Below are 72,089 nucleotides of genomic sequence, written 5' to 3'. Positions count from 1 at the left end.
ATGTATATTTGTAGCAGCTTTATTTGTAATAGCCAAATACTTGAAACCCAAATATTTATCAAAAGGTGACTGGATCAACAAATTTTGGCATATCTCTACAATACAATATTACTTATCAATAAGGAGCAACAAAATATTGATACATGTGACAATGTGGAAGAATTTCAAAATCACTCTGCTGTAGCCAGATAAGGCTACATACTATATGATTTCATTCTTAGAAAATTCTAGAAAATACAAACTAATCTCTATCGACAGAAAGCAGAGTAGTGGTTACCTGGAGATGAGAGGGGGAGGAGAAGATGGAGATAGATTAAAAATGGGCTTGAGGAAACTTTTGGGGGTAGTGAGATGTTCATTATCTTGACTGTGGTGATGATTTTTTGTGAGCCCATATGCTGAAACTCATGGAAACGCACAGTTTATTAAATATATGCAACTTATGCTATGTCAATTGTATCACAATAAAGCTGTTATAAAATTAACATGCATGAAGTGGAAGCCAGAGAAAGATGTTTTGGGGCTTTTCATGATGTTCCTGAAATTTCATTAAGTTGACTGTTACCTGCACTGCTTATATCTAAGTTTGGCCATATCTTGGCATAGAAAAATAGCTAATTATAATCCAGGTTTCCTGTTTTCGGGCCTTCTGACCATGCAATGTGTTTATTTCAAATGGGCCAAGTGTTCCCATGTTACCTTGCTGTACCCAGTCCCCAAAAGGAACTGACAGTAACTTTGGAGCTAAGTTGCTTATTCCAAATACCACGGAATCAGGTGTGAGGACGCTTAAAGCGCTCTTAATTTTCATCTTATTTCTCCCCCAAATGAAATATATACTCTGTGTTTATGCTTTGAACACTGAGAATGAACACAGATGGTAAATCAAATTTAGGGAGGAGGAATGTTTTATATAACTCCTAAATGCCAACTTCAAAATACTAGATGGCTCCTCTAATGTGTTTTAGATTGAAGTTAAAAGTAGAATTATTGAGAAAGATGACAATCATTTTCAAAGCAACGGGTGCATCCATATGGGCTGTAGCTGATGAAGAAAAGGAAAATGAAGTGCGGACTGAATAAAACACTTAGAGATTAGAACTTCTGGCTGTTTCTTTCTCATGAAGGTTAATACACACCACGTAGAGCCTAGTGGCTTGGTTGCTATTGAAAAACTCAGGAATATGTTTTAAAGAAATGAACATGTATTATTTCAGAAAAGAAACAATAAGTAGGTTAAAAAATTAAAAACATGTATTTGACAGCTGGTAATGAAGGGTTGCAGAATATGCAACCCCCAAATGTGACGGTAGGAGTTCAGGACGTGCCTCCCCCGAATATGCCACTTTGATATACTGGTTATTTTGGGCCATGTGCACTAGAAAAACAGCAAATGCAAGGAGAGGCTTTCTTTGAACTCCCCTTATCTGCCTGAAGACAGATTCTCCGAAAAGAACTCAACTGTCATCGTTCGCCTCTCCAGGAGTTTCATCAACCAGGGAAGACTGACTTTTGTCACAGAAGGGGGTACCAGAAGTTGACTCCACACCCAGACAGACTTCTTCACAAATGATCCTACCTCCCAGCTGTTCTTCTAACGGCCCATTCATCTTTCCTAAACATCACTTACTCTCCCCTAAGCGACCTACATCCCTCGCCGCCTTTCCCTATTAAGATGGTATTATTTAAACCTGAATTCTAAGCCACCTTGGACAGTTACGCATTGTCCCCTGGGTATCTCCTGTATCTACATGAGGAATGTATGTTAATAAACTTTTTTTTTAATTAAAAAAAGTTTTATTTTATTTTTATTTTATTAATTTCATTTTTAAAATTTTTATTTATTTTTATTTTATTTTTATTATTTTATTTCATTTTTTTGGTTGCACCTCGAGGCTTGCTGGATCTTAGATCCCCAACCATGATTGAACCCAGGCCTCGGCAGTGAAGGCGCCGAGTCCTAACAACTGGACCAACAGGGAACTCCCGATAATCTGTCTTTTATTATAGGGGTCTCAGGTAAGTACTCAGAAAGGTGGAGGTAAATTTATTTTTCCTCTACCTTGTGAAAATACTAATAATAGTAAAAGTTGAAATGGCCAACCTTAACTTCTGCTGAGACCCTGAGGATGTTTTAGAACCAGGATTTCTGAATTTTCTGAGGAGCCAGAAACATGCTTTGGCTAAAAGGTTAGAGAAACTGGTAAAAAAGAAAAAGCACAGGCTTTGGAACGAGTCATTCTCAAATATTGCTAAATGTGTGAATTTACCTCAGTTTTCTCCTCTGTAAAATGGACATTCAATAAAAGTTAGTTTGCTCATCCCCACTAATGAGCCGACTTCATTCTCTGTGTGTATATAGTAGAAAAATCTATCAATATACCTATATTTGCATGGCACCTTACATTTTCATATTTATAAGTAATTTGCGAACTTTTTTCCTTTTAAAAAGGGAATGTACTTTTTCTCGAAATACTATACAAACACACAGTATGTAAGAAAATACAAAAGTGGATTTGTTCTGGTTGAACGAGGGATGGAGTTTTAACACTTCCAATGCCCCTGCCCATGCCTGCACATTTTCTCCCTCATGTGGTCCCTGTCTGTGCTGCAGTTTGAAAACCTCTGCTGTACATTATTTCATTTGACCAAATTCAGGACTTAGATAGATATTTATATAATAGAGAATCTTAGAAGCCAAAGGACTGTGCTTACACTAAGATCACATATACACTTCTTAAGGGGCTTTATTCTAAGAGAGAATATGGTCTGATTTCAGGAAATAAGCTATGATAATGAGCAAAGGGATATTTTCTCCAGCTGGTCTGTTGATTCATCGAGGAGATCACTTCTCTCTTTCCATTTCCCTGTCTCTAAAACGGTTATGTTAACTAATAGCAACCTCCCTTCTGTTTTCTATGATACCAGGAAAGGGGTTCAAGTTTACTGCAAAGCCAGAGAGAAATAATGAACCTAATATGAAAATGGACGTGGTAAAGAAATTTCCTTTTATCTTAGATAAGCCAACACTTTCCTTGATGCCAATTTTTATATAAATCTTGGCTTAGTGACTAATAATGGAATTACCTTACTCTGGGGGTTGGAAAAAAAGAAATTGCTAGTGGAATGGCTCCCAGTGGGTTCTTCTTTTTTTTTTCTTTTTAATTAATTAATTAATTTATTTGGTGGGTTCTTCTAAAGCAAATGAGCCCCTGTCTTCCAGTAGAGGCAATGTTGTCCCTCCACTCAAGTCTTGTGGGATGGTCTTCCTGGAAAATTGTTTCAGCGCAAGCTTCTTCAGACTCCACGGGGATGGGCAGATCTCATACAAGCTTATGATCTTTAGAGCCACATTAAGCTTGCAGGCGGCTATGCCATGAGAAATAGGTTATTCATATTGTAGACCTTTGTTGCTTTCGCTCCTGACATCTCCTATTGATTAGAAAATTTAATTCGGGATTCCAGGTCTGGTGTGTTAGGTTCTGACTGGGCGCCGAATCTCTGACCGGCCACCGAATGTGGAGTGGGCTACAGAGAAACCTTGTTTTCAAGGATCTTGTTTTCCAGGAGATGGATGAGTCGGTCGCGTGGGCTCTACCTGAATTTAGTCATCAGGGAGAGGAAGGGAAGGTGTACGGAGAAGTCTGTCTGTGTTGGCAGCTCTATCAGAAGGCTTGGAGGTGGTGGAACCTTTTGGTTGTGGACAGTTTCTGGGTTCGGTGGTGATCTCAAGTATCCATTTTTTTCCCTATATATTTCAGACTCTTGGAGGCAAGTCATCATTAATCTCATCTAGGACAGTGAATTCCAGACTTTTGAATTTTTGTGGACCAGGAAAATTTCCAAAAAACTTTGGGGATCAACAGAGGGGTTGCTGGCTTTCTCTATTTAGCCAAATAAAGCCTTTTAAAAAAACTACTTTGGGACTTCCCTAGTGGCGCAGTGATTAATAATCCACCTACCAGCGCAAGCGACACAGGTTCACATGCCGTGGAACAGCTAAGCCCGTGCACCACAACTACTGAGTCTGCGCTCTAGAGCCCACGAGCCACAACTACTGAGCCTGTGTGCCACGACTACTGAAGCCCGCGCGCCTAGAGCCCGTGCTCTGCCACAAAGAGAAGCCACCGCAATGAGAAGCCTGTACACCGCAATGAAGAGCAGCCCCCGCTCGCCACAACTAGAGAAAGCCCGTGTGCAGCAACAAAGACCCAACGCAGCCAAAATTAAATAAATAAATAAAATAAATTTTAATAAAACCCCTATTTTTGTCTTCCATCATCATTTCATTAACAAACTGACATTTAAATATCCCTACTTTTCCCTACTTTTTGTTGTTTAATCTACAGCAAAAGGCAATCTCTTAAATTTAGTAAGTTTGACTTTGTGAGAAAACTCATTACACTCTATTTTTCTTGTTTTGCTGTGAATGTATGGGAGCTTCGCCATGGACTAGCACTTGGGAACCCCAGCACTAGAGAACTCTGGAACACCAGGGCGGATCCCTTAAGCACTTGCTATACATATACATATATCCCCGTATATCCTCCCTCTTGCGTCTCCCTCCCTCCCTAGTATTTGTCCTTTTGTCTGGCTTATTTCACTTAGCATAACCTCTCCAGTGTTCATCCATATTGTAGAATGTGTCATATTTTCTTCCTTTTTTAAGGCTGAATGATGTTGTATGGATATACCACATTTTGTTTATCCATTCCTGTGAATGGGCACTTTCATCTTCTGGCTATTGTGAATAATGTTTCTATGAACATGAGTATGTAAATATCTCTTCAAGACCCTCATGCTGGGTCATATAGTAATTCTAACTATCTCTCTAACTATCTATCTATCTATCTATCTATAGTGTGGGGAAAAGGTAATTCCTTTTATTTTTTAATTTTATTTTTAAATCTAAAAAATTTTTAATTCTATTTATTTTTTTGAGGAATTATCATACCGTTTTAGTGGCTGTCTCACTTTATACTCCCACCAACAGTACACAAGTGTTTTGATTTCTCCACACTCTTACAAACGCTTTATTTATTTATTCATTTATTTATTTAATAGTAGCCAACCTAATGGATGTGAGGCTGTATCTCATTGTGGTCGATAGCTCATTTCTTTTCATTTGTTATTTCTGAATAATATTCTATTGTATAGATGTCTCACAGTTTGTATATCCATTTACCTGTTGAGGGACACCTTGGTTCCTTCCAACTTTTGGCACTTATGAATAAGGCTGCTATAAATGTTTGTGTGCAGGTGTTGGTGTGAACATTTTCAACTCATTCAGGTTAATACCAAGGAGCACAATTGCTGGAGCATATGGTAAGATTCTGTTTAGCTATGTAAGAAACCATGAAACTATCTTCCAGAGTGGCTGCACCATGCTGTATTTCCAATGAAGACTCTTTTTGTATCCATTGTTATTTTTGCCCATGCCCCTTGAGTGTCCTTGCTCTTAGTTGGTGTGGCCTAGGGAGAAAAAGCTGCAGATGGATCACTGACAATTGGCAGAAACTTATTTTTATGCTCCTTTAGTACAACCTTCAATCAACTAGCCCTCTGGAGAGTGAAGTTGGACTGAACAGAAGCAAAAATTGCTTGGCTTTGGGTTCTGGCTGCCAGAATTCATCTTCTACAGAGATTAAAATATATTAAGAAAATTAAAATTGTGAATATTCCCTAAAATAAAACTCAAAATGCTGAACCTGAGGTATAAATTACTTAAGTGTTAATATTCTTTTCGACTATATTTCTCATGCTATTAATACTTTGATACATTTCAATGCTGAGTACCCTTTCTTCCACAGAGATCTGTTTCCTTTTGAGATAAGGGACTATGGTAAAGGACTCTTCCTGAGAGTTTGGATCTGGAACTCAGAATTTAAAAGTACCAGTCTCTTCAAGAATATTCAGAATTATTTTATAGGTAGAATTTCTAAATTAAAATAATCATTACTAGGGACTTCCCTGGTGGCGCAGTGGTTGAGAATCCGCCTGCCGATGCAGGGGACACGGGTTCGTGCCCCGGTCCGGGAAGATCCCACGTGCCCCGGAGCTGCCGCCAGCCGCGGCAGGTCCTCAAAGTGTAGCAACAATCGACGAGAGGGGGTAGGGAACTGAACGCACCAAGGTATGGGATCAGAAGGGCACAAGCAACTGATAGTTGCAAGGCAAGTTTAATCACAAAGCATAGCCATCTCTATCCCCCTAAAGCAGGGAATTTGCTTAGTCACGCCTTATCGGCATCAGCTGGTTAATTGGCTTCTCGGCTTAGTCACGCCTTATCGGCAGCAGCTGGTTGATTGGCTTCTCGGCTTCTCCCTCAAAGGCACCAATTTCCCCTCCAGGGTTGCTTTTCCCAGCTTTAGGGAACAACCAGGGACTCCCAGTAACTGAGCAGGTCCCTGGAGCGATTTGGCCAAAGGCCATCTCCTTTTTTACGTTCATACCATAAAGTCCAGGATGCATACCAAGGAGAGTACAACCGGGCCCTGAGGCTTATGAGGATCTTAATGGCGCCTTCCTCAGAGGGCAATGCTTGCCACATTTCCCCCTCTTTTATTTTTTAAAGCTTGATAATGGAATTTCAACCCATACACCTCCTGACGAAGAGCAGCGAGACGGCCAACAATAAAGCGTAATAAACAAGGTAAGGCGATTAACATCAACAATACACATGACCCCACGGTAATCAATCCTGTGAGTCCATTTTGAAACCAAATGCATTGGGTTTAACCACTGAAGCTGATCCAAGAGTCCTTGAATTAATTGTTGGGGCCTGTCTTCTTGTAGATGAGCTTCTTGAATTGCTTGTATTTCCGCATTAAGTTTTTGTATGTCCAAACTAATGTGTCCATCAGTCCATACACTTATTCCAATGAATCGTTTAGGTCTTTTTTTAAAGCTTCAGATAATTCTAGCCAAGCTTGTATGCTAGTACTATGATACCATGGTTCAGAAATATTTACAGGCAGCATTACATAGGAAGGTTGTTTTAACATCATAACAGAAAAAGTTCCTTTCATAGGCAGAATGCAAGTACTAAAAATACAATTCTGACAAGTTATATTATATCCTAAGGAACCAGAAGTAAACTCAATCTGTAAGTCTCCTATTAGCAAGGCATATGAGGGTGTAACACAAGTAATAACCGGTTGATAAGAATAAGACAATGCAAACTTCCCCAAATCCCAATGCTTATAAAAAAACCAAACTATTATTAGTAACAGAAACTGAAGAAATTAGAATGGTACCATTATTATAATTTAAGGTGCACCGGATTTGAGAATTCAAAATCAGATTGGGGAAAATCAGAAGGAAAAAAGGAGGGAAACTTCAAGCTTGTAACAGCTTTAACTACCTTTAAACTATGGCTGGCCAGTAAAGTCCCTTGTCCTCCTACATATACTTCAACACAAAAATAGTATCTTTGACTTTGCAGCTTCTATTAGAGCTCCACTTTGAGCTTTATGATTAGACCCATCTTTGTTGCTGTAATTACCAGTCTCATTCTTTCCATTTTTGTTATTGTTGCCCTGTGAAATCATTTTTTCTAGAACAGCAAGAAGATGTAAAGCTTTCTCAGCTTGGTCGGTTAATATATACAGGTCTACGAGCGAAAAACACACTGCTTGGGCAAATTTTTCTTCAAAAGGTTCTATGAACTGATAAAGTTTTTCACCAACGGATATGGCTTCTGTATACTGTCGGACATGATACAGGATGACCGCTTGATTGTAATACAACATACTGCTTTCAAGATCATCTAGTCCATCCATTTCTTTCCAGCTGTAAAAGCCTGGAAAGCACTGGTGGACAACTCCTCTTGATCAGTGATCTCAGGTCGCTTCTTGGATACTTTTTGTCCCATATTTTTTTACTTCTAACTATTGCCCCGAGTTACTACCAACTTTACTATGTGGCCACACTTTCACTCTTTTTTTTTTTTTTTTGCTGTACGCGGGCCTCTCACTGTTGTGGCCTCTCCGGTTGCGGAGCACAGGCTCCGGACGCGCAGGCCTAACGGCCATGGCTCACGGGCTTAGTTGCTCCGCGGCACGTGGGATCTTCCCGGACCAGGGCACGAACCCGCGTCCCCTGCGTCGGCAGGCGGATTCTCAACCACTGCGCCACCAGGGAAGCCCCACACTTTCACTCTTCACTCCGGGGATTCACCTACCGAGATTCAGACGTCCCTCTCGTCCGGTCCCTGTTCGGGCGCCACTTGCCGCCAGCCGCGGCGGGTCCTCAAAGTGCAGCAACAATCGGCGAGAGGGGGTAGGGAACGGAACGCACCAAGGTATGGGATCAGAAGGGCACAAGCAACTGATGGTTGCAAGGCAAGTTTAATAACAAAGCATAGCCATCTATATCCCCCTAAAGCAGGGAATTTGCTTAGTCACGCCTTATCGGCATCAGCTGGTTGATTGGCTTCTCGGCTTCTCCCTCAAAAGCACCAATTTCCCCTCCAGGGTTGCTTTTCCTAGCTTTAGGGAACAACCAGGGACCCCCCAGTAACTGAGCAGGTCCCTGGAGCGATCTGGCCAAAGGCCATCTCCTTTTTTACGTTCATACCATAAAGTCCAGGATGCAGACCAAGGAGAGTACAATCGGGCCCTGAGGCTTATGAGGGTCTTAATGGCGCCTCCCTCAGAGGGCGGTGCTCGCCACACGGAGCGGCTGGGCCCGTGAGCCATGGCCACTGCGCCTGCGCGTCCGGAGCCTGTGCTCCGCAATGAGAGAGGCCACAACAGTGAGAGGCCCATGTACAGCAAAAAAAAAAAAAAAAAAAAAAGCAAAACTTGAATTTGCTGGGTGCGGCAACTATTTTCATAACATTTACATTGTATTTACAATTATTTACATAGCAGTTACATTGTATTAGGTATTATAATGATTGAAAGTATATGGGAGGATGTGTGTAGGTTATATGCAAATACTATGCCATTTTACACAGGCACACCTTGGAGATATTATGGGTTTGGTTCCAGACCACCGAAGTAAAATGAATATAGCAATAAAGCGAGTCACATGAGTTTTTTTGTTTCCTAGCGCTTATAAAACTGATTGTTATACTCTTCTGTAGTCTATTAAATGTTCGATGGCATTTGTGTCTCAAAAACCAATGTATATACCTTAATTTAAAAATAACGCTACTGGAAAAACGACACCAATAGACTTGCTTGATTAAGGGTTGCCACAAACCTTCAATTTGTGAAAAAAGGCAATATCTGAGAAGTGCAATAAAGTAAAGTGAAATAAAACGAGGTCTGCCTGTAAGGGATTTGAGCATCTGCAGATTTTGGTATACGTGGGGTGAGGTGAGTGAGATCCTGGAACCGATACCCCGTGGATACCAAGGGATGATTGTAGTAGACAGTAGATAATACCGACAATATTTCTTTGTCCATCTGTCTTGCTTTTCACTAAAAAGAAGTGACAATATTGCACCAAGGTAAAATCCTTAATTTAACATACTTTCAGAGACAGAAAGTAGAAAATAAAATGTTACTCACTTGACTGAAGCAGAATTGGAAGCTGAAGAAGACAGGACGACTAGAAGCAGGCTGCCTTTTGCTCTTTTCATTATTTCTGATTAATGAAGTTTAAAATACATATTAACATTATGAAATTTATTTGTAATATACACATCTTACATATACTATAATATTTAATTTATGTTGTGATATAATTATGTGATTCAATTATATAATCTGTCTACTTTTTACAATATACCCTTTTGAAATGTTATTGTGCATATACTGTTTAATATATAGAGAACTGTGTTAATCACTCTCTAGCCGAAGGCTGTTTCTCTAGGGCAATAGAAAGGGAGTGGGCCAAATGCAGGAGGGAGAAAGAAGTCCAGCCATTCAGGCAAAAGGAAATATATACCACATGGAAAATGAAGAGACAGAGATTAACTGCCATATTCTGAAAGCAATAATAGCACAGCACTCAGGAAAGGGCTTGGTGAAAAATTTCATTTTGCCTCCTGCATAAGCATCAAATCCACCAGATGGGGCTCTAATATTCTTCTGGTTCTGTGGCTGAAAATTCCAAGCACTGACTGTTTTCTTTAGAGGAAGAAAATATACTTCCCATGTTAACTTCCAAGACAATTTGCCTGAGATACGGTTATGCCTTAATAAACATTATCATCGTTTAATATCTTTTAATACTGTAAGGTGACTTTTATAGCAAGTGGCCAATTTGCTGAAAATTGAAGCATCCAAATAGCTGAATTAAATCAGTTCAAGGAGTTCTGAATTAAATCCTTTTGCAAGCCTTCTTTTAAGGAAACAATGACATATTGATATACAAAGAGGTGCATATCAGAGCAGTGCTGCTCTGCCTTAAGAGTTACTGACAAACTTTAAACTGAATTGTTTAAAATTACGGTCAGTCATTGCGAAATTTATCACAACTGCAATATACTCAGCCCAGTCTAGCTATTTTAATAGGTTATGCTTTGAGTGCTGGAAATGGAAACTGTTTTCTTTTTCAGGCCAGGGATGTAGGTTCTCCAAAGAAAACATTTTGCTGCTGTTTTTCTGAGGTTTAGAGTTGGAAATCTGAGCCTCTTCTTGGCCCCCTTTCTCCATGACTCATAACTTTTGTTCAACCTGGAAAGAATGCCAACATGGGGAGATAGATCTGAATTTTGATTTAGAGAGGGGGTGGATCAAAGTCATAGGTTTGCGATGGAGCTGGATTAGGTAGAGAATGTCATCCAGCGGAAGAGTTCGGATCAGGAGTCCCGGGTTACCGTCCCAGGTCAGCCAGTCGTGAAACACTGCTGCCACCAGGAACAGAGATAACTGCTGACATTTACCAAATGCTTTCACGCATTAACTATATTGTCCTCCCCTTGGCCTCCTGGGCCTGGCCGAGGCCAATTCTCCAGAGAAGGTGACAGTTAGCACAGCGGTGACACTCGCAACATCTGTGGGATGGACTACACACAGCCTGCCCTTCTGAGCACCTAGGGTCACCCAGTTGTAAGCTCCGGATACGTCACCACATGGACTGTACCTCTTGGTGTTATGCAAGGCTGCAGCCCCGTTTATACTAATCTTTCTAAATAGGGAACATGTTCTGAATTGTAATGATTAGCAGACTTTTACTTCCAGCGTATGAATTCTAGAAACCTGGAAGTACATAAAGAGGCTAAATTGGCCCCAGTGGAGCTCGTTGCTGTTTTTGTCCACATCTGTAGCTAAAACGTTAAAAGTATTAGACTAGACATGCTTGCCCCAGGCCACGAGGCTGTGATAGTGGGTAGGCATTTAGCAATGCGGGTGGGGCTTGTTTGGGGAAACAAGAGGGTCCTCATGGGAAATGAGGATCCTAGGAGCATACAGCACCCCGAGATCTTCCAAGAAGGCAGACAACCCCAGGGAATTCTGTCAAGAGGGTGAGAGAGAAAGGAATTCCGTTTATTGAAACCTATGTACCTGACACACATAGAGCACAGCACGCGGGTGGCCAGGAACGGAACGGCCTGTGTCTGGAGCTGAGCGCCAGGGTTCGCATCCTGATTCTGTCATTTTCCAGGCTGACAGTTCCGAACAAATTATTTAACCCTCTCTAAACGTCTAACCCTCAAGGAGCATTTCGAAGGATTAATTGAGATGCCTGGCAGAAAGTGCTTATTTTCCAGGTCAGAGGGAACCACTTCCCAAACTTCTAGAGCTGGTGAGAGGTGAAGAAGGAATTCCCACGCGGGTCTTTCGGATTCTAAAGCCCTGGTTCTTCCAATCGCGATACCCTGCAGAGAAGAACGAAGGGTGAGCTAGGCTGGAGGGCTGGCCATGTGTTGCTGCCATAGCTTCCTGCTCTCCTCTGGCCTCTCTCCCACTGCTGTTTCCTTCTTGACTCCACAAGCTCCTTCCTGCTTTGCTGTTCCCCTGCTTGACTCCGCACCGGGCTCTCTCCAGCCTTAGAAGGTTGGCATGTGCTGGAAGGCAAATTGGGATTCCGGTGCTACTTGGAATTCCATTTCCCCAGCTTCCGCTTAACTCATTGACATTCCGTCTCCTCATTGAGGCCTCCCCTCACCACCTGATGTAAAACTGCAATCTCGCCACCATTGGAATTCTCAGCAGACTTTATCTTATTTCCAAAAGCTCCATGAGGGCAAGGATCCATGTCCGTTTTTTTTTTTTTTTTTTTTTCCCCACCTCCGTCCATGATGTGTTCCCAGTGCACCATTCCTAGAATGGTGCCTGAGACTTCGTAACCAGTTGATCAATGTCTGATGAATGAATGTTGAATGAATGAGTAAGTGGGGGGGAGGGCCGAAGGAAGGTAAGAGCAAGCTGAGCCCTAAAACTAGAAAGAATTTTGAGTACAGTCAGCTCTCTGTGTCTGTGGGTTTTCCAAGGAAGGACTTGGGCATCTGAAAATTTTTGGTACCGTCGGTGGTCATGCAGCCACTCTCCTGTGGATACAGAGCGAAGACTGTACTGAGTTTCCAGACTAAAGGTGTTAGGGCCACACAAAGCTCAGCTACTTCAACTGCACAACAAGATCAGATTCTACCATAGGTGAGCTCCGATTTCTGCTGAGTGGCTTAGCGTGGAACTAGGACTTCCTATTCTTCCCATGTGAATCAGGGTTGGCTCCGGGTTTCGAACTCCAGCTTGCATTTTTTTCATTTATTCAGTCGTCAGCAAATATTTATGGACATTGCTGTGCTTCGGGCCCTGGGCTGGGTACTGAGTCCCAGGGATGCGAAGATGAAGGCTGTCCCACCTTCACAGATCTCAGTGTACTGGAGGAAATAGATAATTACAGGTCGTTATTGTAACAATTAAGGTAAGTGTGCTGACAGAACATCTGCAAGGACTGTGGGCATCCCGTGACCAAGAGCTGAGGGACCAAGGGGACAAAAAGTTGGTGCTCTGAAGACGCCCAAACGTTGGCTTTCTTTTACACTGATGCCCTTGAAGAATTTGCTCAACTGTGTCTCAGTGACGCCCCAGAGACACAGACGTTGTCTTAATGAAGTTATTTACGAAACCAGATTGATAGACTGGTTTACTGCCATTGGCTTGTGGAGAAAAATGTTTCAAACCTTTTCTGTAGTTTTTGATCTCATTGCAATATCTTCTGCAATTTTCTAAACAAAACAACTTTCTTCAAGGTAGCTAAAAGCATAGACTTTAGATAACAAAATATGTGACTAGTCTCCAATAACTAGCACAATGCCACACATTGCTTTAGATGTCCGGTTGGATGCAGTTGTACGTGATGTCAAAAGTACCAAACAGAGACAGGTTTAGGACTAGTAAGGAGGGTTTGTTTTAATTCTCATTTAGGAATGCTATTTAATTTGATGGGAGTGGAACCAATTTACAGTTCACCGGTTAATAACTGGAAATCGTAGTGAACTGGCACCATTTCTACTTTTTTCCAGAGTTGGTTTTTTTTTTTTTTTTTTTTTTGCGGTACGCGGGCCTCTCACTGTTGCGGCCTCTCCCGTTGCGGAGCACAGGCTCCGGACGCGCAGGCGCAGCGGCCATGGCTCACGGGCCCAGCCGCTCCGCGGCACGTGGGATCTTCCCGGACCGGGGCACGAACCCGCGTCCCCTGCGTCGGCAGGCGGACTCTCAACCACTGCGCCACCAGGGAAGCCCCTCCAGAGTTGTTTTGATAGAGCCCAGTCAATAAGGCCTAGGCAGCAACTTGGGCTGCTTACATTCCATCCTAGTTGGAATCTTTCCATGTCTTCTTTGAGCCTCACTTTTGTTGCCTGTAAAATGGGCTTAATAATCAGTTGAAAGGATTGTTATGGGTACAAAGTACAGTTTGTGACAGTTTTTAAGTTTTGTTTGTTTTTTAACTGTAAAAACGACGTAGGCTAACATTTACCATTTTAATGATTTTAAGTGTACAGCTCAGTAGTGTTAAGTATATTTACATCTTCAGGACTTTTTCATCTTGCAAAACTGAAACTATGTATCTGTTAAACAACAACGCCCCATTCATCTGTCCTGCCAGCTCTGGAAACCACCATTCTACTTTCTGTTTCTATGAGTTTGATTACTTTAGATATTTCATATTAGTAGAATCATACAGTATTTGCCTTTTTGTGACTGGCTTATTTCACTGAACATAGTGTTCTTGAAGTTCATCCATGTTTGGCATATAATAGGATTTCCTTTCTCTCTGAAGCTGAATAATATTCCATTGTGCGTCTACACCAAAGTTAGTTCATCTATTCACTTCTTGATGGACACTGGGGTTACTTCCACCTCTTGGCTATTGTAAATAGTATTGCTAAGAACATGGGTGTACAAGTATCTCTTTGAGACGCTGTTTTCACTTCCTTTGGGTATATTCCCAGAAGTGGGATTACTGGATCACATGGTAATTCTATTTTTAATTTCTTGAGGAACTTCCATACTGTTTTCCATAGTGACTGCATCATTTTACATTCCCACCAACAGCGCACCAGGGTTCCAAATGCCCCACATCCTTGCCAATACTTGTTATTTTCTGTTTTTTCAGAAAAGCTTGTGCCAGTTTTAGAAATCATGCTAAGAGTTATTAGTATGAGATACAGAATTCCAAAATGAGAGTAAATGTTTGTATGTATTTATTTTATAGAAAATATAAATGTATATTTAAATAAATATGAATATGTGGATAAATAATAGGATAGCTGTTAAGGCAAATCCAGCACGGGTGGCCATAGGAAGCACATTTTCCACATCATCCAATAATAGCTATTGAGTACTTGTTATATATAAGGTAAAACATCATGTTATATTGTAATTCTAACAAATTTAAAAATTATAAGCACTCCCACGTTTATGTAAAACAACACAATTTAGAATCATGTAAAGCAAAGAGCAGAGGTCTTCAGCCTGTTCTCTACTTATTCCTGTCTTCTGCATCTCCTTCCAAATCTCCACTGCCTAACAGTAGCCACTGAACAAAACTTTGCTGTGTCCTTTAGGTTATCTTCTATGCAGATCTCTACAGGCTCCTTTTTTTAAAGTTGGATTTTACTAGACATATTTTTCATGAAGAATGTAATCAATTAATTGAAAGTATTTCCCCCTGTTTTATTACTTTATAATTGACACATAACATTGTGTAAGTTTAAGGTGTACAGTATGATGATTTGGCATATGTCTGTATATTTATGTGTGCGTGTGTGTGAAGAACATTTAAGATAGAGTTTCTCAGCAAATTTCAAGTATACAACACAGTATTATTAACTCTAATCACCACGCTGTGCATTAGATCCCCAGAACTTACTCATCGTATAAGTAAAACCTTGTACCCTTTGGCCAACAATCTTCCCATTTCCCCCGTTCCCCCAATCCCCTCTTCGTTTCTATGAGTTTGGCTTCTTGGTTTTTTTTAGATTCCACATATAAGTGAGATCATACAGTATTCGTCTTTCTATGTCTGACTTAGTCATTAAGAATTTAAAACTGTGAATATTTTATCCAACTGAAATGACTTTTTGATGAGAGTTTTCCATGTTACACTCGACTACAGACGATTATTGAGGATGTGATTATTCACGTTAGCATTTGACTTTGTCCGGTGGCTGAAACCTTGTACAGCGATCGCTGCTGATCTCTGCACAAGAAGTCACAAGTCATGGCCGCTTGCCCTCCATCACCCGGAGCAGCCAGACAGATGATCCCAGAGTCACTCTAGGCATCTTTTTATGGTGATAGATGGTTGGGATAGGTTCTTTCCTGATCAAGGGTTCAGCTCTTGTTTTAGGAGTGTGCTCGTTAAGAGTTTATGTTTTAATGTAAAAAAGAGATGTGGGTTCAAGTTCCGGTTCTTCTTAATTTCTTTGATTACTCATTCATTCACGAGTGCCTGCTACGTGCCAGACGCTGCGGCTCTGAGGATAGAAGAGGTAAGCAGAAGTCAAGTCTGTTCTCATATAGCTTACATTCTAATGTGGGGAGACAGACAGTAAACGAAATACAAATCGGTTTTTAAACCATAAAGCACAATTCAGCTGTTAATCTTTATGTTTGATTATGGCTTTGACGGTGCTGTCTTCCTGGTACAGCATAAAAATAATGTCCCAGACATATTTTTGACTCACCTCTTGGGTCAGCAATGCTTCATCATCCTGTGACTAAAGCAGCATCTGCCTTAGTTGATTATGGCACAAATAATCATATAACCATTTGGTTTTCTGATATGACTGGAAAATTAATCATAAAATGTTAGACTCACAGTGTAGCGTGTACCTCTGTGATTTTATGAATCCTGTGACATCTGACAGGGTTTTTGAGAAATGCGTAGCAAGGTCATATCAAATAAATATGCATCTTTTTAGGAGAAGTTGCTCGAGCCTTCCTGATTAGACATTTAAATTGATTTCGTTTAAATCAAACCCACCGTGAAAAAGATGAACATTCTCGGAAAAGTGTAAAATGTAATACAGAAAGTATTTTTAAGGATTGTAATAGAGTCTGACTCTTGTTTCTTGATGTTTGAAGGCTGGCAGCTTTTAAGTGTCACCCCCCCCCCTTCCCCTGAGCCCCATAACTAGGCAAGTTGAACAGAGAGCCTGGGTGCTTCCTCCTGTGGAGTTGGCAGGAGGTTCAAACCAGTAACCCTGACCCAGCCCTACCCCCTAAGCACAATAAAAACCCAGTCTCCTTTCCCTGTTCTCTCAGGCCATTTTTAGACCAGCTTGGGTGTCCTACCCTGCTCTTCCCCTAGAAACCTCCTAATATGAGTAATAAACCTCTTCATACTCTCTAGCAGTATATATGGCATCGTCAGTCTTGACATCTGAACCAACTTTTGAGTGAGGGTCCATGTGGCTCTACGGAGTGGCCACAACAAGAATAGCTTTCCAGAAATCCCCTCTCCCCACTGTTTGCAGCTTATCAACATGCATAAACATTTTGCTAAGTTGGTTTATTCGTAACAACCCTGGTGGACCAGCAGTCATGAGCAACACCCAGGTTGTCTGTCAGTGCTTGTCCTTCCAGCCTCACCCAGGTCCAGAATCATCCCTGAACTTCCAGCCTCACCCAGGTCCAGAATCATCCCTGAACTGCCAGCCTCACCCAGTTCAGAATCATCCCTGAACTTCCAGCCTCACCCAGGTCCAGAATCATCCCTGAACTTCCAGCCTCACCCAGGTCCAGAATCATCCCTGAACTTCCAGCCTCACCCAGTTCCAGAATCATCCCTGAACTTACAGCATCATCCCTGAACTTCCAGGATCAGGAATTAGATGAGTCTTGTTACCCATTGTGTCTGGCCAAGCCAAGGACACACATATACGTATCTACTGAGTTCCAGCCTTCCCTTTATTCTTGTTGAGATGATCCAATCCACACACTGCCTCAATTTCTCTCCTGAGCCAGGAGTCTTGACCCCAAACTCCATTTCTATTGGGGAAGGGAGCCTTAATGTTTTTCCCGGCTGTGTTCTCTCTCTTGTTCCAAGCACTAATTAGATGGTCTGTTGATGACCTGATTGCCTGAATAGCTGTTGTGATGTCTCACCATTCATTTTAATCAAATTAATTAATTTTTCAGGTTTCTATGCAATTAATTTTTTAAAATTTAAATTGATTTACAATGTGTTAATTTTAGGTGTACAGCAAAGTGATTCAGATATCTCTATCTAGCTATCATCTATCTATCTATCTATCTATCTATCTATCTATTCTTTTTCAGATTCTTTTCCCTTACACGTTTACAAAATATTGAGTATAGTTCTCTGTGCTGATGTCTCATCATTCAGATAAAACCTCCAGGGATATTGATGTCTTCCCCAAGCAAGTAAGTTGGCCATGCTCCTTTGGACACAGCAGGTTGGACTTTTTCTTTACCCTATACAGGTAAGTCCCTATACAGGGACCGGTCCTACAACATTGGCCATTTCCTCAGCCTCTTCTTTATCAGTCTTGGTCCCTGTATTCATCCTTCCCTTACATCCCAGCATACGTGGACATTCCCCCACCCTCTGAATGCATGCACAAACGCAGACACATTCTTTCTAGGTCTGTTACTTTTGTCTTAGTAAGCCTCATTGCCCAAACTGCCAAGTAATTTTACTTATGGATTTAAATTTTTTGTATACACTAATTTCTTATGTCATAATTCTACATTGTGTTTATCTGTCCAGTTGGCCAGAGAATTACCAAAATATACTTAGTCATATTTGCCCTCATACATAGCTATTTGTAACTATCCTGTGAGGACTTCTAGACTCGCCTTCTTAGGATGTGTGGGTAAGGATGACCTTAGGTGGAGCATAACATCAGAGGCTCCTTGAGGCTTCAAATCTTCCCCAGTTTCCATAAAAGATGCCTTGAGAGCTTTGTCTGTTGTATTAGATATATATTGCTGTATAAATAATTACCCCATAACTTAGTGGCTTCAAGCAACAGACAATTTGTTATCTCACACAGCTTCTGTTGGTCAAGAATTCAAGGCAGGAGTTCAAGGGTGTTTCTGTCTCAGGAGGGTGCATCAAGACTCTGACCAGAGCTGCAGTCATCTTAAGACTTGACAGTGGCTAGAGGATCTTTCTCAAAGACGGCTCACTCATACGGCTGTTGGCTGCTGGCCTCGGTTCCTCACCATGTGGACTCTCTACAGGCTGTCTGAGTGTCCCCGAGACATAGTGACTGGCTTCCTTTCCCCAGGGGGGAGGGATCCAAGAGTGAGCAAGATGCAAGCAGCTCTCTTTCATGAGCTAGTCTTGGAAGTCATGCATTTGTCACTTCTGTAATATCCTATTGTTAGCCAGGTCAGCCCTAGTTGGCGTGGGAGGGATGACACCAGGGCAGGATGTCAGGAAGTGGGCTTCACTGGGACGTCCTGGAAGTGAGTTACCACACACTTTACATCACCCCATAGGTGCTGAATAGTTTCAAGATGAGCTGCTCTCAGTGGCAGTGAGCGGGGGCGGGTGGGGACCTCGGGGGATAAACCTACTTGTTGTAGCTCTTTGCTAAGAACAGGGTAGAGATGAGACCAACCAGGAAGGGCATCTTTAGTAATCACTTGACTTCAACAGAAGAATCTGAGAAGGGAGAAAATAAGAGAAAGAGGATGGAAAAGCGATGCAGACTAGGCCAGTCTAGACACCTTCACCATCACTCATACTTGGTGGATGTCAGGACAGCAACAGTAGGCTACGGCCAGCAGGGGGCAGGCACGTGCGAGCCGGCTACTATCTTCAGAATAAAGGACAAACAGAACCATAAAATTTCAGAGTTGGAAGGCACCTGAAGAAACCATCTACTAAGACCTTCTTATTTCACAGATGATAAAATCAAGGTCCAGAGAGGCGAAAGTGGCTTGTTCAAGGACTCCCAGCCTTCCGAAGGCATAGTTGGGATTTGAAATCCTAGCTCCTTGACCATTTTCCCTTTCATTATACTAAACTCTTCCCTTCTAATTAGAATGGTTAAAATATGGCCCATCACATTTTAGGCAAATTGAAAGGATTAGGCATATTTCATTATTTCTCAAATTTGAACAAAAGGATAATAGAATTTTTTGGAGAGTTTTAGTTTTGACTTAAATCATTTAAGTATTTTTATTACTTTACCTAGACATGCAGACATAAAACTAGGAACCTATTACCATATTCAGGTGGTGAATAGCAGTTTAGTTTTAGCTAAACTCAAGGAATAAACACATCCAATGAATGTTGTCAACTTAGTTTTTAAACATTCATTTGTAAGCTCTTTTGATTGATTCAAATCAAATATATGTAGATAATGCAAATAAATCATAAGTTTCCTGTGCCTATACCCCCACGGGCTGTGTGGCTAATCAATTTTCCCACCATTTTTTTTTTTTTCTGTTTAAACTGTGACAAATCTTCATTTGTCTAGTGGGTCATTTCAGTATTAATTTGTTCTCATTTGGCGATAATGCTTCATTTACGGATTAATCGCACTTCTTTTCTCATTAGCTTGGATAGCTCTCCTTGTCTCCAACATAACTCTAAAATATAAATGCAAATAGGAACAATAACATCTGGGGAGATAATTGGTTACACAGTGATTACCCAGAGGACATATTTACATTAATATAAGCATTGAAGTGAAAACATACTCCAAAACAAAACAAAACAAAACAAAATCAGAGAACTTACGGCTCCATGAAAATATGTCCACAAACCCTTGGGTATCCTTATGCTGCAATGAGAGGAGACACTGCATAATGTATGTGTTTTTAGTCCTGGTGGTATGTTCTGGACATGATATTGTTCAAAAGTTATCTTGATTTCAAATGAAATGAGAAGGGCCATTGCCATTTGTTCAACTGTCGATGACGATGTCTTAATCGTGGAGCTAATTAACGAGCACATAGAGAACACCGGCATCGGTTTGCCTTTCCTGGCATCGTCCAGATGAAAAGCGCCAAGGTTAGGGCAGAAGGTTGGGTCTCCTGGGCAGCCCCAGTGCGGACTCTGTTGTCTGTGGCGAGGCGCTGCGTTGGCTTTGCTGGGAAACTGAATACAGAGTAAGACGTGCCTAAACCCAGCTGCTGTCTGTGACCTGTGATTAAGGCACCACGAGCTGCTGTTAATAAATGATGCCTTTTGGACTAATCTAAATATGATTGTCCTGCCTGAGGAATCTTGCAAAACTTATTTGGCTTAAGCGTATGTTCAGTGCAAAAACGTCAGAATTGTGAAGCGCTCTTGTCCGAGGCTGATGAGCGGTATTCCACGGCCAGAGCCATGGGGTAAAGAGTGGAGTTTGCGACTCATGCTCTGAATATTGTCCCTCTGTTCCCAGACATTCCGCTTCCACGAACCAGTGGGAGGGAGCAGGAACACAGTGTTCCTATTTCACTGTAACTTAAGCAGAGAGAAAAGAGGCAAATGAGGGGTTTAGACTGAATTAATTAAGCCCAACACATTTCAGGGTGTGAATGTTTGAGAAGCTTAGATGAACATTTTATATTCATACCCCATCTCCACCTGTTGAAATATTCCTCCTTCTTTTAAGCTTATCTCTAAAGCTACTTTTTTCCAAAGACTTTCTGGATTCCCATCAGATGAGGTTCAGCCACCGCTAAGCCCATGATCGTTTTGAGGGGGCCTCCTTTGAAGCTCTGCTTTGCCCAGAGTTGTAGATTTCTTTCAAGATACAGTATCCTCGGAGTGCTTTGTGGAGGATGTGATCTAATGAGAACTAGTTAGATCACAGAAGACTCTGAATGGTCGTCAAACATTTACAACATAATGGCTTCAGCCTGTGGCTACTTTCGTTTTCTTAGTGAGGTTCAAAACCAAAATATCCCAGGTGGTGGGCTCACAGAAGAGGCAGAGAGGGAATGAAGAGCTTTCATCTCAGCCTCAGCATCAAGATGCAGTCAGACAGCTGCTTCCAAGAACAGTCAAAATTCTGCTAAGGAAGCTGAAAGCAATGCTTCAATTTTAGGGGGAAATTGTATCCCTGTAAGGAACACACAAGGTCATGAGTGGTGGCCTCTGAAACTGCTGATTTCCCCATCTTACATCTCTAAGGTGTTTAACTGAGAAGGCATCCCTCCTGCTTGACCACATACACCCCTGGCTTGGCTTGCTTTTTCCGATCCTCTCTTGGTGATAGCTTCTCCCCCACCCCGGGAACAGGGGTTGGCAGCGGGGCTGAGAGCAGAAAAATCTCTTGAGAGGGAAGGAGCCTGACAGGAGAGTGAGAATCCTGACACGTCATCACTCAGGGGCTGATGGGAAATGAAATTGTCACTCAGGATAAGTTATGGAGCTGGATATGATTGTTACCCTCTGGTGTCTCTGCTCTTTCCTCCTCCTCATTTTTTGACCTTGCAGGACTGTGAATCGAGTTAATCAAAGGTCTTGATTGCAGGAGAAAGCTGTGATTAAGATTTAATAGCCAATCATGGCTGGAGAACTCCTTGCCAGCAGACGGTCAGCTGGCCAAGGTTAGCGCTGGATGTGCCGTGCTTGCCTCAGACGTGTGATAAAGGACGCCCATCCTAAGACTTATGGGAAATGAAAATTGGGTAAGTGATTTTTCTTGGGTAGAGGTGGAGAAACAGAAGTGGGAGAAGTCCCCCAATATAGGCTCACAAATATTTTATTTTAGCTTTGTCGGGGACTTTAGAGGTCACAGAGTACAACCTCCCATCCTATCGATTCATTCAGTCGACTAATACTAAGTGGTTACCATGAGTACTGGGGATACAACAGTGAACAAAACAGATAAAAACCCTGCCCTCAAGGAGCTTACATTCAGTAGAAGGAGACTGATAATAAAACAGGTGCACGATTAAATTATGTGATAGAGTGGAAAGTGATACGTGCCATGAAAAAAATAATATAGGGAAGGAAACTAGGGATAGTGGAGTGGGTGTGGCAGGTGTTGCCATTTTAAGTAGGGTGGTCCTCCTTGACAAGGGCCTACGTAACATTTGTTGAACACTTGCTGTGTCAGGGAACTCACGACCTCATAAGGGAGCCTCTTTCATTAAAAAAAAAAAATTATTTATTTTTTATTTTATTTATTTTTGGCTGCGTTGGGTCTTTGCTGCTGCATGCAGGCTTTCTCTAGTTGTGGTGAGTGGGGGCTACTCTTCATCGCGGTGAGCAGGCTTCTCATTGCGGTGGCTTCTCTTGTGGAGCACGGGCTCTAGGCATGCGGACTTCAGTAGTTGTGGCACATGCACTCAGTAGCTGTGGCTCTCGGGCTCTAGAGCGCAGGATCAGTAGCTGTGGTGCACAGGCTTAGTTGCTCCATGGCATGTGGGATCTTCCCGGACCAGGGCTCAAACCCACGTCCCCTGCACTGGCAGGCGGATTCTTAACCACTGTGCCACCAGGGAAGTTCCCCTCTTCCATTTTTTGAAGGTCTTTCCCAGAAGTCTTTTTCATGTATTGAACTGAATATGCTTTTCTGTAATGGTTTTTCGTAGATGCCTTTTATCATGTGGAAGTTCTTTCCTAGTCTTAGTTTTGGGGGAGTTAATAGCAGGAACAGATTTTTGTTAAATGCAAGAAATAGGCAAGGGAAATTTGACAAAGAACAAAGGTGGAGGGGTAATACTGCCTGATTCAAGAATTATTATAAAATTACAGGAATAAACAATGTAGTATTAGTGTAAAGATAGACATATCAAAGAAGTAGAACAGAAAGTCATAAAAAAGATCCATACATATATGGACAATTGGTTTACAATAAAGAACAAAGGTGATTCAGACAAGAGAGGGTAACCTCTTCAAGAACTGATGCTGGAACTATTGGGTATCTACAGGTAAAGACAGAATGTCTATCCTTTTTCCTCTTAGTACTCTCTCCTGCAAGCTTAACCACCTTGGTCTCTCTGGGCACTCAGCATCATCTCTTCACTTTAGGGAGTCTGTTGGGTTCCACCTGGTCTTCTCTACCCTGCACTGTAGACTGGAAATTTTTTCAAGGCAGTAAGTTAGGAAATCATAGGACTCATGTAATTTATTTCCCATCTCTCAGGGACCACTGGCCTTCATTCCTGAGGGTCTATGGTCTTGAAAACTATTGATTGATATAATTTGTCTCTTTCTTTTTTTGTTTTTTTTTTTAGGAGAATGAGTTTGTCCTTTTAGTACTCCAACGTGAGCAGAAGTCTTATTCTTGCTTTTTAAAAGATGATTTTAAAATGTTCCTGCTTTCTCTAATCTCTGGCGAAGTACAAACAGTGTCAGGATTCAAACCTTGAAGATTTGAAAGAATACACCTTGTATTCTTCAGAATACCTCAGAACTGGCACTTTTTACTAGGAGGAGGCTGTGTGACAAAAATTTTAATTTCTTCCAAGGATATGATTCTGTGAGAACAAGATTTCTATCTGTTATAACTTCAATTTTGGTAATTTCCATTTTCTCAGAAGAGCATCCATTTTACCCATGTTTTCAAATTTACTTAGCTATAGGCAGAGTTAAAACGCTTAAATCTTTAATTTTTTCTGTATTTGTGTTACTTTACCCATTTCTATTTTTTTTTCTTGCTTTCCTTTTCTCCTTTAAAAAATATTTTGGCCAAATTAGTGCTTTATTTTTTTCTTAAAGAAAATAATAGCTCTTGCATACATTTAGCAATTGTACCACCTCTCTATTATAATGTATTAATTCATGCTTTTATTATTTTCTTCCTTATACTTGGCTCGCTGTTATTTTTTTCTACCTTCTTGAGTCAAATTCCTAATTAATTCATTTGTATTCTTTCTTGTTAAGTAGGGAGGTACTTTAGATATCAATTTGCACATTGTGTAAGCAAGTGCTGAAACAAAAAATAATTTGCTCAGAGAAGTTCTGGTTTGTCAAAAATGGTGTTCAAATCTGGCATAATTAAATGCGGATGTAAGATTTCTTTCTCCAGCATTTCCAGAACAGAAGAATCTGTAGTTAAATAAGACAAACTTATGAAGCATATAATCTAAATTGATAATATATGTAAAGTGACATTCGTTGCTATAAAAATTAAGAAAAGTTACACCATTATTATTTTGGATACAAGAGACCATTAGTTACCTTGGAGCAGCATTATTTTTTTTACCAGCTTCTTGAGGTATAATTGATATACAAAATTTGCATGTTTAATGCATATGATTTGATGAGTTTGGACATATGAATGCGCTGTGATGCTATCTCCACAATCAAAGGAATAAACATATCCAACACCTCCAAAATTTTCCTTGTGCCCCCCTCCCCTTTTCTGTGGTGAGAACACAGCATATGTATCCTCGCAACAATTTTTTAGCGCACAGCATTTTATTCCTCACCGTAAGCTCTGTTTTACGGCGGCTCCCTAGAACTTAATCATCTTGCATAACTGAAACTTCACAGCTGTTGGACATCTCCCCATTTCTCACCCCTCCTCCTGGCCTCTGGCAATCGCCTTTCTATGCTCTGCTCCTGTGAGCCTGACAATTTTAGATATATCATCTAAGTGGAATCACACAGCATTTGTCTGAGACTGGCTTATTTCACTTAATGTCTTCCAGGTTCATCAGAATTACTTTTTTTTCCAAGGAAAGTCACTTACGTGAGTGGCTAGTTCATAGCCATTGACCTGGGGAAAGTGTTTGACAGGGCCTCTTTTTTTCACATTGCTTAGCAAACCAGGGAGCTGAGGGAGCGACTCGTAATTTGTTTAGAGAAATCTAGATTCTTCGGTGTGGTAAGAAACCCCTAACACTTTCTTCGTGTGTATTAGTTTGTGAGGGCTGCCGTCATGAAGTACCACAAGCTGGGTGTCTTAAACAACAGAAATGTATGGTCTCACAGTTCCGGAGGCCAGAAGTCTGAGATCAGGGTGCCACCAGGGTCATGCTTTCTCGGAAACTGCTGGGGAAGGACCAGTTCCAGGCCTCCCCCCTCACTTCTAGTGGCTTCGTGGCAATCTTTGGGAGATGCATCACCCTGATCTCTGACTTTATCTTCGTGTGTGTGTCTGTGTTCACATTTCCCCCTTTTAGAAGGATGAGGTTGTACTTCACTCGAGTACAACCTTATCTAACTAATTACATCTGCAAAAAACCTATTTCCAAATAAGGTCACTTTGTGAGGTACTGGGGGGTTAGGACTTCAACATATGAATTTGGGAGGGGGGGACACATGTGGCTCTGCTCAAGGCCCATTTCCAGGTCAGGCCATGGCAGTGAATTTCCGCTCGTGGAGGAATTGAAAGGGCTCATAGGGCAAAGACAGTCCAGGGCGAGGAAGGGAGATGCGTGACAGCGGCCACAGTGTGAGCTGAAATCACTAACACAGGCTCTCACCTGACTCTCTGGGAAGAAAAGAAAACCTGTGCCCAAAGCATATTGTGGCTTGAAAAAGCTGTCAGCTTGTAGGAAATCCCTGACTACTTTGGTACCTGGGCTTTTGCGTGGCTCCTGTGCTAGTTGTTATGCGTGAGGCTTAGCGTGACTTGTGTGATACTATTGGAGTAGAAGGGTACCTAGAACGCTGTCTTGTTAAAACCTGGTGTCAGTTACCGCTGCACGAAGAACCTCCCCACACCTTATCTCATGCTTCTGTAGATCGCCCATTTGGCCTGAGTGTAGCGGAGTGATTCTCCCACGGGTCTTTAATGACCTCACTCTTGTGTCTGCACAGCTGGGTCACCCAGGGATGGATCACCGGGGGACTGTTGGCCCCAGCGGCCTCACTCGCATCTGGTGGGTGGCTCTGGGAATGTGGACCACTGGGCTATGTTTATCCAGCATCTGGCAGGCAATCCCAGGCTTCCGCACCCGAGGACTGTGTTCCAGAAGCAGCAGGAGAAGACAATTCCAAATGAACAGGTACTTTTCAAGTTTCCTCTTGTGTTCTGTTGGCCAAAGCAAGTCACACGGCCAACGTCAGATTCAGAGGATGGAGCGATACAGACTTCACCTCCTAACGGGAAGAGATGCAAAGAATTTGTGGCCAATCTTTGTATCTTAAGCTAAGGTTGTTTGGCAGAACGTACCGCTGGGAAGTGAAGCCTGGACCAATTCAGGTTCAGAATTCTCATGACCAAGGTTAAGACATGAGGCTGGGGTGGCAACATCGATTGCCCATAGCCAAGGTAGCTCAGATGAAGCTGTTTAGGGAAACCCGGGGACCATCTTTCCTCCAGATCCTCCTGGTCCCCGTCTACTCTTGAGATTCCACGAGCACTGATCTCTGCCCCTTAGAGAATCACCATGGTCCCCTCCCTTCCCGTATCTTGGGGAACCTCTACCTCTCCTTCCGTCCCAACCCTGGCCACTCTGGGTTTGCTGCTCTCTGTACGTGTAGCTCTTCACACTGATGCGTGCTCTGCAGCCTTGATTGTAGGTCTCGAAACTAGACACCGTTAGTAACAGAGGCAAAGGCGTCCACATTTAGAACACGCCCACCTTCTCACCTGGGAGAAGGACAATTCCTTCCCTCTTTCCAAGCTCCTAGAGGAGCAAGAACAAAAAAATCACAAATTAACATCTCAATCAATTATCCTACCACATTTGTTTACCCATGAAATGTTGGAACTGTTTATCTTCCCCTTAAATGACTCCTGAGCTCCACAGAGCAGAGTATTTTGTCTTAGAAAATTTATCGTGAAATTACTTGTCGCAGCTTCTCCAGAAATGTCAGGTTTCTGAACGAGTAACACAGCGTGCCACAATAGAGCAACTTGTCTTTATGAGGGATGTGGAGCTCTGTCATCTGGATTAAGTAGAAATATCCATTAGCATATGCAGGTGCCTAGACAGGTATCTAAAACATTAACAAAAAATTCTTTTAGCATTTGGAAGCTTCAACTGCTGTTTTGAAAAACAAAAAACAAAAACACAAAGGGATATTCGGTTTTCATCCCTCTTTTTCTTTCTTTCTTTCTTTTTTTTTTTTTTGGAAATTAACAGACAATGTATCCAGAGATGCTACTGTACATACTCTTCAGAATCCAGATTAAACCCCACGCCCTCTTCCCTCGGATTCTAGATGTGCAGTGTGTGTGATGAACAGGGCCCCCCCCCCCCGAATAGTTGTAATGAGCAGAACCCCTGGGGCTGAGGGGCTTGGCTTATCCAGAGGGATGGACACGCCTTTCTAATTCTCCAGTAACGGGAAGTGGAAACCGGGGCAGAGAAGTGAGTGCTTGAATGTGTATGGATTTATATTTGTATGTTCAATAGAACTGTGTAGTTTGTTTTAGGTGGTTGTCAATGTCCATTTCTCTTCCCCTTCAGAGGGTGGACTTTGTGGGAGTTGGAACAGTACCTCATTGAGTGCAGTGCCTGGGGGGTGCTCAGTAAATGAACCCCATTCAGAGCACCACACTGGGCCCTGTGTGGGACTGGGGGGAGGTTCGAAGTAAATAGAGCAGCTGTCACCAACAGGCCAATGGCAATCTATTGATTGATGTCAAAATCATAGCTGGTCAAGTGTCATCCTCATTTCCAGTGTGTGCCTTCAGCCTCCCTGTCAAAGACTGATCTCCTTCCCCCCACCTCCTTACTCCTTTCTTCCTTCCCTCCCCCCTGCAAGGACAACATCAAAGCAGATCCTCATGAAGGAATTATGGGAGCTTCCTCTGTTGGGGAGCAACGTGATCCTGGCAGTTTCTGGCAGTGCCTGAGAACATTGGAAAGGCAGACTATGCCAGTGCGTTTCCAAACGAGTGCACCGAGTATGATGTCTTGGGGCTTGTGTTACCGAAAGAAGCAAAATAAACATATTAATATACACAGATGCGTAGTCTAACTTGGATCATGGGCTCAGTGTTTTGGGGTTTGAGCAGAATATAGAGAATCGTCTTACAGGCTCTTGTAAAGTAGCAGTTTGTGTACTTTGGGCCCAGGTGTACATATGCGTACTTGAGGGAAGGAGTAAAGGAATATGAAAAACCTGTCTATTTAAAAATATATAAATTTTATTTATTTATTTCTGGCTGCGTTGGGTCTTTGTTGCTGCGAGAGGGCTTTCTCTAACTGCTGTGAGCGGGGGCTGCTCTTCGTTGCGGCGCGCGGGTTTCTCATTGCGGTGGCTTCTCTTGTTGCGGAGCACGGGCTCTAGGCGCGCAGGTTTCAGTAGTTGTGGCGCACGGGCTTCGTTGCTCCGAGACATGTGGGATCTTCCCAGACCACAGATTGAAACCGTGTCCCCTGCATTGGCAGACGGACTCTTAACCCCTGCACCACCAGAGAAGCCCTGAAAAACCTGTCTATTGTTGTTTTAAATATTTCTTCCCCTGTTGTGAGTAGGTTCAATTTCCCATGGAATACTCCCATCCCTGCCCTTTTCTTATCCCCTTCTTGTCCTGATATGTTTTCCTTTATTGTCACTTTCTTATCTGTTCTCTCCCTAACTCCCAGTTCTATCTGTTATTTCTAATCCTCCAAAGGCCAGAATGTGGGAGGTGTTGGGGGTATGATCAGAGTCGCATAAGGAAGGAGGGAGGGGTGAACGCCACCTACGTGCCTTCCCAGCTGAAGTAGAGTGTAGGGTGACCTCTGTCTGCCAGGTGACCACACTGTCAGCATGTGGGCCACCATCAGTCTAAACCTTGGGCTCACACATAGGGACATGGGAGGTTCTGGTCTCAAAATCTCAGGCCATTGGAGTTTGAAATATGACAGACTAGGATCTAATGAAAGAAAACAATCTCTGCAGTGGGAATCGTGGTTGTTTTGACGGTTGCAGTGCTGGCTGAACACGCTGCAGCCAGATACATCCTGATGATTCTTGTCCTTCTTTTTAAATCATGGGCAAGATGATATGTGCTGTCTGAGGGAAGCTTCAAATTGAAGATGGGGAAGGAAAAACAAATGAGATTTCTTGTTCATTTAACATGGTGGGTCACTTAAAGGGACCACCAGTAGGGTCTCAGACTTGTGGGTCAGGACATCTCTTTTCAGCTGGATTGTGAGCTCCTGAATTCTGGGATAGTCTTTCCTCTTTCTTCACCAAGTTCACTACTGTTCATCCTTCATCCTTCAGGCTTCAGTTAAATGTCATCATTGCAGGAGAACTTTCCCTGACTACCCACTCTAAAGGACCTCCTGTATTATACTCTCTCCTCTCTAAAGGACCTCCTGTATTATACTCTCTCCTCTCTAAAGGACCTCCTGTATTATACTCTCTCCTCTCTAAAGGACCTCCTGTATTATACTCTCTCCTCTCTAAAGGACCTCCTGTATTATACTCTCTCCTCTCTAAAGGACCTCCTGTATTACACTCTCTCCTCTCTAAAGGACCTCCTGTATTATACTCTCTCCTCTCTAAAGGACCTCCTGTATTACACTCTCTCCTCTCTAAAGGACCTCCTGTATTATACTCTCTCCTCTCTAAAGGACCTCCTGTATTATACTCTCTCCTCTCTAAAGGACCTCCTGTATTATACTCTCTCCTCTCTAAAGGACCTCCTGTATTACACTCTCTCCTCTCTAAAGGACCTCCTGTATTACACTCTCTCCTCTCTAAAGGACCTCCTGTATTATACTCTCTCCTAACACCTTCTTTTATTCTTTAGAGTACTTGTCTCTATTGGAAATTATATGTGTATCTGTATTTGTTATTTTCTATCACAGTGTAAGCTCCATGACAGAAGAGACTGTTTCTGATTGGTTTATCATACACAGATCCTAGTGTGGTGCCTGAACCAATTTGAGACGTGGTAACTTCTTAAATAAGCAAACTAATTACCAAAGTGGGGTAGAGACTTGTCCAGCCAATTCAGAACCTACTTATAATAACATATTTCCAGAATGTGCTTGTCTTGCAATTCCTTACTTCCATCTTAAGACTTCATAATTTAAATATTGGGTTACTGTCCTCTTATCCATTTCTCCACTCCTTTGTTTCATCCTGAGTTTCCTTTCCTTTGCAAAGATGCTGCTTCCTTAATGTGAAGTTATCTTAGCATTTCCACGTCTGCTAAATGAAGGATCGTATCCATCTTTGGCCTCAGAACTACCTCTCCCCTGGATCATGGCTGGTGTGTAGTGGATGCACTACTATTTGTTGATTGGATCTACATGAAGTGCAAAGCAGAACCAATGGCTCTGCCCTTGGACCAGAGTCCATTAACTTTGATGGCTAGTCCTGCTCTTGCTAGATATCTTGTCTTCTAGGCCCTGGACCTTATCCGCCAGACATCTGTTCTGGATTCATCCTGTTTCACTGGGCTTATTTTTCTGGTCTTTCTAGCCAGCTCTGTCTCTTGCCAAAGCACATCCTCTCTACTAAATCGCCCACCCACCCCATTCATACTTAAACATGCTCACATCTCTACTTCACTCACTCTTCCAGCTATGAGCTATTTCCTGCTCCCCCTTTGTAACCAAACTTCGTGAAAGAGATCTCTTTCTCTTCAACCCCCACTGACGCTCTTCACTTCATCTAGTTTCACTCACTCCGTTCCACTAACATGACCAACCATCTGTTAAATCCGATGGGGACTTTTCATGATCACACACTCAGCAATGTTCATGGCTGTTGATTCTACTCCTGGTAGATGCTTTCTTCCCTCGTGTTCCATGTCACAACCCTCTCCAGGTTTCCCATCAGCCTTTTAAGCTGCTTCTTCTTAGTGTCTTTCCCTCATCCATTTTATTGTAGCAGTGCTGTACATGTTGCAGTTTTTTAAGACCGCTGTCTTCTCCGTCTACCATGTCTTTCTAGGTGACGGTGTCCATCTCCAAAGCATCAATTATGTTTAACATACCTATGAAATCTAAATTTATGTCTCCAGGTCCAGACCCCTATATCCAACTGCTTACAGGTATCTTCTCTCTAATATCTTACATGCAACTCAAATTCAAAATGCCCCAAACCAAACTCGTAATCTTGTCTCCCACATTATTCCTCCTCCAATTTTCTCTTTCTTAGAGAATTCCCCATTGGCCATTCAGCATTCTTGCTGAGAAACTATGAGCTATCCAAGCTGTTTCATCTCACGCCTCCATGTTGCCAATCCACTGCTGGCTTAATTTTTCTCCTAATTGTCTCTCAAATACACCTACATCTCTCCATCTGCACTTTTTAGCCACCATAATACCTTTCTAATCTGCTGAGCCAGTTGGCTAATTGGCCTCCCCACTATCCAATCACGACTTCACACTGCAGGAGAAGTAATCTTTAAAAAAAACCACCATGCTTCCAATGTGACACCCTTGCTTAAATGAAGTCACGTCAAGGGTTTTCCATCAAAATCCTCACGCAGTCTTGGTTCAGACTTCCCAATATTCTTTACATGTTAGAGATGAAAAAAGCTAAAGCAGGACAAGAGGTTACAGAGTGAGAATGAGGGACTTCCCTGGCGGTCCAGTGCTTAAGACTCTGTGCTTCCACTACAGGGGGCGCGGGTTCTACCCCTGGTTGGGGAACTAAGATCCCACACACCTCACAGTGAGGCCAAAAAAGAAAAAAAAAAAAGAGAGTGAGGGTGAGAATGCTATCTTACATAGGGTCTCAGATGATTTCCCTGGGGAGGGATGTCTGCGCAGAGACTGGGATATGACAAGGGAATGAGTCATGCAGATCTGTTGGGGAGGAAGTTTACAGGCAGAAAAGTCCTAAGGTGAGGGGGAGGTGGGAAGGGAGAGGGATGGACTGGGAGTTTGGGGTTGGTAGATGCAAACTCTTAGGTTTACAATGGATAAGCAACAAGGTCCTACTGTAGAGCACAGGGAACTATACTCAATATCCTGTGATAAACCGTAATGGAAAAGAGTATAGAAAAAGAATGTCTATATGTGGATAACTGGGTCACTTTGCTGTACAGCAGAGATGGGCACAACTACACTTTAATTTTAAAAAAGAAAGAAAGAAAGAAAATAAAAAGCCCGAGGATGGAATTATTCTTGGCAGGTTCAAGGGACAGGGAGGGACCGGTATGACTGCGGCTCATTGAGGTGAGGTCAAGGCGGGGTGGGCTGGGCACAGATAATGCAATGTCTGGGAGACCTCCTTAAAGAACCCTGGTTTATATGCTAAGCATGATGGAAGGGCTTTGAGCGAAGGAAAGAAATCCTATGACTTTAATTTGAACAAGGTCCACCTGGCTGCCTGGTAGGGCATAGGCTGGAGGCAAGAGACAGCATCGAGAATGGTGCTGGGTTAATAGTCCAGGATGGACCTAGAGTCTGTCATACAGAGTGAAGTAAGTCAGAAAGAGAAAAACAAATACAAATACGGTATCCCAACGCATATATATGGAATCTAAAAAAAAAAAGGTTCTGAAGAACCTAGGGGCAGGACAGGAATAAAGACGCAGATGTCGAGAATGGACTTGAGGACACGGGGAGGGGGAAGGGTAAGCTGGGACGAAGTGAGAGTGGCATGGACATAGATAAACTACCAAACGTAAAATAGATAGCTAGTGGGAAGCAGCCGCATAGCACAGGGAGATCAGCTCGGTGCTTTGTGACCACCTAGAGGGGAGGGATAGGGAGGGTGGGAGGGAGAAGCAAGAGGGAGGGGATATGGGGATAGATGTATACGTGGACTGCTCAGGACCCGGTCTTGGTACCGGGAAGTCTAGCTCTGTTCTGCCTGAGATTTGTCTCATTTCAGAGATAGTGATTTCCTCCCCTTCGTTATTAAGCAAAAGCTCCCAGATGATGTTAGTTAGAGGGAATACTGAAGCATCATCTAAGGTGGTAGAAATGTCCTGATTTCTGAATGTTTCTGTGTCTTTGAATCTCTTCACCATAGGAATCCTGCTCACGAAAAAGCTTTCACTCAGCCACTTGGTTTTATCAAATCTGGCTTAATAGGTAAGAGGCACTTCCTGTAAAGGCCACCTGATGTTCCCTGCTCTGTCTTCCTCACGCAATTCCGTGTAGTTTTGTCTCCCTTCCCACCTCTGACAGATATTTCAACGGATCCTGGTGAAAAGAGATGCTGTTCTGGAAGCATGTGGCCAGCAATGCCCAGAGATTTATTCTGGCTAATTAAGAAGGCTTTTGTTTTAATGTCAACCCACCTTTTATACAATCTTTAGAAACCTTGGTGCTCTGGACCAGAGGTCAGACCACTCATCCCAGGAGGAGCTTTAAATCGAGGACGTTGGCAACCTTTTTCTTTTAGGTTCCTTTAAAATTAAACCTCAAATAAATATTAAAGCTGAGCGACACTAAAATATAATGGGGGCTTCCCTGGTGGCGCAGTGGTTGAGAGTCCGCCTGCCGATGCAGGGGACGCGGGTTCGTGCCCCGGTCCGGGAGGATCCCACGTGCCACGGAGCGGCTGGGCCCGTGAGCCGTGGCCGCTGCGCCTGCGCGTCCGGAGGCTGTGCTCCGGAACGGGAGAAGCCGCAGCAGTGAGAGGCCCGCGTACCGCAGGAAAAAAAACAAAAAAAGTTACCTGTGTGGGCTTCCCTGGTGGCGCAGTGGTGGAGAGTCTGCCTGCCGATGCAGGGGACACGGGTTCGTGCCCTGGTCCGGGAGGATCCCACGTGCCGCGGAGTGGCTGGGCCCGTGAGCCATGGCCGCTGCGCCTGCGCCCGTGAGCCGTGGCCGCTGCGCCTGCGCGTCCGGAGCCTGTGCTCCGCAACCGGAAAGGCCTCAGCAGTGAGAGGCCCGCGTAACGCAAAAAAGAAAAAACAAACAAACAACAAAAAAAACACACATATATATATATATATATATATATATATATATATATATATATATATATATAAAATGGTCCTTGCCTTTATATAATTGACTTAAAATCATATTTGAATCCAACATTTAGTATCCTAGTTGTAACATGCATTTCTTTTGAGAATGGAAACGTTGATTTATAATACAGGAGGTATTCTTTTTTTTTTTTTTTTTAACATCTTTATTGGAGTATAATTGTTTTACAATAGGAGGTATTCTTAATTAAAATATTAGCATTATTATATACATAAAAGGAATGCATCTGTATTTAAAGTCTAATATTCTGTATTCAGAAGAATTAAATGGTCCATACAAATATGGACCATTATTTCAAATATGGACTGATATTTCAATATAATTGAAAATATTTGAAAGATTTTAATATTATTCTTAAGATTTTTAACATTTAATAAGATAAAATATTTTAAGATTTACTTTTTTAAGTGAGAAAAGTTAAGTGCAAAGTTTGTACAGCACGCCTGCCCCCGACATTCATGGAACACACTCCACTTCCATTTACATTTATCAAATACTTAGTCTGGGTGGAGCTCAGGCGTTCAGGATCGAGAGAGAATCGTCACTACTCACGAGGAACCGCGGGTCTGATGGGGCGATGGGTGGATGAATACGGCAGGTGCTGCAACAGGGATGTGAATAGGGTGCAGGGACAGCTAAGCCCGGGGGGCCGAGAAATGCTCCTTGGAGATGATATTTAACGGGGGCCTGAAAGGTGGGTATGAACTCATCGAGTGAAGGAGGAATAAGCTACTTGCTCATTCCAAGTAGCAGGAAATCCTGGCTAAAGCAAGCAAGGAAGGAAGGTGGTGTGAAGGTGGGTGGCACGTGCTGGGACCGCTGGAAGCTCCGTGTGGCCAGAACGTGATGCATGGGTGCGTGGGGCCCAGGGCAGGAAATGAGACCAGAGCGGTTGGATGAGGGACATATAGGGGAGCACTGTGGCACCAACAGGTTATGGGTAACCTGACCAGGTCTGTCATTTGGGATGCTGACCTGGCAGCGCCGCGGTGGAAAGACAGCGGAGGAAGAACTGCCGCTCAACCAAAGGGAGTGGCCCGGGCGAGGCACAAGGGACCCTGAAGTGGAAGTGTAAAGGTGGAAGTGGAAGGAAGGAATGGGCTAAAGAGAAATTTAGAGCCAACAACTCATAAATTGGGGCGTCCCGTTGGCTGTGGTAGAGAGGAAGGGTCAAGGATGCAAACTAACTCGGGACATGGTGCCTGCTATGGACTGAACTGTGTCCCACAATTTGTGTGTTGAAGTCCTAACCCCCAATGTGACTGTATTTGGAAATAGGACCTTTAGAAGGTAATTAAGGTAAAATAAGTTCATAAGGGTGGCCCTGATCTAAAAAGATTAGTGTTCTTATAAGAGAAGACTCAAGAGCCCTGTGTGTGTGTGTGTGTGTGTGTGTGTGTGTGTGTGTGTGTGTGTGTGTGTCTCCCTCGTGTGAGCACATAGTTAGAGGGCGGCCTTCTGCCAGACAGGAAGAGAGCTCTTACCAGAAACAGAATCTGCTGGCACCTTGATCTTGGACTTTCCAGCCTCCAGAGTTGTGAGATATGAATATTGTTGTTTAAGCCACCGAGTCAATGGTACCTTGTCACTGTGACTAAGTGCTATTAACACATATAAAGAAAGAATACTACAGGGGACAGAGATTTTTGTTGTGTTTCATTTATTTATTTTTGGTTTGGTTTTGGACATGCTCAGTATGTGGTGTTGGTAAGGTAGAGAGGAAGAGATGTGTAGTGGGCATCTGGGGACGTGGATAGGGACCGGTGGGGAGCAGTCAGGTCAGGAGATGGCTTGGCGAGTCCTCAGGATGATCTCGGGTGGCCTCGGCCTGCAGCAGCTTGAAGCAGGATTTCGGTTCCCGGCCAGAGATTGAAGTCAGGTCTTGGCAGTGAGAGTGCTGAATCCTAGCCACTAGACCAGTGTCCAGTGACGAGGCCCTGGCCCATACGGCTTTGCAGAAAATGAATTTCCACAAAGAAATGGAAGGTAGTGAAATACGTAAAGTGTTTATTAGGAGGAAAAGGGGTACGTGTGGATAGGCACTCGGGCGGACACAGAGAAAGAGTCGGGCCCTCGTGGTAGTTTGAATCACTTATATGGGAAATTTCTTCTGGGTTTCCTTTGACTAATCATCTTGCTTTGTTTGGCTCTGAGTCCGTATTTATTTTATCTCAGGGTCTGCCACATACGCGCACGCATCTCTTAGCCAAGATGGATTCTAGCGAAGAGGCCTGTGGGTAGGTTGACATCACTCCCTTTTTGACCTCCGAGGAGCCTTACTGTGCATGTGTAGTTGAGAAGGTCGACCTCGAGAATGAGAAATATGTGGTCTCAATCTTTTATCTGGGCAGGGCTCAGCTCCTCTCTTGTTCCTGCTATTTGGAAGGGTCTGTCCACTGGGGGACAAAGCCCAGCTGCTCAGACTGGGGCCCATCTATCTCCTGCCTCAAGGATAGAAGCCAAGACGATGTAGGAGATGATCCAAGAAGAATGTAGAATAAGTCAGAGAAGGAGGCCAGGAAGGAAGCTGGGGACCCAGACACTCAAGGGCAAAGCAGGAGAAGCAGCCAGAGAAAGAGCTGCAGGAGAGTAGTGTCTAGAACCTAAGGGGCGGGGGGTTCCAGGCCATTTGTCGTGTGCTGTAGAGGCTCCAACTAGGCAGAGGATCAAAAAAAAATAAAGCATTGGGCTGGTCATTAGGGGTTAATTATCAGGCGCTGTGTCAGGGCAGTGCTGTGGAATGAAGCCAGGTTGTACTGGGTTGAGGAATGCTTGGAAGTTAAGAGAGATGAGGATAGACTCTGATGTTAAGATATTTGCTTATGAAAAGCACCAGGGGATGTGAAGGTGGCTCCAGAAGGAGGCAAACGTGGGCAGTTGTTTCCTTCGATGTTTCTGAAACTCCACATTCAGTCCTAGTTTTGTGCTAAGGAGCCATGGACAGCTAAAGAAACACAATTGTACTTTGCTTCTCCACGGAATCAATTCTATGCAAATCAACCCCTGTCATTGTTTTAGATTTTCAGGCATCTGTTTTCTCCCCAACAGGGACAAGTCTTGTGCTAACCTCCTGATGGCCATCGTGTTTCAACTTGGTGTCAGGATCCGCAAGGTGAGGTTAGGCGTGCACACGTGTTGTGAGTGTGTGTATGAGTGACCTGAGAGACTGTGTGTGTGTGTGTGTGTGTGTGTGTGTGTGTGTGTCAGGGGACAGGATGGGAACACACAATATGATGCCAGAGGGCCATATTCCATGAAAAGGATCAGATGCTGTTAATGGTAAATTTTATGTTCTATACACATTGCCGTGATAAAAAAACAAAAGAAAACAAAACTTGTCCCCCAAACAATTACTGTGGCCACTCTTCTTCCAACTTCAGATGACAGTTAGAATGAAAAATGCCGAAGAAAATATCTGTGTTTTCTGTTTTCTTCTCTTTTTATTCCACATTTATGAAGAGCTGCTTAGCTATGCTCCTGTGAAGCTCTCTGTCAGTCTGGTGGGATGTGATGCAGCCCTCTGTTTTAAACTGCTTAATACTTGAAGCTAAAAGAAAATCTGTATTAGAACCCTTTTCCTGGAACATCAAAATAATGCATTCATTTGGGAAAAAAGTGATTCATATGTGACCTTGTGTAATCTTTGACTTTTAAAATGCCACACATAGCACTTATCTGGTTTTTAGCCTTGCAGGGAAATGGCTGTATCCAGCAAGGATAAGAGGCTTCCAGCTGGGATAACTATCCCATAATTAGTGATGCATCTTAAAAAAGGAAAACCAGAAATTACTGGAGACAGTTGATGCAAAAATCTCTCCATTTCTAAAGTATGTGTGTTGATAGCGTGGCAGGTTTGGCCCTATGGATGCAAGGCTACACACACACACACACACACACACACACACACACACACACACACACACTTTCTCTTGCTATTTGAGGTAGTCAAATTGAGGTACTGACTATTTGAGGTAGTCTTCTTTCTCCTGATTTCAGTACTGCTCACTGGAAATCAAATCTGAGTCTTGTGAGTTTGTGTGATATTATGATATAATAAGAAATATATATTTAGTCTTTGTCCCCAGTTTCTGGCACAGAGCTTTTAAAACTCTTGGAATTTCTTGAGTGATAGGAGCATCTTTTGTTTAATATTTGGCCTTTGTTCATGGTTCCTGACACTGGAACTCTTAAAACTCTTGGAATTTTCTTAGTGACAGGAGAGGAGCATCTTTTATTATTTATAATAAGCCCCATACCTGAGTGTATGCTAATGAGCTGACTCTCCCAGGGCCCCCCCCCCCGAGCTTCAGGGTAGGCTCTGGTTGCCAGAGGAACCAACCACGTGATTAGAGGGTTGGACCTTTCAATCCCACCCCCCAACCTCTAGGGAGGTCTGAGGGGCTGGCGATCGAGTTAATCCTCAATGGCCAATGATTCAATCAATTACACCTGGGTAATGAAGCATCCATATCTAAATGATGGTTTGGAGGGCTTCCAGGTTGGTGAACACATCAGGGAGGGTGACACACCTGGGAAGGGCATGGAAGCTTCAAGTACTTCCCCACATACCTCGCTCTATGCATCTCCTCCATTTGGCTGTTCCTGAGCTGTATTCTTTATAACGAACCAGTAACAGTAAGTAAAATGTTTTCCTTTCTGTGAACCGTTCTAACAAATTATCCAATCCGAGCAGGGGGTTGTGGGAACCCCTGATTTACAGCTGGTCAGTCAGAAGCACAGGTGACAACCTGGGACTTGAGATTGTCTCTGAAGCAGGGGCAGTCTTGTGGGACTGAGCCCTTAACCTGTGAGATCAATGCTAACTCTGAGTAGTTGGTGTCGGAATTGAAATGAATGGTCAGAAACCCAGTTGGTGTCCAGAGAGGGAGAGAACTGGTTGGTGTGGGAAACCCCCTGTGTATTTGGTGGCCAGGAGTGTTGTGAACAAAAACATCTCAGAGTTTGTGTCCATAATACATGATGATTTTATCACAGTGGTGTGACATGATGGGAAAAATAGGAATTCTCTACTTAGAGCCCAAGGTATGTCTGTTGTCTATCAGCACTGCAAGCTGAAACCCTCCCCTATGTCATGAGAGCAATTCAATCGCTCCTTCCTCAGTGCTTCCAGAACATTCTGTTCACATCTTTATTGCTGCATTTTCTATGCTGAACTGTAATTATGAGTTCACATGTTGGTCTCTCCATTAGACTCTGAGAAGGTACATTGGTAGTGAGTACACCTGGACAGCACTTCCCAAACCTGGCCGATATTATAATCGCTTAAGGGGATTGAAAAAATGCTGATAAACGTATTTCTGTGTCGGTTCTCGTCCTCTGAGAATCAGATGCCGAAACAGGAATAGATAGGAGAGAGTTTATTGGAGCAAATGTTGCAGGAAGGGGGACCCCTTCCAGGGCCCGAGAGTGGGCTCCTGTCTAGCACTCGGAAATGAACTGTCGGAGGAGGTACACGTGCCGACAGAGCAAGAGACCTTATGGGGAAGGGGCGCCTGCGGGCGGAGAGCAGCAGGGTCAGGGAAGCCAGGAGAACTGCTCTGCCACGAGGCTCACGGTCTCGGGTTTTATGGTCATGGGGTTAGTTTCCGGGTTGTCTCTGGCCAATCATTCGGACTCGGGGTCCTTCCTGGTGGCGTGATCAACACTCGGGCAAGATGGATTCCGGCGAGGAGGATTCTGGGAGGTTGGTAGGACATAGGGACTGGAGTCTCCTCTCTCCTTTTGACTTTTCCCGAATTCTTCCGGTTGGTGATAGCTTGTTAGCTCTGCGTTCCTTACGAGACCCTCCTGTTGTAAGATAACTCATGCAAATGGTTACTATCGGGCCTGGCCAGGGCGGGGGGTGGGAGGGGTTGGTCAGTGGTTCCCCTAACAGGGATGCTTGTGAAAGATGAGGAAAGGAAGAGCAGGAGTGGGCAGGGAGAGCCATCAGATCACGATACAGGTCTGACACCTGTGAAAAGAGAGGGGGAGGGAGAGAAGTGTTGGGTAGGAAGAGCCTCAGGGCAGTAGGACAGTGACGGGGACACTGCCAGCCAGGCTGGCGGGAAGGGCCCCGGGACAGGTTGCCTGTCGGAAGGTTCCTGCACCCAGCAGCAATGAGCTAGATCTAGTAGCCCACAGGGAGCAGTACTGGCTAGGGCAGTGTGCATGGGTGCACATGTCATAGAGTTACCAGCTGTCCTGGTTTGCCTGGGACTGAAAGGGTTACCAGGACCTGGGACTTTTGTGCTCAAACTGGGAATGTCCTGAGCAAATTGGGACAAGTTGGTCAACAGGACAAATGCGGGGTGATGTCCAGAGGGGGAGGCAGGAGGACCGCCAGATGACTGAGATAACCTCCCCTCTGCAGGTTCTCTGAAGGAGAGCCGAGTGGCACGTTTCCTAACTGCCGCTGCCCCTGTAGGTTTTCCTGACTCTGACCGATTCCCCAGCTCTCTGGACACCAACTGGGTGTCCCGCAACTCAACTCAACTCTGACGCATCCACCTGGGGTTAGCACGGTATCTCACAAGTCAAGGGCTCAGTCCCACCAGACGGCCCCTACGGCAGCTTGCAAGATGGGTTCCCAGGCGACCCACACTTTGGCTGACTTTGGGGTCAGCTACTTTGGGGTTGTAGTCAAGTCTGATGATTCACTAGAATGACTCACCATGACTCGGGAAAGGGCTCTACTCGCGATTACAGCTTTATTGAAAAGATACAGCTCAGGAAGTGCCAGGTGAAGATATACACAGGGCGAGGTGCGGAGGAAGGAGAGGAGCATCCATGCCCTCTCCAGGCACACCTGTCCCACCATCTTGAAGCGTTCATTCACCTATAGGGGCTCTCGGAATCTCAAGAGCTTTTATTGAACTCAGTGTCCAGCCTCCCTCCCCTCTCTAGAAATTGGGGGGGGGCCTGAAAGTTCCAACCCTCTAATCCAAGTTTGGTCTTTCTGGTGACCAGCCCCCATCCTGAATCTACCTCGGGGCCCCATCCTGAGTCACCTCATTAGCATAAACTCAGATGTGGCCCAAAGGGACTTGCTATGAATAAGCTACGAATAACAAAGACACTCCTATCACTCAGGAAACTCCGGGGGGCGTTTAGGATCTCTGTGCCTGGAACCAGGCACCAAGACCAAGTATATATTTATATTATACTGCAGCTCCCAACCAGAGATTCTGCTTGAAGTGATCTGGGGTCGGGCCCAGACATCTCCATTTAAAAAAAAAGCAAAAAACACCCCAAAGGAGACTAATATACAGCCAGAGTTGAGAACCATGAGGAACCTTTCTTTAAATTTATTTCGGGGCTTCCCTGGTGGCGCAGTGGTTGAGAATCCGCCTACCGATGCAGGGGACACGGGTTCGTGCCCCGGTCCGGGAAGATCCCACATGCCGCGGAGCGGCTGGGCCCGTGAGCCATGGCCACTGCGCCTGCGCGTCCGGAGCCTGTGCTCAGCAACGGGAGAGGCCGCAGCAGGGAGAGGCCCGCGTATGGCAAAAAAAAAAAAAAAAGAAAAAAGAAATTTATTTCGGTGAATGGCAAGAGAGGAGGAAAAGCTGCAAGGACTGTTTGGGGGAGGCTTGTTTAGGGAAGCAGCTGTAGGATTGGGGGGGCAGACTTGAGCGTGCAGGACTGGGGCTGGGTCTGGATGAGCAGGCTGCTTTTCTGGGTTGGGTGCTGATCGCTGCCGGGGAGGAGGCTGCAGTCAGGGTCCCTGTGGGACTGGGCTGGGCCAACCTGCACTGCCTGGATCCTCAGCACAAATGGTTCCAAACGGTGAGGAAACAGGTGTCTGGAGCTTGGATGTTTTTTCCATATCCTAAGTCTGTGATGCAGGAGAGGCCAATTTTTGCATGGTCATAGGAATGAAAGGCACGCGGGTGCCTTGGCAGGCATGGCCTCCTCTGCCTGCAGATGGCTCACATTTCAACTTCTGGGTCTGGGAGACCCACAAGACCCTGGGGGCCAAACAGAAGGGAAAATACAGAAAAACTTCACAAGGGAGAGATTCAGTTCCACGCAGACAGTATAGAAATGCTTTCTGCCTCCCCTTTACTTCTGTATTCATTTTGAGGGCTGCTGTGACAAAATACCACGTCCTAGGTAGCTTAAGTAACAGAAATGTATTCTTTCCCCAGCACGGAGGCTGCAAGTCTAATATCAAGGGGTCAGCAGGGTTGGTTCTTCTGAGAGGTGTGAGGGAGAAAGGGTGCCAGCCCTCTCGCCTAGCTTTTGGTAGCCTCAGACATTCCTTAGCTTCTCTCTGTAGCTGTCTCTGTGTCCTAATTTCCCCCTTTCTAATGCCAACTACAAATTGGCAGTTGCCATCTACCTCTACAAGGATTAAATTATGAGCCGCTGCGGCCGCTGACCTTCAATACCTCCTGAAAGGAGTTCAGGGTGGAGATCAGGAACGAGGCACTCTGTGCTCCGGGAGAAACTGGCAGGACAGGAGAAGATTTTATGAGCCCCATTCTTGCATCTTCTCAAATGTAGAAAATTTCTAAACCATCATCAGTGGTGACACCTGCTCCTTGTGACTAGCAGCCTCTGCCAAAATGTGTGCCCGATGCACGTACCCCCTTCACTAAAATCGTGTATAACACTGACCTTCCCCACTACCTCTTTGGAGCAGTTTCTCAGAGCCATCTGAAATGCTGTCTCCCGGGCTCTAGTCCTCATCTGCCCCCAGTAAAACTTAACTCACAACTCTCACGTTGTGAATTTTTTTTCAGCCCACAATAAGGCCACCAGTCATATCGGATTAGGGCCCACCCTAGTGACCTCATCATAACTAATTACATCTTGAATAACCCTACTTTCACACAAGGTCACATTTTGAGGTACTGGGGTTTAGGACTTTGGCCTATAAATTTTGGGGGGACATAATTCAACCTGTAACAAGTTCTTAACAAAAATGATTTCCATTTCTGGCTTTCTCTTTAGAGCACGTAAGAAGAAAACAGCAGCCTGATGATGGCTACATAACTCAAATTTCTCCAAGTTCTTCCAAGAACATTGTTTTATGAACAAGGCTCACCCTGTTCTTAGGTCCTTTGGCTAAAACAGTTTACAAAGATTTTTTCCGTAATGATCAAGCCCAGCAGCTAAGATTATTGTTCAGATGTACCTAAGGATATAAATTTTGTGCCTTCTCTCTAGAAAGAGCAGTCAATGGCAAGACTTGTAATTCACCCAGTCATTCCCAAGAGAACAAATATTTGTGATCCAACCAAGGATACCCAAGAATAACAAAGAGCCTGAGAACAACCTCTGGGATACACAGGAGGCCTGGGATACATTGGCCCTAACATGGGGATACTCTATTTACAGCTCTCCCTAGCAAAGGCTCTTGCCATAATACCAATACCTCTGCTTTTATATTACTTTGCAGTGTCTATGCTACAAAGCACTTTCAATTATATGGTCCTACTTCTTCTCTCAGCACCCATGTTGAGGTGGGTGGATGAGGGATTATCTTTATTGGCAGGTGAGGAAATAGGGTCTCATAAGAAGTGAATTGACTAAAGTCATATGGGCAGTGAGAGGTAGAGATAGGCCCCATGTATTTTGACCTGAGGTCCAATCATTTAATGTTTTTTAAACTGTGAATTGTATCCTTTACATAGAAGAATGTATAAAACATACATATGCAAGTTAAAGAATAATGATGGAATGAATGCCATATAGCCACCACTCAGGTTAAGAAATGGAACATTCTCTGTCCCAGACCTGTAGACCGCCCCCCCACCCCCACCCCACCAACCCCTATTGCCCTGTTTTCTCCTCCCTGAGTACATTGCCCTTCTTCCCCCAGAAGTAAGTCAAACGCTGGCTTTTGTGTTAATAATGATCTTGCTTTTCTTTCTGGTTTTATCATGCAAATATATATCCCCAGTGACACATTGTTTGATTTTGAAAAACTGAGTAGAGAGCATACCCTAGCTGTGTGAGGAAGGGGTGATATGCCACAGCCAGATGAAGGCTCCTAGGGGAGAATGAGTTGACCTCTGGGTCAGAGTTGGGCTTCTGCTCTCCTGTAAAATAACCGCTTTGGGGAAGTCATGGTAAGGCCTAGAGTGAGTCCAGGGGGAACAAGGGACTCGGGACAGTCAGGGCACCTGGCAAGGCTGTTGTGTGGAGCAGGTACAGGATCTCTGGCAGAAAAATGTTCAGAGTTGTTTGCTGCTCTGTATTTTCTGCTTCAAAACTCATCGTGGGCTATTTCCACAAGGCAGGAAGATGTCAGAGCAAGAGGGTCCCCTTGGATGGGTGACTGAATGTTCCCAGGTTATCCAGGCAGCAGCTTTTAAAGACACTCCCCTGCACTCTGGAAATTCACACACTTGGGTTCTGGTTGTTTTCTTGCATTATTTCATTGATGACCTCCTCCCCATCCATTTTCTCTACTCTCTCTTTATGAAATTTCCTTTATTTGAGGTTCAACTGCTAGACTTGTCTTCTAATTTTCCCTTGCTTTTCTTTCGTATTTTCTGTATCATTATCTTTCCAGGAGATTTCCTCAACTTTATCTTCCAGCACTTCAACTGATTTTTAAATTTGTGCTATCGTGTTTTTACTATGTTTTAATTTCCAGGAGCGATTTTTGTTTCTTGAATATTTACTTGTTTGTTTGTTTTAAAATAGCACTCTGTCTTTATTTCATGGATGTATACTTTCTCTTATTTCTATGAGGCATTTAAAAATTCTTTTTTCACTCTGAATAGTATCTAAGGGTCTCACAGTTAATAATTTTTAGAATAGGGATTCAAACTCAGGCAATCTGTCTTCAGAGCCTGCTCTCTTGATCTCTGCCCTAAAAATGCCTTTATTTTAATAAACATTGGATTCTGGTCAGGCTAAGAAGGCAGACTGAACACAAACATCATATTTTTTCCCTTTAGCAATTCCACTAAAACGAAACAAAAAGTTTTTTACAAGACAAACTCACAAGGACAGGGGAAGAGCATAAGTGATAACAACAAAAAAATATTGGAATCTGAATTTTTGTGATAAATTAATGAGATAATTCATGTAAAAGGCTTAACACAGTGTCTGGCAACCAGTAAGTGTATCATAAATGTTCGATATTATTAATATGACGTAATAATACTGCTTTAAAAAAAAGAACTTTTTCCCAAAAATATTCTAAATGTGTCGTGTATGGTTTAAGAGTTCCTTGTACTTAACCAGGCTCTTACTTCCAAATGTGAATGTTAAAGAAGGAAAAAAATAACTTTATGATGCTATTGGCATAATATTATAATTTTTTTGGATTGAATTCATTTTTATTCTGTGGGAGAATATCTGATGCATAATGTATAGGGGAAAGAAATACATTATCAAAAACATGAATATGTGTACTTTAACGGTAGACGGTAGGTATATTAGAACTTTACGTATCTTATTTCAACTAGAACTCCCATAGTCAATAGGACACTAATATGAAAACAGCACATGAATTATTCCATGAAAGTACAATCTTCGTATTATGGCAAAAGTAAATAAAATCAACAAATGTTTATTGAACAGTGACAATATATTAAAAGCAACCCAAGGTGCTGGTTTGGGGGAGAATCTTGATCTATATCTTCAAGCAGCTTATTAGGAGAGATAGATATTTACTAGTTAACTATAAATCAAAGCAGAATCAAGTAATGATTTTAACAGAAGTACAAGCAAAGTGCTACTTACGAGTTTGGCAAGAGGAATAAGTAATGCTGACCAAGGGGACTCATGAAGGATTCACTGAGAGGGGGGCATTGACCTTGATTTTGAGGTTTGGCCAGGGTCCTCTCTGGCTGAAGAAAGTGCAGAGCAAATCCCTGAAATGGGCAAATATCCATTCCAGCTCCTTTCAGTGTGTTCTTCTTCCTGACCTCGTGCCATAGCAGGACAGGGTCACACAATTGAAACGTTAAATGTCCTCAAGCAAGTTCATTGGTTGACTTTGTTTCTCAAGTAGATGGTAATCTTACTAGGAACAGTTACCACATCATATGATTCTTTTGTATATTCCTCCCCAAACTAATCTCAAAGTGCTGGTACAGGGCTAGTTCTCTATAAATTCTGGTTGATCAATATAGGGACTTTTTTCTGCTTAGACAATACATTTTAATGTAGGAACACTTTCAGGGCACTAGGAAAGCAGTACGTAGCGGACATATTAGGACTCTAGAATTCCAATCATTTCAAAAATATTTTTGAACTTCGCTGTAAATACATACCTATCTTTTTGGTGGATGAGTCTAGAGATTAATCACAAAAAGCCCCAAACTAGCTTAGGGTATTCAAAAAGGAACTTATTCATACTAACAGTCATTGCAAAACAAGATAATTAAAAGAGCACTTTTTTTTTTTTTTGCGGTACGCGGGCCTCTCACTGTTGGGGCCTCTCCCGTTGCGGAGCACAGGCTCCGGACGCGCAGGCTCAGCGGCCACGGCTCACGGGCCCGCCGCTCCGCGGCATGTGGGATCTTCCCGCACCGGGGCACGAACCCATGTCCCCCGCATCGGCAGACGGACTCTCAACCACTGCGCCACCAGGGAAGCCCCGTAAAAAAACACTTTTCTCCTACTGAAAGTTCTCACACTAAAATATTTAGAGCTTAGTTATTCTAAGAAAGAACACCAGCACGGCTAGGTCATGTTGGAAAACGGGACTTGGTTCTAGGATTCCATAAACAGAAGGACGTATTATTCGTTGCTCCTTGATAGCATGCATTTCAGATGTCTGTCGAGCAACTGCTTGGGCTACTAGAATCATCTAAGCCATCTCTTGATCACCTCAGGAGATTCCTGCCCTCAGAATTGAGCCTGTTTTAATAGAAGAAACTTTCTGTTCAGTAATTAGCTACTTTAGAATTAAAAGTTCGGGTTCAACCATTAAGCCAGTTTACAACGTATACAGATGGATGCCATTTGCCATGACCTCCGCTAATCACCATTCCGTGCAATGCAGGCGGTTTTCTCAGGCCATGAACTTATACTACGAAATCAGTCACACACAGAGCCCTCATTTCTGTAAGATTTCAGGGTGGATGAGAAGATCCTCAAAGGTGCACTTCTCTACTTGAAGAAATGTTGAGGAGACTGGTATGTGTCTGAAAGCCCTTGGAGAAAAACAGATTTCAGGGTGATAATGTGAGACCCCATAAAGTATAAATCCTGGCAATCCTATCAACTTTTTCAGGGACATTGTAGCAAGCCAAACTGACGGAGAGGAAGCCAGGGATGTAATCTGCCTTGACTTTGCACAGATCTTAGGTCTGTGCTTACAAGAACACTCATCAGAAATGGAAAATAAGCTGCTTCAGGGGCACACAAGTTTGGGTGGTGCTAAGATGAAGAGACAGCTTCTTTACGGGGTTCTGGCTTTATTTCTGCCTGGGTGCTGGCCTCACTTCCGTGACAGTGTGCGGAGGTGAAGGAAACGGATATGCAGCACATGTGCTGGGCTGTGGTACCCAGAGTGTCTTATTCCCACAGGGAATAGGAGTGAAGTCAGACACAACAGCAATATTTAGTGTTTGTGCATTACCCTTGAAATTTATAAAGCATGTTGCATGAAAAATGGCTGGAGGGGAAGAGAGAGAGAGAGAGAGAGAGAGAGAGAGAGAGAGAGAGAGAGAGAGAGAGAGAGAGAGAGAGAGAGAGAGTGTATGTGTGTGTGTATGTGGCAGGGTTGGTGGCAGGATGAGAGGGAGAGGTGGGGAGACCAGAAACAGCAAAAGACCAGAAGCCCCTTGGAATGAATTGCCTTTCAATCCTACATCTCAAATGAGCAACTTTTCTGTGCCTAGAAACGCCCTGTGCTCAGAATACTGTATTAAGCAGGGAAGTTCAAGCATTATCCTTGCCTGAAGGATGTGATAGGAACTGAACTTCCTTGGTGGGAGGCTTTTTGCTGCATAGGTGGTTATGCTTGCGCCAGATTCAGCTGAAATGAACTGAGACAAATTACCTGTTGCCATGCATGGTGTGCCCGACCTAGAACATGCACGTTGGTCAGGTGCCAGCCTCAGTGGGGCTTAGAACTTTACGTGTTGGTTGCCTGTTTTGGATGATAAGCCCCTTAAAGACAGGGGCAATGCGTTTTCTGTTTTCATGTTCCCAGTGCTTTCCAGTGTGGAGTCTAACACATGTTTTGGGGAGGGAAGACAGAAGGCAGGGAGGGAGGGAATGTGCTGAGGTCACCTAATGTGGGCAACCAGTTCCAGAAGCTGGATGGGGTGGAGGGAGAGGAAACCAGGGAAGGTATGGGCAATGAAGCAGGAAAATTCTACAGGGATGAGAGCAAGGAGAGTAAGACCTCGATCTCGAAAAACATTCAGAAATCAGGCCCGGGAGGAATCAATAAAGAGGCCCAGGGCTTCCCTGGTGGCGCAGTGGTTGAGAGTCCGCCTGCCGTTGCAGGGGACACGGGTTCGTGCCCCGGTCCGGGAAGATCCCACGTGCCGCGGAGCGGCTGGGCCCGTGAGCCGTGGCCGCTGCGCCTGCGCGTCCGGAGCCTGTGCTCCGCAATGGGAGGGGCCACAGCAGTGAGAGGCCCGCATACCAAGAAAAAAAAAAAAAAAAGAGGCCCAGCTAGAGAGTCAGGATTAACAGGTCCCTGTTTCTTCCAAGTGCCTTGGACAGAGTTCTGGGGACATTTGTGGAAGTGCCTTTGCCCTCTTCCCAGACAACAAGAGAGTCACTGGGAATCTGGCACTTGATAACACCAAGTGGTCCAATGCCATCTCTAAAATTATCTTCTGTCTCCCTTTCTCTGGCTTCCTTATCTCTTGTAAAATTTTCATAAAGGCAAAATTGGATGATGTGAATAGTCAGGGCTGCCTTCTTATGTGTTAATCTGATTTCCTCTAGAACCATAATGTTTCTTCTTTTATGTTCTTTACACTTCTGACAGTGTCTTACACATAGTGAGTTTTTCAGAAACTCTAGGTTGAGAAATTCTCTGTGTCCCGGAGGGAAATGCTATGGAAATTCCTGTTTTTCTCAGGTCTAGTGGCATCTGTAGGGCAGCTGCACTTTGGATGCAACCCCTTAAGGTGCATTTTCATTCCCTCCTCTTCCAGGAAGCTGCCCTTTTGTTCGGAGCTGGGGGCTAATAGCAAAAATGACCTCCAAGTATGTTGGTGAGCTTCATCCTGGGAATTAGGTCTAAAATAGATGTTGGGCAAAGGATGCTGAAGTAACTAGCAGGGCCAGAGGGTGAAGCGAAGCTGAAAGTGAAAGGTGGGAAAGGAGAACCTGGGCAAGGAATGCAAGAGGCTGTGTAACCCCGAGGGTCTGCAGAAAGTGTTCTAGACTGCTGCAGAGATGTGGTCTCCATGCTTATTGCTAGCTTTAGTTCTGTTCACACTTGAGTAAGTGTACGTATCTAAACAGGTCGGCGCAGGGGTAAAGCTTCCATTTCTCAAGAGGGGACTGGGAGAGAGAGAGAGACTTCCCTTTGTCTGAAGCTGCCTGACACGCAGACAGAGAATGCGTCATAGCTACGCCCCTCCTGTCCTTGGGAGAGAACAAACTTGCATGACTTTGCAAAATCTCTACTCCTATTTCGATTACTGCCCAAAGGTAGCCATCTAACTTGTTTGTGCAGAGAAAAATAAGTATTTCAGAGCAGGAAACGTCATCCTGTGCACAGAGGGTAGTAATTTGGAACCGTGAGGAGCTTGACATAATTCACTATGTTGTTTGCAGGAAAAATTCAATTTGGTGTCTATTGATGTCACAACCAAATATATGCCTGTTGCTGAGGACCCTTTGACCTTTTGTCCATGAAGATGGAGAGAAGGCTTTTGAAGAGAAGGGAAGAGCTTTGTACTGATGTTGCCTAGCAACCAGAACTTCATATTTTTTCACCCCCATTGTTTGTTTTAAAAAATTCTACGTGGTGTTGAATTAACCTGGGTCTGAGGCGTACGGTTCTTGTTTGTGTTTAATGGCTGTTGTACACACACAAGAAGGTGGGAACACTTCCTTTTAAAAGGGCACTTAACTTCCTAACTGGGCTACAGGGTCTAGGGGCAATTGTCATCAACTTGAAAAATATTGGGTTGGCCGAAAAAGTTTGTTAGTTTTTTCCATGTTACAGAAAAACCCAAACGAATTTTTTGGCCAACCCAATATGTACAAATTGAGCAGAAAGGAACCACTGGGGATAATCTGGAAAATCATCTTCTCTGGTCCCATATGAAGGCTGAACACTGGGGCGTCTGTCCTTCCGGACCATGTCTTCTCTGGTTCTGGACCTCCATCTACGTGTGCCACGTCTTTACTGGCCCATTCCACATTCTGTCTCTGTCTTCAGCTGACTGGTCCTTCTCTTAATGACTTGGTGTGGTGGTACCTACACTGACTCTTCTGTGATTATAAAGTATGGTCCTGAACTGACAATTCAGGAGACTCGGGTTCTAATCTTAGCTCTGCCGTTAACTTGCTGACCAAACTGGAGCAAGTTGCTTGGTACATCAGTTAAGATAGATAAACCAAGCTGCAGGAACAAATAAATCCTGAAATCTCTGCAGCTTTATATCACAAAAGTTAGTTTCTTGCTTATGCAAAGTCTGATGGGCACTGGGCAACTCTCCAGGGCAGCTTTCTTCCAGGGGATGATTCAGAGATCTGGGCAGCTTTTGTACTGAGGTTCTACCATCTCAACGTGGAGGTCACCAAGGGGAAGAAGAAACAGAGGGTGCATATTAGCTCTTCACTAATTTAGCCAGGAAGTGACATGTCGCTTCTGCTCATGGTGCATGGGCCAGAACTGGTGACATGGCCACAGCCTAGCTTCAGGAGAGACTGGGAAATGGAAGAGAACTTCTGGAACATTTAGTGAGAGGAAGCTGTCTCTTCCACTCTTGGCATCTTTGAGCCTCAGTCTAGTCATCTGCAAAACCACAGGGTTGCACGAGATAATTCCTAAGGGCCCTTTTATAGCTGTAAATATGTAGGAGGCTATGACTAACCGCACTGCCATGATTTCAGATTAAGTATTGAAACTTGTCCTCTAAGCATAGTTCTATTTTTAAAAGGAACAGATTAGCATTATCTCCACCCACTCACTTTATTGTCCTAAACTGAATAGTCTCACTTCTTTCACTAGAAAAATGATTCCTTATTTTTAGAAAAAAAATTAGAAAGTATTTCTCTAGGCTAAACTTCTTTCAAAACAAATTCTTCCGTTGGAATAATTTAAGAAAATTGTAATCATTTATTGTTCCAACTACTTCTTAAGCAAATGATGACAAAAAACCCTATAATATGTATAAACAACTCATTTCACCAAGAAAAACACTTATTTGACTTTCTGTATTAAAGGGTTATAAAGCTATTTCTAAATCCGTGCTGAATTCTCAAGAAGTAAGCAATTTTAAATGAAGAACAGACACAAGAGAAGGAAGATTCAAGTTCACTTTTTTTTTCAAGACATGCCCATGGGGCTTCCCGGGTGGCGCAGTGGTTGGGAGTCCGCCCGCCGATGCAGGGGACGCGGGATCGTGCCCCGGTCCGGGAGGATCCCACGTGCCGCGGAGCGGCTGGGCCCGTGAGCCATGGCCGCTGGGCCTGCGCGTCCGGAGCCTGTGCTCCGCAACCGGAGAGGCCACGGCAGTGAGAGGCCCGCGTACCGCAAAAAAAAAAAAAAAAAAAGACATGCCCATGAAAATTTACAAATAAAAAATACTTTAAATTCCATCCTTGCTCTCTGATGAGTGAGATTTCTGGCATCTTGGTAAAGGACTGCCAGCATCTATCCTTTGAGGACAGCCAGTCACCTGGCCTTGGTATGGCCAGTCATGTCAAACTCGTGGGTGAGCCAGTATGCTACGGGTCATTCAGGTCTATGCAACATCTGTTCTGTGGACAGATGGAAACATTTCCTAAATTCCTCTTTTGGAGGATCATTATTTAATGAGTATATCCAAATCAAATAACTTCTAGACCTATTCTTTCATTTTAGAGTCTTAGCAGAGCTGGTTTTGTTTTAGCATATTATCTGTAGTTTTAAAAATTCCGTAAATTCCCCCTTACTCTGGGATAGGGCATTTCTCATTGTTGGTTCCTCTGACTGGTGGTTTTAAAACATGGATGAAAGTTACTTGACTCTCCTCCTCTTATGAGGCGTATATGCCTCCCTCTCTTGAATCTGGCTGGGCTCCTGTTGCTTTGGTCAATAGGCTATGGCAAAACGATGGAGTGTGCCTTCTAAAGTTTGATCAGAAAAGGCCATGCTGCTTTTACCTCACTCATTAGAACACAATGTCTTGGAACCCTGAGCTGCCCGGCAAGAAGTCTGCCAGCTCAGGGGCCACCATGCTGTGAGGTGCCCAGGCCACCTGGAAAGGCCACATACTGGGGGTCTGGCCAACGATGCCAGTTTACTTCAGTCTTTGAATCAGGTCAGCCCAGGTGCTGGACACGTGAATGAAGAAGACTGCAAAAGTTCCTATGTCCCAGTAGTTCAAGTCGTTCCCATAAAGCCTCCAGACTTCGTGGCGTGGTTGCAGACACTTGCAGTTGGCCCTGTCTGAATTCCTGACCCACAGAATCTGTGGGTATAATAAATCAGTGGTTACCAGTTACCAGCCCAGCTGGCTTAGAATTTGGAGTATGCATTATCATGCTATTTGTGCATTTATAAATGGAAAATCAACATGTTTAGCTGTAAAATTCACACAGTTAAGTGGGCATTTTCTTCAACAAGGCCACATTCAAAGACAGTATCATTTGATTTGATTTCTTGCTTCTCTGCTGCATGAAATTCTCATACTTGAAGGCATGGAATGGATCTTTTCATCTCTGTATGCCCAGAATCTGGCACTTAGGAGGCATTTAGCACATGTTAATTGAATGGGAAAAGACAGATATATATATATTTTGTTCCTTTATAAATTTATTTATTTATTTATTTATGGCTGCATTGGGTCTTCGTTGCTGCACGCAGACTTTCTCTAATTGCGTCGAGCGGGGGCTACTCTTCCTCGCGGTGCACGGGCTTCTTATTGCGGTGGCTTCTCTTGTTGCGGAGCACGGGCTCTAGGCGCGTGGGCTTCAGTAGTTGTGGCACGTGGGCTCAGCAGTTGTGGCTTGCAGGCTCTAGAGCACAGGCTCAGTAGTTGTGGCGCACAGGCTTAGTTCCTCCGCGGCATGTAGGATCTTCCCGGACCAGGGCTCGAACCGGTGTCCCATGCATTGACAGGTGGATTCTTAACCACTGCGCCACCAGGGAAAAGACAGATATTGACACCAACATTGACACACAGATATTGACATTCAACATTGACATTGACAGAAGCCATAAGTTGCTAAACGATTTTGATATTAACTAGAATGGCTAAGAATTTAAATTATGAGGTTAAAGAATCCACTCCAATCATTTGATTCCAGGGCTTGGCAAACTATGGCCCCTAGGCCACATCCACCCCTATTATTCTATTATTATTTCTTAAATAATAATGTTTCTATAAACAAAGTGCTTATTTGTATAAACAAAGTTTTATTAAAACATGGCCAGGCCCATTCATGTAAGTATTGCCTGTAACTGTTTTTGTGCTGCAGTGGCAGAGTTAAGTAGCTGTGACAGAGACCAGACAGCCTACACAGCCTGAAATAGTCAGTATCAGGCCCTTTCCAGAAAAACTTTGCCAACCCCTGAGTTAGACAACCTGGACGTTAATCCCATAGCTTGTAGAAGCATTGAGAGTTGGTATAGACTCCAATAGCAGTTCTCAAACTTGAGTGACCGTCAGAATCACCTGGGAGGCTTGTGAAAACACAGAGGGCCTGGCCTCACCCCTCCAAATCTGAAGATTTGCATTTGAACAAGTACCCAGGTGGCACGGAATCTGCTGGTCTGTGGACCGTACTTTGAGAAGCACTGGAGTCAGAAATATGAATAAAGAGAGACACAGCTCCATTGCTGGCTCTGCTGTGACCCTCGTGCTGGTTGATCTCGGGCAAGGATCTAACTCCCTCACCTGCAAAGTTAAGAGACTGGCCTGAAGCAGCTGGTGTCTCAAGACACTGATTCCCTTGAACCCTGGGGAGGCTGTGTTATCTTTCTATCTCCTCCTCCTCCTCCTCTCTGCTCCAGCAGAGAGAACAATCAGAGACAAGAAATCTTTTCCTCCCATCTTAAGAGTTCTCCCTGGCATGCTGTAACTTAATAAATGTTGAAGGAATGAACAAATAAGCAGATGGCATAGCGTGATATATATAGGTCAATAAATGATCAAGCATCACTTCTGACTACTGTCTGTAATGCAGGTTCACTCTCTCTCCGTGTATGTGTGTATGTACATGTATGTGTATATGTATGAAAATACACCATACATGTACAGATATATACACACCTATATACATATACATATTTTGTTAAAGTTACTCTTGTGCTGAATCTACTTTATAGTTATCACCGTGTATTTCAGTATGTATTGAATACTTACTAAGCTCACGTTTGTGTACAATGTCGTTGAAAGGAAGGGTAGACACAGCTATTATTTTCAGTTAGCTTAAAGTTTCGCTCTATAATTATTCTTTGGAAACTAGCTGAGAGAGGAGGTGGGTGAAAACTCTTTACTGAGAAGCCATCTTTTGTTGTAGGACCGGTTTATAGTCTTTCTGTCTAGTGCCTCCAAATGATATCAAAATGGAAATAATTTGTTACACGGGGAGCGTGAGTCAGCGCGGAGGGAAGTGGGCTCTGTGCGTTTCAGAGAGCGCACAGCTAGAACAGAACTGATGAAAGCAGAAAGCCAAGGTTGGCGGAAAGCCTGCTCCAGAATAAGCTGAACAAAGGTACACTCTGTACCTTTCTGCACTGAAAAGCTCGCTGGTTTTGTTGTTTATATGGGTTTAAAAGGCCATTTCTGGCTTCTGGCATTACAGCTTCACTCTTGTAGGGATTTGCACATTTGTTGTCTGGGACCAAGTCTCTGATTTGCTGCTCAATTTTTTTTTTTTTTTGAGACGGTTATATGGCCTGATAAAGTATTGTTTATTTCTTTGTTTCAATATTCATTTCAATTTTAAAAAATTTTGTTTTATTGAGGTAACTTTGATTTATAGCATTATGTGAGTTTCACGTGTACAGCATATTCTATTTCTACTACCGTTTACCCTGTCGTGTGCTCACCACCAAAGAGTAAGTTTCCATAACACTGTACAGTTGATCCCTTTTGCCCATTTCACCCTCTCCAAGCCCTTCTCCTCTGGTAACCACTACTCTGTTTCCTGTTTCTGTGTTTATTTTTGATGGGTTTGGTTTGTTTATTTATTGTTTGTTCGTTTGCGTATTCGTTTTTTTATATTCCATATACAAGTGAAATCACGCAGTATTTATCTTTCTCCATCTGACTTATTTCACTTAGCATAATGCCCTCAAGTTCCAGCCGTATTGTCACAAATTGCCTCTCAATCTTAACCAGACTTAATTGGTATTGAATGATTGATTGGACAAATATTTACTGTATGCCTACTCTACAATAGATGCCCCAGAGTTTCACTTCAGAGGTGAATAAGATATGATTCCCATCCTCAGACTGGTGGAATGGGAAAAAAAAAAAAACTATAAACACCACAAAAAGATAAATCCTCGGAAAAGGTAGGAGGAAGAAGCAATTACCTGGGCAACTAGGGAAAGTTTCACAGAGAAACACACATTTGAGACTGGACGTCGGAAAAGTTTTAATTTATTCTATGGTTCATGAGGATGGCCTCCAATACAATTAGTTTATTTTGGGATTGAAATCAAAGCCTGGGAAGTGGAATGGCAAGCAGAAACGGCTGTTTACTAATATGACTGCATGTTAAGGGGGTTGATCTTTTTACTATGCAAGAAATGTGTTGTTGAGAACCTTCCTGACGGTGGATAGTTTAGGGTGGGTCTGGAGCAGCGTCTCGGGACAGGAGTGGGGAGATTTAATTGTTCTGCAGAGAAGAGAAGAGATTGGAGGGGGAAGAATTGGGAGCCAGAGTGATTAAAGGGGAGGACGATGAGTGGGACAAGAGGAAGTGGGCCAGTTAGATTGTGGACGCTTGTGGGGTCTCTACGTGGCCCATGGTTACCAGTGGAAAGGAATCCCAGTAGTCAAGTGGTCTAGTGATGTAAGGACATGGTTGTCCTGTGTTCTATTTTTTAATTTTTTTTTATTTTTGTGGTACGCGGGCCTCTCACTGCTGTGGCCTCTCCCGTTGCGGAGCACAGGCTCCGGACGCGCAGGCCCAGGGGCCGTGGCTCACGGGCCCAGCCGCTCCACGGCACGTGGGATCTTCCCGGACCGGGGCACGAACCCGCGTCCCCTGCATCGGCAGGCGGAGTCTCAACCACTGCGCCACCAGGGAAGCCCTGTTCTATTTTTTTTTTTTAATTAATTTAATTAAAAAATTCTATAGTGCTTTACAATTTTCCAAAGTTTCACACACATGATTTCATTTAATCCCACACACATGATTTCATTTAATCCCATAATAATCCTTTTAAAAAATCCCTTATCCCTCTGTTGCCCCTCCCCCCTTTCTTCTCCCCACTGGTAACCACTAGTTTGTTCTCTATATCTGTGAGTCTGCTTCTTTATCATTTTATTCAATAGTTTCTTGTATTGGGGCTTCCCTGGTGGCTCAGTGGTTAAGAATCTGCCTGCTAATGCAGGGGACACGGGTTCGAGCCCTGGTCCAGGTAGACCCCACATGCTGCAGAGCAGCTAAACCCATGCACCACAACTACTGAGCCTGCGCTCTAGAGCCCACGAGGCACAACTACTGAAGCCCATGAGCCCTAGAGCCCACGCACCGCAATTACTGAGCCTGTGTGCTGCAACGACAGAAGCCTGCATGCTTAGAGGCCATGCTCCACAAGAAGAGGGGCCACCGCAATGAGAAGCCCGCACACCGCAACGAAGAGTAGGCCTCGCTCGCCGCAACTAGAGAAAGCCCGCACGCAGCAACGAAGACCCAATGCAGCCAAAAAACCCTCCCCAAAAACCTGGTTTGTAATTTTCTGTTTTGTTAAACTAGTAAGCAGCGGGACATAGATTCCATTCCAGGCCTTTGGGCCTCCTAAGTCTGTATTCTTTCCTTAACACCTAAAAGCTGTCTCAGCACTGGGTATTTTGGAAGCAGCTAAGAACACATGTTATGTATGTCCTGGATCTGTCTCCTCCCCTCTCTGCTCCTTAGTGAGCTGCTCCAACCCAGTTGATAGATTTTCAGCTTCTCTACCGGATTGGGAGGAAGGGCTGCCTGTTGGGGGAGCTTTGTGTCTTTGAACAAAATCAGTCTATAAAACGAGGATGCTAATAGTACAGGGTTAAAATGAGACAGTACCTGTGAAATTGCCTGGCACATAGTGTGTAATTAATGCTATTTCTTTTGGACGAAAATAACTGCAGTCTGCAGTAAAATTAAGAATTTTGACAATACTCAATGTATGTGAGAATGTGGGTCAATGAGATCTCCCGTCCACTGCTGGTGGGAGTGTAATTTGGTGCAGTCCTTTCTGAAAATTAATTTTTATTGTCTTATGAAGCTGAAGCATCATATACTCTGATCCAGAAATTCTAGTCCTATGCATGTACCTAAATGCAACCAGCTCATGCCCACAATGATATGTATGAGGATGTTCATATGTTCACAGGTGTCCTATTTGTGAAAACAGGCTGTTTCTATGTTTTCATTCACATGTGGAATAAAAAACAAACAAACAAAACAAAAACAAACTCATAGATACAGAGAACAGAGCAGTGGTTATCAGAGCAGAAGGGGGCTGGAGGGTGAGTGAAATGGATGAAGGGGGTCAACTATATGGTGGTGGATGGCACCTAATTCATAGTACTGATCTCTGTTACAGTGTACACAGATATTGAATTATAATGCTGTACACCTGAAACGTATATTTTATAAAAAGAATGTTTCTTCATTAAGCATAAGGCCAGCTCTGAATTGAGCCAGATGTCTTCTATCATGTTAAGAGAATACCCATCTTTTTCTATTCGATTAAGAATCTTGAGGAGATTAAGAAAAAAGAGTCTTGAGGGGATAGATGTATGTATATAGCTGGTTCACTTTGCTGTACAGTAGAAATTAACACAACATCGTAAAGCAACTATACTCCAATCAAAATTTTTAAAAAAAGAATCTTGAGTAGGAATTTATGTTGAATTTATCAAATCCACTATCAGCATCACTGATGGAAATAATATAATTTTTATTCTTTGAATATGATATGGTAAAACATATTAATACATTTCTTTTAGTATTGATACATTTTGCATTTCTGGAATAAACTCCATTAAGTCAGATGTGTTACTTATTAGAGGTGGATATTACTTGCTAGTATTATTAAATATTTTTCCATTAGTGTTCATACATTGGTTTGATCTGTACTTGACTTTTCCTGTTAAATCCTTGCTGAATTTTGGTATCAATGTTACTTCATTAAAAAGTATTTAGTAGTTTTCCCTCCTCTTCCATGCTCTAGAACAATTCAGATAATGTTGGAAGTATGTGTTATTTAAAGATTTCTTGTGAAATCATCTGAGACTATTACTTTTAATATAAAGTTGATGAGAGAGAGCTCTTTGACGATTTTTCCTATTTCTTCTATAGAAACGGTCTGTTAAGACTTACTGTCTTGTCTGACGCTGGTTCGGGTATATTGTACTTGTCTTAAAAATTATGCATTTTATCTCACTTTTCCAATTTATTTGCACATAGTTGGGCAAAGAAGTCTATACAATTATTGTAATTTTCTATAGTTATACTGATGTCCCCTGACTTATGATGGTTCAGCTTAGGGTTTTTCAACTTTACAATGGTGCAAAAGAAATACTCATTTAGCAGAAACTGTACTTTGAATTTTGGTCCTTCCCTGGGCTAGAGATACATGGTACAACCCTTTCTTGTGATGCTGGACGGCAGCCGTGCTACCAGTCGGCCACACGATCACAGGGGGCAACTCACACCACTTCTCTACCCAGACAACCATTCTGTTTTTCACTTTCAGTACAGTAGTCAATAAGTTACATGAGACATTCAACGCTTTATTATAAAATAGGATTTGTGTGAGATGATTTTGCCCAGCTATAGGTTAATGTAAGTGTTCTGAGCACATTTAAGGTAGTTTTGGCTAAGCTATGATGTTAGGTGTATTAAATGCATTTCCAACGTATGACATTTTCAGCTTATGATGGGTTTATTGAGATGTAACCCTATTGCAAGTTGAGGAAGGTCTGTTATTTATAGTTATTTCTTTCTAATTCTTCTAAAAAAATTTATGTTTTTGTGGTTTCTTCTATGTTTCCCTGTGGTTTTTTTGCTATGTAAAAAAATTTCAAATCTCAGTAGTTTAAAACAACAAAACATTATTCCTTGTTCGTGGATCTATACATTAGCTGCGACTCCACTAAGCTAGGCTGGACCACCAGGCTTCAGGCTCAAGGCTGCAGTTCTGGTTCAGGTCTGCTCCATGTGTCTCTCATCTTCTCTGGTCCAGTGGCTTCCTGGGGTCACGTTGCCACAAGACGAATGGCAGGAGCACAAGAGGACAAATGGAAACACGTGATGCCTCTTGAGTCATCCAGCAGGGTACTTGCATGCTGTCATTTATACCCACATTTCATTGGCCAACACAAGTCACGTGGCCAACATCAATGACCTGGGAAAATATACTCTGCTTACTATAGGTGGTGTTACTGTGAAGTCACATGACAAAGGAAGTGACTTCTAAAACTGAGTGGGCATGAAGAACTGAGAACAACAATTTATTCTACAACAGTCCACTCTTTTGTCTATTTTTTACATCCCTCTCACGTGCAAAATATACTTACTCTTATGTAAGATCTGCCAAAATCTCATCCAATTATGACATCTGGGCTCTCATTTATATTAGTTTAGAATTTAGTTCATCTTGCCTGGGAGAACTGTGCATTATTTCCTCTTATTCATCCTGCATTCCATGATGGAGCAGAGACAGCTTAACCTCCACAAGCACACCCATTCAAAAAGGGAAGGAAGAGGAGGTACATGGCTGTCACTAGTTTATAGCAATAGTCAAACCCTAGGGTCAAGTATTGCCTGGCCCCCTTATCCTGGGAGTAGAGAATTTTTCTTTAGTAGCCTGAATTTTACTTCCTGGGAGTAGGTCTTCATATTACATAGGGTCCTCTGACTCTTGACTCTGCTTTCTGGAAGATTCTTTCTTTTTTTTTTTTTTTTTTTTTTTGCGGTATGCGGGCCTCTCACTGTTGTGGCCTCTCCCGCTGTGGAGCACAGGCTCCGGACGCGCAGGCTCAGCAGCCGTGGCTCACGGGCCCAGCCGCTCCGCGGCACGTGGGATCTTCCCGGACCCGGGCACGAACCCGCGTCCCCCGCATCGGCAGGCCGACTCTCAACCACTGCGCCACCAGGGAAGCCCTGGAAGATTCTTTCTTTATCATCATGTTCCTTAGCCACTTCTGAAGCAGGCACTAAAGAATATGCTATCTCAACCTGCTTCCTGCTAGTAGAAAGTTGGAGAGAACAAAGGTCTTATATCTTAAATAACTGTTCTTAATTCTGGCTGGCAGCACTTTTGACAATTTAGTTCAATAAAATCTAAAAAGAAAAGAAGACAATAAGGAAACATACACTTATCACAGTCTAATAATACTAGTACCTAATTAAAATAAAGACTGAAAATAAAAAACTTCTATCAATTGGAAAAAGAACTTTTAGCCCAAAGATTTGAAATCAAAACCAAATTTTAGAATATCTAGAAAAAATTTTAAAAGCAGTATATGAAAGAACCCATGGATTCCACCTGAAGAATCCCAAGTAGACCTTTTCATCTGCATAAAATAGCTCCTAAAAAGTCTGTGGATATGGTCTTTTGATTTTTCCAGAGTATGTATCATTAATTCTAGAGAGAGAAGCATAACTGAAAAAGAAGTATGAGTGTGGTTGCAACAAAGCAGAGATCAAATATTTAGAAAAATCATGAAGTTTTTGAGAGATTTAGATTATGCTTTATGTTCTATGAATATTTGTTCTATGTTTTTTGGTGCATAAATATTGAAAACTATTGTATCTTCTTTTCAGAGTGCCTTATTCTCAGTTAGTGCTTTTTGGCCCAAATTCAATCTTATTTTCAACCATGTACAAAGTTTAAATTGTGACCCTCTCTTCTTCGACTTTTGCATTTTCTTGGTCCTTTGTCCTTTCACACACATCCCTACTTGAGGTCTGCTTTTGGCAGCCTTTCCATCTATTTCGTGGTATGGAGTTTTCTCTTGCCTAGTTTTACCAAAAATGAATTTTGCATTTCTTCTTTCTCATTCTCCTTGTGGCTTTCAGGTGATTCCCAAGAGGGTAAGAGGGTATTCTGAGCTTAAACCACCATCTTTAAACTGGAAGTTCAACTTTGGAATTCTACAGACAGGTGGGTTTTATGACAACATATTATAATGTGTTGATGCTAGTTTTGATAACAAAGACAATTTCAAGGGCAGCATAGTGACCAATATTTTGATTTTACTTAGAAAAAAGAGGACATCAAAATAACCATTTCTGGATATTTTTTTTCCAAAAAAACAGCAGATAATTTTAAAATTGTGTACGTAATATCCCCAAAGAAGTTTTTCTGATGTTCTATACCATCCTTCAAATGTTCATCCCTCTTGTGATTTTTTTAAAATGCATTATATAAAAGAAAACTAATATAGGTAATATGTGGAAGAACTTCCATGGGGTCGAAGTAAATTGAAATCAATTTAATGTGAATGGGTCCTAGTTTGCCTTGTTTAATCAACCTAGATAGAACTTGAAGGTTTTATATCATGAATGTTAATTTACACCATGAATGCTAGTTGATTAACTGAGAAGTTAGTGGTAATTTTTTATAAAGGGTTGGGCATTCGATTTTCATCAAGAACTACCTCCTTGATTAAACTATTGTTATTAGGAAGGAAATAAGACTGGACCCCAGCCAGCTGAATCTAAGAATGTAACTCTGTATATATATTAGCAGTTTCTTTAATTATGCTCTTTTGTTAAAATGTCACTTTTTTATACTGGAAAAAGAGAGCAATCTTAAAAGAATGTTTATTTTAAAATATTTTGATCCTTACCTAGAATTTTGGAATTCAGGCTTTTAGGAGTTTCTCTGTCTCTCCTATTTCTCAAAGGAGAAAAATTCTTGGCTTGTGGTTGGAAATAAAGGGTATCATGTTATACTTTACTGAAATTATTCTCCGTAATTGGCATTCATATTGGTTTCACTTGAGGATACTTACACTCACTGTGAGTGTAAGTGCAAAACGAACAAACAAGACAACTACCACCATCTCCAAATCTTAATGTGGTGGTTTAAAATACGTCGACAAATTCTTTGGTACTCCTCCCTTCAAGGGATGGAGCTTCACCTTTCTCCTGCGTGTGGGCTGCACTAGGGGACTTGCTTCTAATGAATATGATATGGTGGAAGTGATGGTGTTTGGATTCCAAGACTAGGAAAGAAAGTCATTATGGCTTTTTCCTTGGTCTCTGTTTTGGCTCACTCACTCTGAGGGGAAGTCAGCTGCCGCGCTGTGAAGGCACTCAGACAGTCCTATGGATCGTTCATCTGGCAAGGTCCTGCGGTCTCCTGACAACAGCAAGGAATGAGGCCTTCTTCCAACAGCCTCAAGAGCGAACCACCTCGGAAGCAGGTTCTCCAGCCCCTGTTGAGTCATGAGGTTACTGCAGCCCCAGCCAATATCTTGATTGCAGCCTTCTGAGATACCTTCTAAGGGATCTCATCCAGCTAAGCCACACCTGAATTCCTGAGCCACAGAAACTGTGAGATAATAAATACTGGTGGTTTAAAACTGGTGAGCTTTTGGATAATTTGTTACACAGCAACAGAAAGCTAGAACACTCAATGTGATCAATTTCACTCTCTCTATAAGGAACACACGGGACACAGCCCTTGTGCTTACATTCCATAGAGTGCAAATCAACCAGCTGAACACCTGTCACTTGTTTGCTTTCAATTTCCTGGTTCTGTTTTCAGCGATCTTGATATCCTCCTAACTCCTTAACGATTGAAAAAATACAGAAGAAAAACATGAAAAATTCAGTAGTTTTTGGATTTAATGGAAGAAAAAGTCTAAAATGTTTTTGCCAGTTGAAGTGGGCCTCTGTTCCAAACAGGGACTATTAAAAGCCTCAATGGCTTTTGGCAAGAATTTCCAGAAAAGGGGTAATTGAAATGGAAACTTCTCAGTTCCTCACTGCCTAAAAGTGCTGTTAGTAAGTAGAAACCACCACGAACAATAGCAACAGCAACAAATTCTGCTGACTTATCTCAGGAACCTCTCCGTGCAGGGGCGGGGGGTGTTAGCGAGGTAACAGTTGTAACTTGATATAGCAGACCAATGGCAGTCTCAGGATTTTGAGACAGTGGGCATGGAAAATGAAAAAGAAATGACAACATAAGGGCACAGTGGATTAATTGTTACCCTATTCTGTGTTGTGAGCTAGGACAAGTCACTTTACCCAGAGCTTCGTTGGATTCATAGACCAGCTGAAATCTAAACCCACTTCCTGCCCGAAGGAGGGAGGTTTTGGATGATGAATGTTCTGTGATCAAACAATTTCTTCCACCTCAAGTCCACCTTGAGGCTGACTGATTACTTTCAGGTACCTTATTAGGAGCTAGAAAAATCCTCCTCCCCAAAGGATCTTCTCTACTGGAAACTCGCCATTGTGAATTTGACTTCAACAATCACTAGAAGGGAGGCCTGGCCCCAAAAGATCTACACAGACAATAGTCAGTGACGTTGGTGTCTTTCAATGGATGGTCAGTATGTATCATTAAGAACAGTTTATTTCTTCAGAAGATTTATCATATTCCACTTCACCTCATAAAACTGTTGTGAGAAAAAAAATTAGTCCCTGTAAGTAGCTTATGGAACAAGCTGTCCTTAGCAGCAGTAAATCATGAAGAAGCTTTAAAATTTCTTCTTCTTTTGCTACTTTCAGCAGCACTGTGTTGAATCTCCCTCTCCTATCTTTTAGCCACACTTTGAACAGATGTCATTTCTCTCCTAGTCACTTACAGATTTTGTTTTCATATATTATTATTTCAGTTTTTTTCTGTTAATCGCAACTTCATTACTTTAGTGGGGTTACATTTCAGTTTAAACATGTTTTAATTGTGGTAAAATATATGTATATAAAATTTACCGTCCTGACTATTATTATTATTATTTTTTGCCCATGCCATGTGGTTTGCTGGATCTCAGGTCCCCAACCAGGGATGGAACCCAGGCCATGGCAGTGAAAGCCCAGAACCCTAATCACTAGGCAACCAGGGGCCTCCCCCATCTTGACCATTTTTAACTGTATAGCTCAGCGGTATGAAGTACACTCACATTGTTGTACAACCATCACCGCCATCCATCTCCAGAACTCTTCTCATCTTGCAAAACTGAAACTCTGTACTCATTAAACAATAATTCCCTGTCCCCCTCCCCCAAACCCCTGGCAACCCCATTCTATTTTTTTTTCTTTGCGGTACACGGGCCTCTCACTGCTGTGGCCTCTCCCGTTGCGGAGCGCAGGCCCAGCGGCCACGGCTCACGGGCCCAGCCGCTCCGCGGCACGTGGGATCTTCCCAGACCGGGACACGAACCCGCATCCCCTGCATCGGCAGGCGGACTCGCAACCCCTGCGCCACCAGGGAAGTCCCATTGTATTTTTTGTCTCTATGATTTTGACTAGGCATCTCATATAAGTGGAATCATAGGTATTTGCCTTTTTGTGATTGACTTATTTCACTTAGCATAATATCCTCAAAGTTATCCATGTTGGAGCCTGTGTCAGAATTTCCTTCCTCTTTAAGGCTGAATAATATTCCATTGTCTATAGGTACCATATTGTTTATGCAGTCGCTGGACATTTGGACTGCTTCCAACTTTTGGCTATTGTGAATCATGTTACTCTGAACATGTGTGCACAGATATCTCTTCAAGACCATGCTTTCAATTTTGGGGGTATATTCGCAGAAGTGGACTTACTGAATCATATGATAATTCTATCTTAGTTTTTTGAAGAACTGCCATACTGTTTTCCACAGAGGCAGCACCATTTTACATTCTTGCTAATAGCGAAGAAGTGCTCCAATTTCTCCATATCCTTGCCAACACTTATTGTTATTTTCTTTGTGTTTGTTTCTGTTGTTGTTTGGTTTGGTTTTTTGCGGTACGCGGGCCTCTCACCGCTGCGGCCTCTCCCGTTGCGGAGCACAGGCTCCGGACGCGCAGGCTCAGCGGCCACGGCTCACGGGCCCAGCCGCTCCGCGGCACGTGGGATCCTCCCGGACCGGGGCACGAACCCGCGTCCCCTGCCTCGGCAGGCGGACTCTCAACCACTGCGCCACCAGGGAAGCCCTGTTTTTGTTTCTTATTGTAGCCATCCGAATGGCTGTGAGGTGGTATCTCTTGGCGGTTCAGCTTTAGTTTAAACACATTAAAATATTGAGTACAGTCAGTCTAATGCCGAAACTTCAAGCACTCATTCAATGTCCACCCCCCAGAGGACATCAACGTCAGATTAGAGCAGCACTAGTCAGGTGAGGCCTCATCTGCTCTTTCCCTGTCCTCCCTCCCTCCCCTCATCCCCAACTGCAGTTGGAGGCACACGGTGACTGAAGAAGAAGAAAAAGGTGGTAGAAACAGCACCAAAGAGGATCCTGCCTCACTGTCCTCTTGCCCGTGGCAGGTGGCTTCAGTCTGAGTCAAGCCTGAGCTTCCATAGAAGGAGAAGTTTCCAACTGGTTGAGAGATGGATGCTTTGATATAAGACTGGGTGGGACTTTTTCATATGTCCACGTGGGGATGTTTGTTCATCCCTGAGAGTGACTTGAAAAATGTTGTCTGATATATTGTCTAGGACTGTGATGGGATGGCTAAATGAAAGTCACGGGCAGGAGGAGAATAAAGTTGTTTTACCTTCTTGCACTCTCCTGAATTCAGTTTATTCTTATTTAAAAGATCAACCAACCAACAAGAAAAACCACGAAAACAAATAGAACAGGACCTGGCACATAGTAATGTGCTCAATAAATGTTGTGTTATCGTTGTCATCTTCAATATTATTATTACCACACCTAGTTCTGTCACGCTCAGATCCTGTAATGAAAAATCAGTCACAGCAAAGGCAGTTTTGAGATCCAGAGGTTGTTTTGCGTAGGTGTTAGAGTGACTGAGACGGCAGATGAGTATCTCGTAATTCCCATTTTCTGATTAATAAAAGATACCCAATTAAGAATTAATGTGGTGTCAGAACTAATTTCCTCTTGGCTACACTGCAATAATGAGATGGTTCGGGTATATTAGTAAATCAGACTCCAGCAATATGGGGCAGGCGGGGCAGGGAAACCGCCTGTTGAAATGTCTGCTGTATTTCAAGCTTCATAACATGATCATGAGGTAGAAATAAAGAAGGGTAGCAGGTGGCAGAAGGAACTTTCTCACCCTCTAGGAATCCTCCTGAAACTGTAACATTCAGGGCAGATAATTTTGCTGCTGCCTTAATGAATTGTACTCATTCCAAGCTGGAGAAGACGCCTGTGGAGTATCTCAGCCAAATGTGAGACTGGAGAGCAGATTCAACGCTTATTAACCCTCTTTCTTGGACATCACTTAACAGCGATGGTTAGATTTTTTTGTTGTTAGTATGCTTTTTATTTAAAACAGTTTTAGATTTACAGAAGTATTAGATAGATAGTACAGAGAATTCCTATATACCCCACCCCCACTCTCCTCTATTATGAACAGTATGTACATTTGTTACAAATGAACCAATATGGATACGTTATTGTTAACTAAAGTCCATACTGTATTCAGATTTCCTCATTTGTTCCCTGAGGTCCTTTTTTTGTTCCAGGATCCCATCCAGGATACCACATTACATTTAGTCATCATGTTTTCTTAGGCTGCTGTTGGTTGCCACAGTTTCTTATATATTTTTCTTGTTTTGGATGACATTGACAGCTTCAAGGAATAAAATACCGGTCAAGCATATTGTAGAATGCCCCTCAGTTGGGATTCATTTCATGTTTTTCTCATGATTAGATCGCAGTTATGGGTTTGGGGGAGGAAAACCACAGAAATAAAGTACCATGCCCATCACATCATATCAAGGGTACATACCATCAACATGATATAACTTTTGAGGTTGACCTTGATCGCCTGGCTGAGTTAGTGTATATCAGTTTTCTCTACTGTAAAGCTACACCTTTTTTTTTTTTTCTTCTCTTTTGCACACTGCACTTTTCGGAAGGAAGTCACTTTGTGCAGCTCACGTTTCATGGGTGGGAGTTAAGCTCCACCCCCTTGAAAGCTCAGTACCTACATAAATTATTTGAAATGCTTCTGCATGGGGAATTTGTCTCTCGTCCCACATTTATTTATATTTAATCACTTATTTATATCAGTATGGACTCACTATTTATGAGTCAATATTATTATATCAATCTTATATGTTGGTTTATAATCCAATACTGTATTATTTATTTTTTGCTCTAATTGTCCCAGCTTTGAACATCAGGAGCTCTTTTAGTTGCCTTTTGTGTCCCTTTGACAGCACCCTCTTATTGTAAAGGTTGTCATTGTTGTTTGTTTTGTTGTTTTAGCACTGTCTTACTTTCTGGCACTGCATGATGCCAGGCTCATCTTGTATGTTTCTTGCCCCAGTTCTAGAATCAGCCGTTTCTCCAAGAAGCCCTGATTCCTTTTACTGTAGATGGTATTAGAAACAATGAACTGGACACCATGTGTACTTGTTCTTGTTAGCATGTCTTTGCTTCTAGGTCCTCTTATCTGACAGAGCAAGGGGACACATTTGTATATTCTAATGATGTATATATATATATATATATATTTCCATATGTAACCATCTGCATCTATATTAAGAAAGATGTGAGTTTATACTCTCTAATCCATCACCACATGGACAAATCTAAAATCCTCTCCTTGATTATTTGTAATGTCTCACTTCAACAGTGAGAAACTTCTATCCCGCCATCCTCCATCCATTTACTTAATTGTTCAGTTACTGTGTGCATGATTAGTGGTTTCAGAATTACTAACCCATACTCTTACAGGAGAGAACTTTAACGACTAGATGAAGTGCTTATGTACGGTTTCTTTTGCCTTTAGTCTTATAGACTATTCATTTCCAAGTTACTTATTCTCCTGTTCCCTTCAGTGAAGTTGTTTCATGTATTTATAATACAGCTAGATCCTTCTGTCACATTCTCCATATCAACTTATCACAGAGTAAGGACCCAATCAACAGTAGCTATTGTCAACATATTTTTAATGGTTGCCCAATAGTCATGGCTCCACAGACCATAATTTACTTCGACACCTGCCTGTTGCTAAATATCTAGCCAATTGTCTTTTATTGGGCAATTGCTTATTATTGAACTGTTATAAATACATCAGTGACTTTTTTTTTTTTTTTTTTTTTGCGGTACGCGGGCCTCTCACTGTTGTGGCCTCTCCCATTGCAGAGCACAGGCTCCGGACGCACAGGCTCGGCGGCCATGGCTCAAGGGCCCAGCCACTCCGCGGCATGTGGGATCTTCCCGGACCGAGGCACGAACCCATGTCCCCTGCATTGGCAGGCGGACTCTCAACCACTGCGCCACCAGGGAAGCCCACATCAGTGACATTTTTACATATTAATCTGTGCACACTATTTCATCATGTGACATTTCTATAAATGGTTAAAGCACTGAATTAAAGAACATGAACATGTAGAAGGCCTGTAATATTTCAAATTACCCTCTGAAAAATGTAAACTTCCACCGGGACTAAATAAGAAGGCTGTAATCTTATAATTCTCTGACAGAGAATTATGATCTAAAGGTTATTCTTTTCTCTTTGACCTATGAAAAAATGTTGCTTTTACTATATTATGTGAGGCTGAGAATTTTTCGCCGTTTATATTTATTCATTCCTTTGTTATCTGCCATGCTCCTAACTTGCTTTTCTTTTGAGCGTGAGCTTTGTTTTTCGTACACTCTGAGCCACGTGGCTGTCCAGCTGAGCTTGAGACTGCTGCTTCCTCTGCAGTAAGTCACTGACCTCTTCATTGTCATTAGTAACACTGAACATTCCTGCTTCATGGGACTTCCCAAGAGATCCTGTTTTCTGAATGCAGACAATGCAGAAGGGATTCCCTCCATGCCTACTGTTTCTTGAGATCCCAGCCCACGAGACTCTTCTCTGCCTTCTGACACACACAGGATTTAATTCCTCGGTGACTATAATTATCAAGGCATTTCAGCAGTGGTCTTTATATTTCTCTTCAAAGAGCTGTTAATATTTGAAGATTCTTCTCACGGAATCATCCTCCTGGAATCTGGTTTCAGAACTCTTCAGAAGGAGTGAGGGTTTCATATGAGTTGTAACCAATAACGTGTCTGTGTGCATGGAGGACGTTTCTTCTCTGTCAACCTATCCAAAGAAGTGTGCATCCTCAAAAAGACTGGCCACCTCAAGGAATGCTTCTAAGCCTGAGGCTTTATAACAAATCTATCAAAAAAGTCTGTCTTGGGCTGAGTGAAGAGACTTCTTTATCTTGGTCAGATCACAGAGTTTCTAATTCTTGGGCTTCTGTTTTTTTTTTTTTTTTTTTTTTTCTCATCTTTTCCAAGAATTCATTTTATTATTTTTTTTTATTTTTAAATTTTATTTTATTTTTAAGTTTTTATTTATATTGGAGCCTAGTTGATTAACAAGGTTGTGTTAGTTTCAGGTGTACAGCAACGTGATTCAGTTATACACATGCATGTATCTATTCTATTTCAAATTCTTTTCTTTTACATTATTACAGAATATTGGGCAGGGTTCCCTGTGTTATACAGTATATCCTTGTTGGTTATCTATTTTAAATATAGCAGTGTGTATGTGTCAATTTTGGTGGCTTTGGTTTTTCACCCTGGAGCCTTGAACATTATACTAGAGCGTGTGAAGGATTGGGGGACCACCAGGTGCTGGCTAAGGGTAGCAGTCAGTCTGCTGTCCCTCAGGTCCCTCAGACCTCAGGACGGTCTTGGACAAGTTACCTAACCCTTCTGACCTTCAACGTAGATGGTTGGAGGAGCGGATAAAGGAATTGGGCGAGGTGGTTCCTTAATCCCTAAGGACACTGGCTGCTTATCCAACTTGAACTGGTCTTATGGTCACATATCACAGTGTTGGAAGGTACCAGACAGGGCCAGTCTAAAGGCTACAACTATATCGCTAAACTTCTTCACACCCTAAGAGAGGTCAAATCCATCCTCCGAATTCCTCCCTTTTCATATGGAGGGTCAGAGGCAAGGGATCAGGGGCTAGTCTCTTAGCTTCAGTAAACTTTCCTCTTCAACCCCATCACATTCTTCCTTGTTAAAGGCAGCAATATTTTCTTCTTTACTACCAAGAAGCTATAAAAAAATCACTCTTATCCTCAAACTCAAATTATTCCTTGAATACGAAAGTGTTCAGAATTTGGAATTCCATTGTTTTTCAAGGATTTATGCAAAGCAGAGTCACCCAAAGGCTATTCCATCATATTTTAATTCTATCTCATTGAGTGCTAATTTAAAACAGAAGCCCTGTGGAGCAGAACAGAGGAGGCAGCTATAAAGCCAGGAGGTAAAAGCCTGGGAAAGCAGATAACATCCCTTTCCTCCTTTCCTTGATGACTCACCCTCTTCCTCCAAGGAATTCACTGGTTTAAATTCATCTCTCTTCCCAAGTAAAGCGTGCCACTTGGGATGATACTACCGTCCCCTTTACAACAGAGCTGGTGCAGTCTGTCTGTTCCAGTGTCTGCAGTAGATGAAGGGTGATAGCCAAGGATGTCAGAGAGAGAGAGAGAGGTTTATCAGCATCCTCCACCACATGCTTTTCACTCAATTCATTGGCTGCCAGCATTTTATATTTTCTGTTTGCTGCCTCCTCTTCAGATGCCCCAAGAGCCCTGAAGCTTCTTGGGAATTTCAAGAGTAACTGAGAACTTCTTGGCATGAATATGAAAAGTGAGATCGATAGCTTTGTGTGGCTGCACTTGCCAGCGCTCTAGGACTGATGCTGTAAGACTTGATGCAAACAAATGATTTCTCTCAAGAATCCAGAGCAAAGGGGATCATACCAGGCAAATGATCCAACTATTCAGTTGTGATGCCCGGGGGTCCTTCCCGACAGTTTTAAGCACCAAGTAAAGCATGAGGCTGGTGATGCCTTTAATTCAATCTCATATGATGTTTTCCAAATGGGAACCAGATAGACAAGAGGGACCAAAGCTCCCTGACCAATGACGAGTGGGTAACCGTCACCAGCTTAACACAAATGGAATAACGCTATGCTCTTTCTTCTCCAGGATTCTCACTGCTCAGAATGGTGGGATTAGCTGGCAAAGAGATTTCAAGCTCTTGAGCTCTGTGTAATTTTCAAATGTTCATTGTGTAGAGGTGATTGAACATGTCTGGGGAACAGGAACCAGAATTTTGAGAAGCCCCTTTTTTCTCCCCTCAGGGTCACCCACAATCCATGGTGAGTGGGGGGGTGGAATGAAATAAACTTCATTTTGCCAGCCTTTCAAATTGATACCTGATGGCCTGAGTTGGGGACCTTGCTTACTGAGTTAAGAGCAAATCAGATCTTTGGGGTAACAAAGCACGTCCCCTTCCTGGACCTCTCTGATCCTCATCTGTAAAATGTAAACTCTGAAGTTCTGACTTTTAGGGGGGTTTTCTTAGGGGATACAATAAGGTTGCTTTAAACTTGTGTGAACTGTCACAGGAAGGCAAAGGCAAACACAGTGGATTTGTCTATTTTGCAGTCAAGCTTGTAAAGAAGCATGTTTTATATTTGGCTTCTTTGAATCAGAGCCTTCACCTGCAGATAAAAACAGTAAATATCTTTCAGGACTGTG

General features: G+C 42.9%; 1 long non-coding RNA gene across 1 annotated transcript; it reads left to right on the top strand.

Moving 5' to 3' along the window:
• Positions 1-21,762: 21,762 nt before the first annotated feature.
• Positions 21,763-49,902, top strand: LOC136792796 (uncharacterized). The gene is made up of 3 exons (XR_010837228.1): positions 21,763-22,007; positions 37,176-37,239; positions 49,845-49,902. It is a non-coding gene; the product is annotated as an uncharacterized lncRNA (long non-coding RNA).
• The last annotated feature ends 22,187 nt before the right edge of the window (positions 49,903-72,089 follow it).

This window comes from Kogia breviceps, chromosome 16 (genome assembly GCF_026419965.1).
Source record: "Kogia breviceps isolate mKogBre1 chromosome 16, mKogBre1 haplotype 1, whole genome shotgun sequence".
NCBI lineage: Eukaryota > Metazoa > Chordata > Mammalia > Artiodactyla > Physeteridae > Kogia > Kogia breviceps.
The sequence above is the reverse complement of the archived record's forward strand: the minus strand, read 5'-3'. Positions and strand labels throughout refer to the sequence as shown.